This window comes from Arachis hypogaea, chromosome 20, assembly GCF_003086295.3.
Source record: "Arachis hypogaea cultivar Tifrunner chromosome 20, arahy.Tifrunner.gnm2.J5K5, whole genome shotgun sequence".
NCBI classification, from domain to species: Eukaryota; Viridiplantae; Streptophyta; class Magnoliopsida; order Fabales; family Fabaceae; genus Arachis; species Arachis hypogaea.
The window spans coordinates 2411166-2483254 of NC_092055.1; the positions used below are offsets into that span (position 1 = coordinate 2411166).

Here is a 72089-nt window from a genome sequence, read left to right on the forward strand (position 1 = left end):
TTCTCTTGGTCATGAGGATCTACTGCAATTTGGTTTTAACTTGAATAGCCATCCAAAAAGCAGTAGTATTCATGACCTGCTAGTCTCTCTAGCATCTGGTCTATGAATGGTAAAGGAAAATGATCCTTTCTGGTGGCTGTATTAAGCCTTCTGTAGTCAATACACATACGCCACCCTGTAACTGTTCTTGTAGGAACCAGTTCATTCTTTTCATTATGAACTACTGTCATGCCTCCCTTCTTAGGGACAACTTGGACAGGGCTCACCCAGGGGCTATCAGAAATAGGATAAATAATCCCAGCCTCTAGTAGCTTAGTGACCTCTTTCTACACCACCTCCTTCATGGCTGGATTCAGCCGCCTCTGTGGTTGAACTACTGGCTTAGCATCATCCTCCAATAGGATCTTGTACATGCATTTGGCTGGGCTAATGCCCTTGAGATCACTTATGGACCACCCAAGAGCTGTCTTGTGTGTCCTTAGCACCTGAATTAGTGCTTCCTCTTCCTGTGGCTCTAAAGCAGAGCTTATGATCACGGGAAAAGTGTCATCTTCTCCCAGAAATGCATATTTCAGGGATGGTGGTAGTGGTTTGAGCTCGGGTTTAGGAGGCTTCTCCTCTTCTTGAGGAGTCTTCAGAGGTTCTTCTGTTTTCTTTGGTTCCTCTATATCAGGCTGAACATCTTTAAAAATGTCCTCAAGCTCTGATTCGAGACTCTCAGTCATATTGACCTCTTCCACCAGGGAGTCAATAATATCACTGCTCATGTAGTCTTTTGATGTGGCTGGATGCTGCATAGCTTTGACAGCATTCAACTTAAACTCATCCTCATTGACTCTCAGGGTTATCTCCCCTTTTTGGACGTCAATGAAGGTTCGTCCAGTTGCTAGGAATGGTCTTCCTAGAATGAGAGTTGCACTCTTGTGCTCCTCCATTTCCAGCACTACAAAGTCAGTGGGAAAGGCGAATGGCCCAACCTTGACAATCATGTCCTCAATTATGCCTGATGGAATTTTAATGGAGCCATCAGCATGTTGGAGGCATATTCGGGTTGGTTTAACTTCATCAGTCAAACCAAGCCTTTTGATAGTGGATGCAGGTATTAGGTTGATACTTGCCCCGAGATCACATAGAGCTGTCTTGGTACAAGCATCCTCTAATGTGCTCCTCCCCTTCAGCCACGTCAGCCCCTTCAATTGTGCCCTGTCTCCTTGTGTGCTCACTACTCAGTATGCTCTCTTCTAGGTATTTTTTAAACTATTATTGTTGTTAGTTAATCCGTGAAGTGTGATTTTTCGTCACTATGTGGTGTAGAATTCTGAATAATCTTGAATAGTTTATCATATTGCATTTTATGGTTTTTTTTTTAATTTGACTTTTGACTCTGTATTTAAAAGAGATCACAACATTGTGGTTTATGTAATATTTTTACTTTGGATAATATTTTAAATTTATATTAGACTATAATTATATTTTACTGTGTGTATTTATATTTTATGTATTATTTTATTAAAAACAGATTTTCGGTTGAACTACGATCGAACTGGTTAAACCAGTGAATTAGTACTTAGAGCGGTTCGATGACCGGTTTGGTTTTAAAATCTTGCTATAATGACACATGTATTGTAGGTACAGCAGTTTTCAGCTTTTGTTTTTAATCAGGGAGCAGCTTTGCAGGAGTGGTTATAGCTAATTCGCTAACTTAGAGTGAACCGTACAAATTTCTAGGAATAGTTTTTATTATGACTTTATGCCTTTATGCGATAAAAATGGACATTATTGGGTTTTTTCGAGATGAAATTGGGTTGGAGTTCTTCTTCTTTTTTTTTTCTTAAGTAAAAAAATATTTACATGAATAAAACATAGTTTATCAAAAGGCATGAAAAAAATTAATTTAAAATATAAATTCATTTTTTAAACTGAAAATATATAAATTTGTCTCTTAATCAATTTTAAAAAAAATTGGATAATCAAAATATAGTATATAATATCTTGTAAAGAATTATAAATAAATTAGTCTATCTAATAAAAGCAAGTTATGTCACCAAGAAGTAGAAAAATAAAAATAAATTACTAAAAATATTTTCAAGAATCTAAATGCCAAAAAAAATAATTTTAAATGACAAAAATAATAAAAATATCACCAATAATTTTAAGGTCATGAATAAAATAATCAAACGTGAATACATTTGTCTCAATTAAAAACATAATTGCGATGAAAAACAACAAGACACATGTGTAATCTATGTAGATAGCATATTATTTGAATCTTTAGGTATAATTATACATTAATTTTTTAAAAGGGTTAATAACTTTTTTAATATTCTTAAAAGTTAGTATTTTAGGATTAATATCAAACAGACTAAAATGCTCTTTTATGTTTAAGTTTTTTTAATTATATTACAAATTAAATTTTAAATTTAATTGTAGAAAGGCTAAAATACCCACCAAATTCATTTAAAAAACAATTATTTTTTAGCATTAATTTTAAAAACACTAAAATACGCTTTTAGAATAAAGTTTGTTTAATTGTATTAGGCATAGTAAATGTGAACTCTAAAAATTAAAATTCTCTCGTAACTAATTTTAGAAAGAACAAAGCAATTGTTCATACCTACACTCATTAAACATGGTCCAGCCAACATTCTGAATAAAGAATGGATAAACTATAAAATAAGCTGCATCTAAGTCGACTCAACAACGACAAGTTCAGTCTACATGGCGTCGCCCACATGGGTCAGAAATAACTATCATCTCGACGAACAAGTTAGAACCTTTAACTTAAAGTGTTTGGACCTCATGTCCAAGTTCAAAATCCACCTTGATTTCAGATAACAACTCGGAACAACAACCTTTTATCGTTAATGTTTTAAAAAATAAATCTAAAATGCCATTATAAAATTAATTCATCCTGTTTGATTGTATTAGAAATAAAAAATTTGAATTTGATTTAAAAAAACCTTAATTACACTTTTAGTTCATATAAAAAAATCAAAATACCTTCTTTATAACTCAAACAAAGTTAAACTTTAAGAAAAATTTAAAATTTGTTTTGTGGATTCTATTTTAAGAGACTAAAAGATCCTTATAGCATTAGTTTAAAAACAAAAAATGCCCTTAGTTCATATTTAAGGCTGCATTTGTTTACAGAGACAGAACACTGAGACAGGGACACTGAGACACAAAATCGTGTTTGGCAGAGGAAACATAGATAGAGACAATGTGTCCAGAGACACTGAATTAGTGTATTTTGTGTCCATCCTGACAGGAAGGACACGGAGACACTAACAAGGGACACAACTTATTTTTTATTTTTTCTTTCATTATTCTTGTTAAATTTTCATAATTATATTTTTTATTGTTATATTTTCATCTCAAATTTTTTGAATGAAAAAAAAAATGAGAATAAATTGAATTTTCATAATTTGTTCTAGTTTATCACCAAACAGAATACAAGAACACAAAATTTTGTGTCTCTGTCCATCAGTGTCTTGTCTTGTCCTGTTCTCAGTGTCTTGTCCTGTCCTGTTCTTAGAAACAAACGCAGCCTAAAGTACGACTAAATGGTCAAATTAGTTCCTGAAAGATCACTCGTTTTTCAAATTGGTCCTAGAATTTTTTTAAATTAAACTCTTTCTTTAAAGATTTTAAATTAGTCATGGTAGTCTTTTCATCACTTTCTTTGTTGATTGGTCAAAATTTGCTAATGTGATGTGTTAAGTGACACTACAACACACACCTAAGGGTTCATTTGTTTACCGGCACCGGACATTGAGATAGAAACACAGAGACACAAAATCGTGTTTGACAGATAAGACATGGTGATGTGAAGATTTTTACCGGTTCGGAATTTAACAAAATAATTTCATTGTGAGCATAGCCTAAACCGACAATCGATCCTCAAATCAAAGTTGAATTTTGGTTGTCACAAGTCCAACCCAATAAAAATAACCGAGAGTATTAGTCCCGGGTCATTCTCCCTAGGAATTGCAATTGAATGCCAAATTATTGGTTCTGAGATCAAAGGGAGTTGGTTGATAAAAAGGCAAGAAAATAAATGGCAAGAAAGTAAAGCAACAATTAAAGATAACAAATACTAAAAAGAGGCATTCATGGAAAGGCTTGAGAATCTAGGCTTTCTATCCTAGTCATTAATTATCATGCAATAATTGACAAGAGCTAATCCTATAAGTCATCTCCAACATTGAAAGAAGGTACAATGTTATCTTCAACATAGGGAGAAAGTCAAATAAGACTAGTTAATCTCGATCCAAAAGTCCTAATCAATTTACTAATTGAATTAGCAAGAGATTAGAGTCAATGGAAATAATATTAACAACTATAGATCCCCAACTTGAATTGGGTATTAATGACTCAAGATTACCCAATTTCTCTTTCCAAGCCAAGAATGCTCAAAAAGCTACTCTAACATCCAACCAAGCATTTTGTCAAACACTTGGAAGGCATAAAAGGAAAGCATCATAAAATTGCAAGAATAATAAATCTACAACTACCCAAAGCAAGAAAATAACAATAAAAGCTCAATTTAACATCAATTTAAAAGCTCAATTATTGCATTAAAAAAAATCCAAATTAACAAGAGTGCTCATAAGCATAAAAATAACCAGAATAAGAAATTAACAAGAAAAGATAGGGAAATTGATGCCAGGGCATCTTGGCTAGTTTAACTAGCCATTTTTTGTATGCTTTAGGTTGGTTTCATGCATTTTATTAGGAAATAAGCAAGTATTCAGTTGAAAATGCAATCATACCATGATTCAAGCAACATTGTGAATTTTGAATGCTTTCATGAGAATTATGCATGAATTGAATGATAAATTGGATGATGCATGATCCCATGATTAAGAGCAAGACTTTAATGCACTTTGTTTGATTGATTTCAGGTAACAAGAAGCAGAGAAGAGCCACGTTAGTGGCTACGTTAGTGCCACTAACGTGGCCATTAACGTGGAAGAAAAGAGAAGCCCCAACGTTAATGAGAAAGTTGATGGCATTAACTTTGAAGAAGGAGAGCATGGAACGTTAGTGGTAAAAGTAAACACCACTAACGTTAGCGAAGGGGCAAGAAGACCCACGTTAGTTACATTAACGTGGGAACTAACGTGGAAGGAAAGGGAGATGCCAACGTTAGTGGAAAAGTGAGTGCCACTAACGTTTGCGAAGCAAAAAGACCCACGTTAGCTTCCACGTTAACTACATTAACGTGGGAACTAACGTGGAAGGAAAGGGAGATGCCAACGTTAGTGGAAAAGGTGATCTCCACTAACATTTGCGAAGCAAAAAGACCCACGTTAATGGCCACGTTAACTACATTAAGGTGGTAGTTAACGTGGGCAAAAGTCTCACCTGGCAGCCTGACCATGCCTTTTTCAAACAAGAATAACTTGAGCCACAAAACTCTAAATGAGGTGATTTTAGTGGCATTGGAAAGTAAGATTCCAGAGCTTTCCAAGCATATATGGCACTATATGGTGGACACTAAATTTGAGGGAGAAAACCTGCCCCGAAAGTGCAAAGATGAACATGGTATCAACCTGTAGTAAGGCCAGCTGACCTCTTCACCTTCCAAGAAGTGTAACTCGATCTGTAGAGCTCCAAATGATGCGCTTCCAAAAGTGTTGGAAAGTAGACATCCAGGGCTTTCCAACACTATATAATAGTATGGGGTGGAAATTAATTTTGGGCTCCAGAACCTGGAAAATTTCATCCCCTGATCGCGGACGTTATTGGCACTCACGTTTTCCAATAATGCCAGCGACTAGGCCAGCGACCTTGTCCACTTCAAATGAGCATAACTTGAGTTACAGAGGTCCAATTGAGGTGATTTTAGTTGAGTTAGAAAGCTGACATTCAGAGCTCTCCAACGATATATAATAGTCCATAGTGGGTATAAAATTGGAGCACAAACAAGATGCATCTTTTAAGCCCCAAAAACACCAACTGGGTAGCAAGTGTGACGTTAGCCACACTAACTTCAGCACTAATGCCACACATGTAGCATTAGTGAGGCTAACGGTGGCACTAATGATTAGCACCTGGACCTCAACTTGATTCACTTCTCTTTCAAGGACCACCCAACCTCAAGGAAGCAAGCCCACAAGTGTCAACCAATCAAGGCCACAAGAAGCATCTAGAATAGGAATTTTCATTTAATTGTAATTTGCTTTCATTTTGTAATTTAGGAGAGCCTATATAAGGGCCTTAGTTTTTACATTCAAGAGGGACATACTGAAAAATAGGGGATTAAAGAGGGGTCTTCGGACTCCCTCCCCTCACACACTTTTCTTTCTCTTTCTTTTCTTTGTACTTTTCATTTATGAATTTTGAAGTTTTCATTTTAGTTTTAATCTTCATCTTTACTTTTCTGCACTTTCTTTCTTTTCTATTTTGGTAGAGCAATGATCAACTAACTTTTTCATTGGGTTAGAGAGCTCTATTGTGATTCAATGGATCAATTGTAGTTCTTATTCTTCTTCTTCTTTCTTTTCTCTTGATTTTACTAGAGAGCTTTCGATCTTCATCCGATTGAATAATTGTCTCGGAAGAGAAATTGCTCATACTTGGATTTCCTCTGAACCTTGGAAGAAGAATGAGAAAATCATGCTAGAAATGCTCTCTCACATTGGATTAGGTTGGGGGTTGGATGGATATTGTGACATTTAATCCTACCAATACTTTGATCTATGAATGTGTGTGGTATAATCAGTGACCAAACTTCATCTCTTCTCATGAGCAATTAGACCAAGGAATTGGCTATTGATCAAGATTTAAGAGATTGAATTACCAAGGAATTGGGATCCAATCACTTAAGATTGCCAAGGAGATCAATGAATGCATTGATTGAGGAAGAGATGAGAATGAACTTGATCCGGAGAATTGCAATATCTCTTGATCCCAATTTTCATTTTATTTTTAGTTCTTACATTTACTTTTCTTGCCATTTTACTTCTCTGCACTCTATTACTTTCTTTACTTTTATGCCATTTACCTTTCCTTGTTACTTATCACTCCAATACGATTCGTCTAACTAGGATAATCAATTAACCATTGATTGCTTAATCCGTTAATCTCTGTGGGATTCGACCTCACTCTATTGTGAGTTTTACTTGACGACAATTCGGTATACTTGTCGAGAGAAATTTGTTGAGAGACAAGTTTCCGTGCATCAGAAATCAAGACAATAGAGCAAGAAATTGTAAAGAAAACAAGATAAAAGCAAGAATTAAACCCTAAATCTAAGAGGAAAATTAACCTAAGAACCCTAATTCTAGAGAAAAGGGAGCATCTCTCTCTAGAAAACTACCCTACATGATCCTAAGCTAATCTAATTGCTCCCCCAAGACCCATCTTGAGTTATGCATCAAATAGCTTCAGAAATGAGTTGGATTTGGGCCTGGAAAGCTCAGAAATCCCCCTCCCAGCGAATTCACTTTAATGAGGTCACGTGATCAGCGTCACGCGTGCGCGTGGTTGACGCATGCGCGTCGCTGGCAAATTTCTTCCTCACGCGTACGCGTGGGTGACGCGTGCTCATGGCCATGAATGTACTTTTCACGCGTACGCGTGGATGACCCGTGCGCGTGGCCTTTAGTTCTCCAAATGCTCATTTCTTCATGAATTCTCCACTTTGCATGCTTTCTCTTCACTTTTTCCATCCAATACTTGCCTTATGAACCTGAAATCACTCAACAAACATATCAAGGCATCGAATGGAATTAAAGCGAATTAAAATTAGCAATTTTAAGGCTTAAAAAGCATGTTTTCACTCTTAAGCACAAATTTAGGGAGAATTACAAAAGCAGGCTATTTCATTGAATAAATGTGAGATAAGTTGATAAAATCCCCCAAATTCAGCACAAGATAAACCACAAAATTGGGGTTTATCAAACCTCCCAACACTTAAACCAAGCATGTCCTCATGCTAAACCAAGAAAGAGACAAAGGGTACTAACATTTATTCAATGCAAGTAAACTATCTAATTGCAACCTATCTACATGATTGCAACTACTTAGTCAAAATAAATCAATTCCCAAGAATAAATATATGAACACAAGGGCTAAAGTAATATCAATCAAATCAAACCCACAATTAAATTGAGTTATTGAAAAGATTTTACAAACTTGCAAGAAAAGAGATAATCATAGGTGAAAACATGTAATTGAGAAATCGAACCCTCACCGAATGTGTATCTGCTCTGGTCGCTCAAGTGTATAGGGTTGATTCACTCAATTCTCTTCTAATCATGCTTTCCAAGATGTATTTTTCATCTAACAATCAACAATTATTCAATGCATGCATAGAAATATCATGAGGACTTTCCCATAGGTTGTAATGGGGCTAGGGTAAAGGTAAGGGTGCATATGGTCAAGTGAGCTTGAAATTTGAATCTTTGATTAACCTAAGCTTCCCACCTAACCCATCTAACAACCTATAAAATTCAAATGCTAACCTAACTACCCATTCTTCAGTTTTTTATACACTCATGCATTCTTTTCAATCATAACCCATATGCATTGATTATTATTGAATTTCACTTTGGGGCATATTGTCCCCTTTTTATTGCTTTTCTTTTTCCTTTCTTTTTTTTCTTTTTCTATTTTTTTCTTTTTATTTTTCTTTTGTTTTTCTCTTTTTATTTTTGATGAATTATATATAAAGATACCAATGCATATGGTTTAAACGTTTAATGCATGAGTACGTACCCAATTCCCATGATTTTTAACAAAAATACAAAAACACACTTTTATCTCTACCCAATGTCCCAAACTTTCCACTATTAAATGATAAACACTCTCACTATCCTAAGCTAATCAAAGATCTAAATTAAGACATTTATTGTTTTTCACTTTAAGGCTTGTAATGTGCTAAAATTAAGAACAAAAGGGGTTTAGCATAAGCTCAAAATTGGCTAACAATGGTAGATAAAAGGTAGGCTATTTGGGTAAGTGAGCTAAATGAAACGATAGCCTCAATTATTTAAATGCATTTATACACAAAATAATGGACATAAAGAATCAAACAAATCAAAGATTACAATCATAGAAAGAGAATAATACACACAAGAATGAAAATAGTGGTTATATGATGTAACCACACAATTAGGCTCAAAACTCACATGCTTATGTGTTCTTAGCTCAAAAAAACATGTTTCACAATATATATGATTCAAGCAAGTTCTAAAAAAAATTTACTCAAATCAATTGGGGTACCCTATAGATAACATCCTTGAAAAATTTTATTATTTTGGCTAAGCTTATTATATATATGCAAACTAAGAAAATGCAACTAAAATTCTAAAAGACCTAAAAATGAAATGCAAAAGTGTTGGGATTAGAAATTTGTCACCCAAAAATGGCCGATCGGTCAGACGACCTCCCCACACTTAAAAGTCTGCACCATCCTCAGTGCATTCAGAAGATGAGCAAAGGGGTACGGTGACTTTCTGGATTGCCACATTCAGCTGGTGGATCAACCGGCTACTACATATTCTTTCTCTCACTTCCGTCTTTGTTTATGATGATTTACCCATGAAAAATAGAAAATAGCATAGTAAGATGAGAAAATGCAAAAGTAAGGAAGCGTAAATTGTTGGAATGAGGTGATGATTACTAAAATAAAGTGAGTGACTCAATATGTGACATGGGTGAAACAAGTGTGTGAATTCTAAATTGGGCGCCATTTAGATCACACACATTAGCATAGAGAGCTATGTCACAATTACACAAAAGAAGTAAGCACTTCACTCATTCTAGTGTGCTTGAAATACTTTAAAGAAAACTTGTAGGTTAAGATAAACAAACAAGTAATAAAGAAGCATGAAAGCACTCAAGCAAATAATCAAGCAATTGTGAATTGGATAATGAAGGGACATTGATTGATGTGCAAGTAAACTTAGTGAACCAATTGAAATATAAAGCTCACACATCAAACAATGACACAAATTGAAGTTTGTTTGCAACACCTAAATGACATAGAGGTGAAATACATGGGTGATATGGAACTTAGGACAAAGAAGATAGAAGTGAAAATCAATCACATAGCAATCATGGTCCACAAAGCTTGAACACTACAAAAAAATCTAGTTAAAATGGCAGTTTTTTGGGTATTTACGGCGGTTTAAACCGCCATTATTACCAGAAACGGTGGTTTTAAAAAACGACGTAATTTTGGGTGCCATTCTAATTATTACGTAGTTTTTGGATAGGTTAAAATGGCAGTGCAAACCGTCATTATTTCCAAATAAAATGGCATTTTTGTTGTTGGTTAAAACGACAGTTCAAACCGCCGTTATTTCCAAGGTTAAAATGGCAGTTTTGATTGGTTAAAATGGAAGTTCAAATCGCCATTATTTCTAGAATGAAAATGGCATTTTTGGTTAGTTAAAACGGTGTTTACGAACCGCTGTTTTTACCCTGACAGAGCAGCGTTTTGATTGGTTAAAATGGCATTTTTAGTTGGTTAAAATGGCGTTTGAAACCGCCATTTTTATTGAGTTAAAATGGCATTTTATGTTGTTTAAAATGGCAGTTACAAACCGCCCTTTTTACCGGACAAAAGTAACATTTTTATCATTTACAAAGACAAATTTTAACCGTCATTTTTATCGAATTAAACAAATAATTTTTTTATTAAACTTTTTCAATAACAAAAAATCAATACTCATAAATAAAATATTATATAACTCATAAAAAATGTATTAAACATAATATATTATTTTTTAGTATTAAAAATAAAAAATAATAACCCCTATACAAATAAAGTATCTAACATAATATAATTTTTTAATTATAAATGTTTTAACATATAATTCTTAATACATAAAATCTCCATCATAGCTTTTGATGCACTTTGTCATGAGAATCTCTGTCCTCACTCCAATCCTTCTTGTCTTGATTATTTGCTTTTAGAGTGCTTATTTTCACGCCTAATTTTTGCCTGAAAGAAAATCATATTCATTTTAATAAATTTTCATTTCACAGCTTGGTTTCTTATTATTATTATTATTATTATTATTATTATTATTATTATTATTATTATTATTTTTCTATAATAATGTCTAATTAATTATTACCAGCTATCTAGGAGATTTTAGAATGAAACACAAACTAATCAACATGCAAACGGAAAGTGCTAACCCTTCAAAATTTTTCAAGCAAAGCCAATAGAATTAGATCATTTTTCTTCACAATTAAAGCAAGATTTGTATATATAAATTAAATGATGTTGCTACTTAATTACCTGCTAGTGCTAGTTACAATATATATGCAATTAAAGAGAGAATATTAAAAGTAAAAGGGACATTGGACAGGGGAGCTATAAATTACAGCACAATCATGAGCAATGAAATGGAAGAAACAAAGTTTGACTTTCATCAAATTGAAGAAACAATCCTGCTACGCATACATCCTTGTACCTGACACCAATTTGACACACTGTATAAACACTTGTAGGATCCATTAAATATTATTCACTATTGATCAAATTCAAAATCAAAAATCAATTTCAGTTAGAATTTTCAACATCACAATTTTTATAAGAGCCAACAGTGTCGTGGAAGAAAAAAAAGATTTTAACCTCCATCACAATATCAATTGATGCCTCAATTGTTAGAGAATTAAATAAAAGATAAATCACAAGAATTTCTAATAGTTAATATAAAAGATCAATTGATGTCTCAATTGTTATTATGAAAGATCAAAGTAGGTTGTGAAGTAAATTATAGATGAATTACAATGCTACATAATTAAATTTTCAATAGTGTGATTGAAAGAGTGAAAATGAAGAAAAGAAAGCATGGAATGAGTGTGATTGGCTTGAAAATGAGCAATTCTTCATTGTTAATTAAAAAAGATAATCTACAAGTAAGTAGCAAAGGTTGTGTACAAAATAGGGGGAATGGGTCAGTTCTTAAAATAAAGGAAGCCAAAGGAGAAAAAACCGTACACGCACCATGTATTTTAAATTATTGAAGAATAGTGATACAGGTGTGTGGTGTGTTTGGTGTATGAATAGTTTTTTTCTTTAAGAAATAGTCATACCACATATGGCTTGCCCTCGGGTGTTCGCTTTATGAAAATTTCACTAAGTGGGATTTTTAGTATAAAATAAATTACAGCCCAATGAATTATGGGATGTAATTTCAGCCATGAATAGTAATTGTTTTGCATTTTTGCCTTAATGACCAAGACCGTCAAAGATATTGCAAGAAAAATTTGGATCAGTCAAGATAAGCCATGAACAAGAGCCGACGTTTTCTTGAGAGGAAGAATTGATGAAGTCTTGGTCGATTTCTCAACAAGAAGACTCATCCTAAACATCATATGAGAGTACAGTCAAACTATCTAAAGTTCTAAATATCGAGGAATAGTAATAAGTTACTTGGTAAAGAATCACAAAAATGACCCCAACTGCCATTGCGCTGCTATAATAAAATGCTAACGATTTGCTTAAGAAGGATGCCAAACTCGTTAAAGTAATACCCAATATTAACAATACAACACGATATGCAAAAAATTTTGCGAGAGAGAGAGAGAGAGAGAGAGAGAGAGAGAGAGAGAGAGAGAGAGAGAGAGAGAGAGAGAGAGAGAGAGAGAGAGAGAGAGAGAGAGAGAGAGAGAGAGAGAGAGAGAGAGAGCAGCATTAGAGCCGGTTGACAGTGTTCTTAAGATGGATCAATAGCACAACAAGAAGCTATAACACATCAATTTGACAAACACAACTAAGACCATTTACCTTCTTCGACAGACACCTCAAAATTTTCCAGTGTTGAGCTAGCAGTCCTTATATTTAAGAGCTTGTGGTCAAAAGGAGACATTGATCAAACCCAAGAACCCTTGGTAACTTTTTCCCACTGGCCTTGTGAGCACATTCCTATAGTAAGAGATGCATTCCTGAACAAGACGCACAAAATTGCCTTAATAAATTAGATATACCAGTTTACAAATCCTAGTTCAATTTAATACACAAAAATTAATTAATATTATTAACTAGTTAAAACTTAAAAGTTGGTTTTATATACTTAATTTAATTTAAAATGTACCAGAAAATAAGATAATAGAGATAAATGGAGTAAAATTTCACTATATATATTAGCCCGAATTTTCATTTATTTCATCCTAAGTAATTATAAAGAGAGAAATTGAGAGAAAATAAAAAGAACCATGATGAGAATATAAATATGCAGTTCTCTAAGTGTAGATGTGATCCCCCTGACTTCAGGCTCTCTCTGGTTTCTCTATGAACCATCCATCATTTCAATTAATCAATTTTTATTTTTTCTTAATTAGAAAAAGAACAACAAAAATTTAACTCAAAAATTAAATGAAAAAAATTCAATAAGGAAAGATGAAAGTTTAATAAGAACTTACTTGCTAGATTGCTGCCCCATATATATTCTTATATGCTTCTCCTCCCTTAACACAACAACCTTTGACTTACTCTCATACATATACACAAAAACTACCAATCTTTTTATATTCCGCTTCTTCCACTTCCAGCTAGATATAGTTTGATGGATCCACTATCTGAAACAGAGTTGAAGATAAAGTACCATCAAATCAAAAGATTATATATATAGAAAACAAGAAAGTAATTAAGAAGTTAGATGAGTGGAAGATCTTACCCTACGGGAAGAGTAGAAATTGGTTGGTATGAGGTAGTAGTGGGTGGGGAGGAGCTTTATTTGTAGAGTGGTGGTGTTCTATTAATAATAACCATGTTTTGTATGTATTACTTAGTTTACACCATAGAGATATAATAATAACAGCAAAACAATTAAGAAGAATCCTCTAATCCATAATTAGATTACCATCCCAATTAAGTTTCTTCTTTTCTCTTTTTCTCGTTTTAGAAAATCTTTTTGGTATAGAGAAAAATCGTTATTATTCAATTCTGATGTGCCTCCCTGGTTGAGAAAACACTGCTGCACCTTATCATATATATATATGTTCCCACCATTCAATTCCTTTTATCTAGTCATTTTCTGTACATCTATTCTTAATCAATGCATTTTGATACAAATTAAAATAAGAGACACATAGTACAATCTCACATGTAGTTGGGGTTCATTTCTCCATCAGCTTGTTGAGGATATCGCAGTCGATTTATAAGAGCATCTCCGAGTGTTCTAATATGCGGGACATAGATTAAAGCCTGAAATAGTTGTTAAAGTTCTGCAAGTATGATAATTGTTAATTCAGTAACTTCTAATTTCTCCCACTCCCAAAGTTAGAAAGTGTCACATATTTGATATTTGACACAGAACACATAAATCCAACAGCCTAATTAATCACCTTTTCAAGTTTTAACTCATCTGACACTAGTAGAGCCATGTTAAAACAGCAATGAAAAGATGATGATGAAACAATTTAGTTACAGTCAATTTTGAAATAGTTGAAATTGTGTTTGGTTTCACCATCAATCTCTTTCAATCAATTTATAGAGTGTTTTCCGCTTTTCTTTTATGGAAATTGAACAACAAAATAGAGCATATACATGTTGAGAATAAAGAACGAGAAACATTTTGAGTACTATGCTGAGATTCAAACCAAATTAATTAAATTTGTTCATCTAATCTAAGGCAAGCCTAAGAGAATCGATTAGAATGAAATATTTTCAAGAGAACAAAGGAAAATAGGGAGAAGAACCTACTCGTGAGTCTACCGAAGGAGACCATCACTGGAGAAGACGTTGCAGAAGGAGGTCGCTACTGGAGGAGATGTTGTCGGAGGAGACCGTCGCTCGAGGAGACGCCGCTAGCAGGAGGAGATCATCGCAGGAGAATATCGCCGTTGAAGAAGACGTTGCAAGAGGAGGTCACCGCTGGAGGAGACTTCGCCAGAGGAGGTCGTCGCTGGAGAGGATTGTTGTCGGAGGAGAGATCGTGACAGAGGAGATTGTAGTGGCATAGCTTTAAGATTTCTCTCACAGTGGCAGCATTTCAAAGTGGGAATGAGGAGGGGTTAATTTAGGGTTGGGCATTTTATACAAGTTGATAATGGCATTTTAAAATCGCCAGAATCCAAAACAACCGCTATTAATTACAAATTAATTACGACAACAGTAAGAAACGACATAATATTCAAGTATTAGGGCATTTTTATAGAACCCCCATAATATTAATGCCATTTTATATCATTTTTTTGTAGTGGAAAAGCTAAAAAATATGTCACTAGGTAAGCTTTCGATCCAATTCCACAATTCCAAAATCTCAATGCATGAAATAGGTGATGTAAATGAAGGGCAATCATAAACAATCATCATCACCTAACAAAAAAATACATTGATAATTCACAAATTTTCTCATCATAAATAATGAGATCAAATCACATGGTGGCCAAAAAATGCAATTTAAAAGATTTAGAAAGCTTGAAGGCATTGTACAAGTACTTGGTATGCACAAAATTATGCATTAAGAACTCAAAACCAAGTAACAAATTGTAACCTCAACAAAGAATCCAACAATGACTATTAACAAAAATGATGTCAAAATAACACCCTATAGTAATTAGCAGCAATAAACAGTAAAAAAGATTAATAATCCAACACTTATAATGAAAATAGAAAATTAAACAGAAATTAAACTAACTAAATAACTAACTAACTAACTAAAAGAGTTGGTGATAGATGGTGATTAGTAGTGTTAGATGATGGTTGAAGGAAGGAAAGAAAAGAAGAGAAGAGAGAAGAAGGAAAGAAATGGAAATAAGAGAAGAAAAAGAGGTGGGTGAAACAGGACAGGGGTCACGCGTACGCTTCATGTCACGCGTACGCGTGAGTTGCAGAAGTGAGGTGCGACACGTACGCATCATCGATTTGCACGCGTGAGTGAAGAGAGAGATAAATGACGTGTACGTGTGGATCACGCGTACGCATGGATCAAAATTGTGCTAGACGCACAATTTCAACACCCTATCCGCGCAACTCTCTGGTTTTTGGACTGCGCCTGAAAAATTTGGATGTCACGCATACGCGTGGGCGAGGCGTACGCGTGAGGGGTTGAAATTCTTGGGGTCACATGTACGCGTGGGTGACACGTACGCATGGCTGAGTGCCCTGTTTTTCAAAATTTTCCAAGTTCTAGCACCAAAACAAGCATTCCAAACCTCCAAACAGCTACCAAAACATCATAAAACCTTATTTAACATACTAGACTACTAAATAAACTTAACTAACCAAACAAAACATGAAATCAAACTAATTTTACCAATATTTACAAAAAGGAAAAATGAAAAGATGTTACCGTGGTGAACGTGAAATCAAACTAATTTTACCAATATTTATAAAAAAGAAAAATGAAAAGATGTTACCATGGTGGGGTGTCACCCACCTAGCACTTTTATTTATTGTCCTTAAGTTGGACTTATGGGGAGCTCTCATCAGGGTGGCTTGTGCTTGAATTCATCTTGGAACTTCCACCAATGCTTGAATTTCCAATAACCTCCATCATTCAAAAGTATAGCTCCAAACTTTGATGGAGTTCTTCACAAACCATGAGCTCCCAAAATTGATTCTCTTTGTGTAATCCGGAATCCCACACTTTGTTTTCACACCCGTATTCAAGTTGATCATCATGATTCCATCCGGGTGGTTTAGCCTTGGAATTCTCATTTAATCTTCCAAACAACTTTCTAGACCCATTCAATGTAGCATGACTCCAACCCTTGCAATTCAACTTTAAGCATGCAACCATATTAGACCTAGAATGATGTTTCCAACCACTAACCATCTCCCTTTTACTCTTTAAGTCACAAAGAGCTCTAAGTTGCCCATCTATCTCAAGCAAACCATATTCAAGTGGAATCATAAAGCTTAGAGATAAGAGATTTACCCACTTGAGTGAAAGGATGGATGGTGATGGCTTGGGGAGAGGTGTCTCCCATGTCCTTGCAAGCTCTACTCCCTTGTGTTCTTCCTTGACAACTTCCACCTCTTTGTAAGCTTCTTCAATTTCAACATCTTCCTCTTAGTAGCTTTTTTTCAATTCAATCTCTTCTTCATTGCTTACCAAAGGTATGGGAGGTTGTGCACATTCTTCTATGACCTCAATTTCATGGCCCATGTGAGAGGATTCAATTATAGATAGAAACTCATCAATGATTGAATCCATCTCTTGATCAACCTGTTCAACCTTTGAGGGCTCTTTAACTTTTGGTTCCCATGGACTTTCAACATCTCCTAGGTCTTCAACCACTTCTTCCTCTTTAACCAATACGGCTTCCTCTAATTATTCTAATTCTTACTTTAACTCCTCTTCTTCACCTTGAAGCTCCAAGTTTACTCCCTCACTATGCTCCTTAGTTGATCCTCCACATTCGTTAATGGGAGTATGATAGAGAAGATTTGAGCCGGTTCGAAAATTAGATAAAATAATTCCGTTGTGAGTATAGTCCAAACCGACAATCTATCCTCTCAATCAAAGTTTGATCTTTTCCAATTCAAAACATATAAACTGAGAATCTTTCAACATCGGGTCGTTCTCCCTCGTGGATGCAATTGAAGTGTTACACTCTTGGTTGTAAGAACAAAGGGGTTTTGAAATCAATAAATGAAAGATTAAAAGAACTAAGAAATAAAAGAACTTACAAATGATCAAAATTGATATAAATGTAAGTAAAAAGGAAGCTAGATCAAAACTTAGAGAAATGCTATTAATGCATGAAAAGCCTTGACTTGGGAATAAGAGGATCCAAGGAATCCTATCATCGTCATAAACACAACTATGGCAACTATGATGAGTCAATCTCGCTTAGTTAACCCCAAACATCGAGGAGTAGGTCAAGCAAGCATAATTGACCTTAATCTATAAGTCCTAGCTAACTTACCAAATTAATTGGTAAAAAGCTAGTGTCAATGGAAACAAGAGTCAACTAACTACCCAAGAATAGCCACTAAATGTCAGACATTATGACTCTAGTATCCTAGGAACTCAAATCCCAAGCCAAGGTGTGAAAATCTACTCAAACTTACTAAGTGGCATTTTCACAAACACTTGGTGGGCATAAAAACAAAACATAAGAAATTGCAAAGGAAAATGAAAACTATAACCAAAATATTCACAATATCAACAATAGACAATCAACCAGGCATAAAGAAAGCTTAAAACACTAAATTCATCAATCAAAACTTCTAGATACCAAAATTGTATATATAAACAAAGTAACTTGAACCATAAGAAAATAAAAGCAAAAGATGTAATTAAAGAGAAATTGAGAATACCTACAATAAAAGAAGCAAAATCCAAGATCAAAGCTTGAAACTATAAATGCTACAATGGAAATAGAAATGAAACCCTAGGAGAGAATTTATACACTACTCCTACTCCTACTCCTAATTATGTTGTAAAACCACCTAAAATGAAAGCTTATGTCTTCATATGGATTCAATTCCCCTTGATATAGCACTTTCCATTCATCATCAAGCCTTCCAAAACTGGGCCAAAGGCCCCCAAAATCGCGGATCACGTGCTTCATTAATGAAACCACGTGCAGGGACCTGTGCGTATGCACACTTTGCTAAATGTTCACCTGTACGTACGCACAGAGGGTTGTGCGCATGCATGACGTTAGGGTTTTTGCCAGTAAAGAATGTCATAAAAATAGTCGCGTTGTAGATATAGTCTCTAAACCAGCAAAAATCCCTTCGTACAAACGTTTTGGTTGTCACAAGTAACAAACCCCTTTGAAATTGATAACCGAGTATTAAACCTCGGGTCGTCTTCTCAAGGAATTGCAGGGAAGTATGTTCTTATTATTGGTTATGAGTTTGTAAATTGGGGTTTAGGAAGTAAGGTGGGAATATGTTATATGACAAGTAAAATAAAATAATAATAATAAAAATAAAATAAAATCTCTTGGCAAGGTATAAGAACTGGAGGTCCTATCCTTGTCAACACTAATGAAATTTGGATTTTAATCTCACTTTGTTAACCTCTAACTATGAAGGTAGATCAAGTGGATTAATTAGCTTAATCCTCAGGTCCTAGTCAATTCCGATGGAAAGACTAGAGTTATTGGAGCAACTCCCAATTTCAATCACTGCTTTATTGATAGCTCAAGCGTTACCAATTACTTAACCAAAGCCAAAAGGAAGAAAATAGTAAATTTACTGAATAAAAAATGTCTTCAGATGGGGAGCAGTAATCATGTAAATAAAAGAAAGCAATCATGAATTGAAATACCTCAAATAACATTAATTAAGAAAATTATATGTAATATGGAAGAGTTCATAAATTAAATTTGGAAAATAAATACTATAAAAATAAAGAACCTGAGATTGAGAGTCACTCCTAAAACTAAGAGAAATCCTAAATCCTAATCCTAAGAGAGAGGAGAGAACCTCTCTCTCTAAAAACTACATCTACTCCTAAAATTGTAAATTGTGAAAGCCCCCTTTGAATGGATGCATTCCCCCACTTTATAGCCTCTAATCTGTGTTTTCTGGGCCACAAACTGGGTCAAAAACAGCCCAGAAATTGCCCCCTGCGATTTCTGTTATGTTCAGGTCGCGGAAAGGTTACGCGGCCGCGTCGTTCATGCGGCCGCGCGGGTTGCATTTCTGCCAGGTCACGTGTCCGCGTGACCCACGCGTTCGCGTCGCCTGGCGTCGGGGCAGTGGTATGCGAAATTGTTACTCAGATTAGTAAATTTGTAAAATTATTTGTTCATTCTTTCCCTGGCAATGGCGCCAAACACTGGTGCACAGAACCCTGGTCCAAACATAACTTCACAACTTCGCACAACTAACCAGCAAGTGCACTGGGTCATCCAAGTAATAAACCTTACGTGAGTAAGGGTCGATCCCACGGAGATTGTTGGTATGAAGCAAGCTATGGTCATCTTGTAGAACTCAGTCAGGCGGATATTAGATGGATATGGAGTTTTCGAATATTAATAATAAATAAATAAACTAAAAGTAAAGATAGAGATACTTATGTAATTCATTGGTAAGAATTTCAGATAAGCGTATAGAGATGCGTTCGTTCCTCTGAATCTTTGCTTTCCTGCTGTCTTCATCCAATCATTCCTACTCCTTCCCATGGCTGGCTTTATGTAAGACTTCACCGTTGTCAATGGCTACTTTTGATCCTCTCTGGAAAATGGTCCGATGCGTTGTCACTGCATGGCTAATCGTCTGGAGGCATCACCATTGTCGATGGCTGCGTCCCATCCTCTCTGTGAAAATGGTCCGATGCGCTGTCACTGCATGGCTAATCATCTGGAGGTTCTCGATCATACTGGAATAGGATTTACTATCCTTTTGCGTCTGTCACTACGTCCAGCACTCGCGAGTTTGAAGCTCGTCACAGTCATTCAATCATTGAATCCTACTCGGAATACCACAGACAAGGTTTAGACTTTCCGGACTCTCTTGAATGCCGCCATCAATCTAGCTTATACCACGAAGATTCTGATTAAGAAATCTAAGAGATACTCATCCATTCTAAGGTGGAACGGAAGTGGTTGTCAGGCACGCGTTCGTGGGGGAATGATGATGATTGTCATGTTCATCACATTCAGGTTGAAGTGCAAATGAATATCTTAGAAGCGGAATAAGTTGAATTGAATAGAAAAACAGTAGTACTTTGCATTAATCTTTGAGGAACAGCAGAGCTCCACACCTTAATCTATGGAGTGTAGAAACTCTACCGTTGAAAATACATAAGTGAAAGGTCCAGGCATGGCCGAGAGGCCAGCCCCCAAAACGTGATCACAGGATCAAAAATACAATCCGGGAATAAAATACAATAGTAAAAAGTCCTATTTATACTAAACTAGTTACTAGGGTTTACAGAAGTAAGTAATTGATGCATAAATCCACTTCCGGGGCCCACTTGGTGTGTGCTTGGGCTGAGCTTTAACTTTCCACGTGCAGAGGCTGTTTTGGGCGTTCAACGCCAGCTTTGGATCCTTTTCTGGCGTTGAACTCCAACTTGTAACTTGTTTCTGGCGCTGGACGCCAGAATTGGGCAGAGAGCTGGCGTTGAACGCCAGTTTGCGTCATCTAAACTTGGGCAAAGTATGGACTATTATATATTGCTGGAAAGCCCTGGATGTCTACTCTCCAACGCAATTGGAAGCGAGCCATTTTGAGTTCTGTAGTTCCAGAAAATCCACTTTGAGTGCAGGGAGGTCAGAATCCAACAGCATCAGCAGTCCTTCTTCAACCTCTGAATCTGATTTTTGCTCAAGTCCCTCAATTTCAGCCAGAAAATACCTGAAATCACAGAAAAATACACAAACTCATAGTAAAGTCCAGAAATGTGAATTTAACATAAAATCTAATAAAAATATCCCTAAAAGTAACTAGATTCTACTAAAAACATACTAAAAATAATGCCAAAAAGCGTATAAATTATCCGCTCATCACAACACCAAACTTAAATTGTTGCTTGTCCCCAAGCAACTGAAAATCAAATAGGATAAAAAGAATAGAATATACTATAAATTCCAAACTATCAATGAAACATAGCTCCAATCAGATGAGCGGGACTTGTAACTTTTTGCCTCTTGAATAGTTTTGGCATCTCGCTTTATCCATTGTAGTTCAGAATGATTGGCATCTATAGGAACTCAGAGTTCAGATAGTGTTATTGGTTCTCCTAGTTCAGTATGATGATTCTTGAACACAGCTATTTTATGAGTCTTGGCCGTGGCCCTAAGCACTTTGTTTTCCAGTATTACCACCGGATACATAAATGCCACAGACACATAATTGGGTGAACCTTTTTAGATTGTGACTCAGCTTTGCTAAAGTCCCCAATTAGAAGTGTCCAGGGTTCTTAAGCACACTCTCTTTTTGCTTTGGACCTTGACTTTAACCGCTCAGTCTCAAGTTTTCACTTGACACCTTCACGCCACAAGCACATGGTTAGGGACAGCTTGGTTTAGCCGCTTAGACCTGGATTTGATTCCTTTAGGCCCTCCTATCTACTGATACTCAAAGCCTTGGGATCCTTTTTATTACCCTTGCCTTTTGGTTTTAAGGGCTATTGGCTTTTTGCTCTTGCCTTTTGGTTTTAAGAGCTTTGGCTTTTTCTGCTTGCTTTTTCTTTTTCTTTCTATTTTTATTTTTTTATTTTTTTTCGCTATATATTTTTTTCTGCAAGCTTTGTTCTTTGCTGTTTTTTCTTGCTTCAAGAATCATTTTTATGATTTTTCAGATTATCAAATAACATGTTTCCTTGTCATCATTCTTTCAAGAGCCAACATATTTAACATTCATAAACAACAACTTCAAAAGACATATGCACTGTTCAAGCATTCATTCAGAAAACAAAAAGTGTTGTCACCACATCAATATAATTAAACTAAGTTCAAGGATAAATTCGAAACTCATGTACTTCTTGTTCTTTAAAACATTTTTCATTTAAGAGAGGTGATGGATTCATAAGACATTCATAACTTTAAGACATAGTTACTAATTACTAATGATCATGTAATAAGACACAAACACAGATAAGCACTTAACATAGAAAACGAAAAACAGAAAAAATAAGAACAAGGAATGAGTCTACCTTAGTGATGGTGGTGTTTCCTTATTGAGGAACCAATGATGTCCTTGAGCTCTTCTATGTCTCTTCCTTGTCTTTGTTGCTCCTCCCTCATTGCTTTTTGATCTTCTCTAATTTCATGAAGGATGATGGAGTGCTCTTGATGTTCCACCCTTAGTTGTCCCATGTTGGAACTTAATTTTTCTAGGGAGGTGTTGATTTGCTCCCAAAAATTTTGTGGAGGAAAGTGCATCCCTTGAGGTATCTCAGGGATTTCTTGATGATGAGCTTCCTCATGTGTTTCTTGAGCTCCATGAGTGGGCTCTCTTGTTTGCTCCATCCTTTTCTTAGTAATGGGCTTTAGAGATGAATCTTTCCATCTCCCATGGCTCAGAGGTGAAAGCACTTGCCTTCCATTTCCTCTTTGAGGTTTCGATGGGCCTTAGGTGCCATTAATGGTTATGGAAAAACAAAAAAAAGCTATGCTTTTACCACACCAAACTTAGAATATTGCTCGCCCTCGAGCAAAAGAAGAAAGAATAGAAGAAGAAGAAGAAGAAGATACGGAGGAGATGGAGGTACGTGTGTATGGATGTGAGTGGTGAATGGAAAACAGAAGGGATGACCATGAATGGAGAGAGAGGGTGAGGTGGGTGGGGATCCTGTGAGATTCACAGATCCTGAGATGATCCTGTGGTGTCCACAGATCCGGAGGTGTCAAGGATTTACATCCCTGCACCCATTAGGCATGTAAAATGCCCTTGCACACAACTCTGGGCGTTCAGCGCCAGATTGGTGCTTGTTCTGGGCATTGAACGCCCATTTGTTGCCCATTTCTGGCGTTGAACGCCAGAACCATGCCTGTTCTGGGCGTTCAGCGCCAGCTCTTCTCCAGGGTGCAATTCTGGCGTTCAAACGCCCAGATGCTACCCTTTTTGGGCGTTCAGCGCCAGAACCATACTCTGTTCTGGCGTTGAACGCCAGCCAGATGCTTCTTACTGGCGTTTAAACGCCAGTAAGGTCTTCCTCCAGGGTGTGATTTTTTTCTGCTGTTTTTGATTCTGTTTTTAATTTTTCTAATTTTTTTGTGACTCCACATGATCATGAACCTAAGAAAACATGAAAAACAATAAAAATAGAGTTAGATAAATAAACATTGGGTTGCCTCCCAACAAATGCTTCTTTAATGTCAATAGCTTGACAGTGGGCTCTCATGGAGCCTCAAAGATGTTCAGAGCATTGTTGAGACTTCCCAACACCAAACTTAGAGTTTGGATATGGGAGTTCAACACCAAACTTAGAGTTTGGTTGTGGCCTCCCAACACCAAACTTAGAGTTTGACTGTGGGGGCTCTGGTTGACTCTATAGTGAGAGAAGCTTTTCATGCCTCCTCTCATGGGTGCAGAGAGAGATCCTTGAGTTTTAAACACAAGGTTATCCTCATTTAGTTGAAGGATTAATTCTCCTCTGTCCACATCAATCACAGCTCTTGCTGTGGCTAGGAAGGGTCTTCCAAGGATGATGAATTCATCCTCATCCTTCCCAGTGTCTAGGATTATGAAATCAGCAGGGATGTAAAGGCCTTCAACCTTTACTAACATGTCCTCTACTTGTCCATAAGCCTGTTTTCTTGAATTGTCTGCCATCTCTAGTGAGATTCTAGCAGCTTGTACCTCAAAGATTCCCAGCTTCTCCATTACAGAGAGTGGCATGAGGTTTATCCCTGACCCAAGGTCACATAGAGCCTTCTCAAAGGTCATGGTGCCTATGGTACAAGGTATGAGGAACTTTCCAGGATCCACTTTTTTCTGAGGTAATCTCAGTAGATTCAATGCATTTAGTTCATTGGTGAACAGGGGAGGCTCATCTCCCCAAGTCTCATTACCAAATAATTTGGCATTCAGCTTTATGATCGCACCAAGGAACTTGGCAACTTGCTCTTCAGTAACATCTTCATTCTCTTTAGAAGAAGAATACTCATCAGAGCTCATGAAGGGTGTAAGGAGGTTCAATGGAATCTCTGTAGTCTCTAGATGAGCCTCAGGGTCCTTTGGTTCCTCAAAGGGAAACTCCTTATTGATCACTAGACGTCCCAGGAGGTCTTCCTCACTGGGATTCACGTCCTCCTCTCCTTCTTTGGGTTCGGCCATGGTGATTAATTCAATGGCCTTGCACTCTCCTTTTGGGTTTTCTTCTGTATTGCTTGGGAGAGTACTAGGAGGGATTTCAGTGATCCTTTTACTCAGCTGGCCCACTTGTGCCTCCAAATTTCTAATGGAGGACCTTGTTTCATTCATGAAACTCAGGGTGGCCTTAGATAGATCAGAGACTAAATTTGATAAATTAAAAGTATTTTGTTCAGAGTTCTCTGTCTGTTGCTGAGTAGATGATGGAAAAGGTTTATCATTATTAAACCTGTTTCTTCCACCATTATTAAAGTCTGGTTGTGGCTTTTGTTGATCCTTCCATGAGAAATTTGGATGATTTCTCCATGATGAGTTATAGGTGTTTCCATAAGGTTCACCTAAATAATTTACCTCTACTATTGCAGGGTTCTCAGGATCATAGGCCTCTTCTTCAGAAGGTGCCTCTTGAGTACTGTTGGATGCAGCTTGCAATCCATTCAGACTCTGAGAAATCATATTGACTTGTTGAGTCAATAATTTGTTCTGAGCCAGTATGGCATTCAGAGTATCAATTTCAAGAACTCCCTTCTTTTGAGGCGTCCCATTGCTTACAGGATTCCTCTCAGAAGTATACATAAACTGGTTGTTAGCAACCATGTCAATAAGTTCTTGAGCTTTTGCAGGCGTTTTCTTTAGGTGAATGGATCCACCTGCAGAAGTATCCAATGACATTTTAGCTAAGTCAGACAGACCATCATAGAAGATATCCAGGATGGTCCATTCTGAAAGCATGTCAGTAGGACACTTTTTGGTCAGTCCTTTGTATCTCTCCCAAGCTTCATAGAGGGATTCACCTTCTTTCTGTCTGAAGGTCTAAACGTCCACTCTAATCTTACTCAGCTTTTGAGGAGGAAAGAACTTGGCTAAGAAAGCCTTGACCAGCTTATCCCATGAGTTCAGGCTATCCTTAGGTTGAGATTCCAACCAGAGTCTAGCTCTGTCTCTTACAGCAAAAAGGAAAAGCATGAGCCTGTAGACTTCAGGATCTACTCCATTAGTCTTTACAGTATCACATATCTGCAAGAATTCAGTTAAGAACTGAAAAGGATCTTCAGATGGAAGTCCATGAAACTTGCAGTTTTGTTGCATCAGAGAAACTAGCTGAGGTTTCAGCTCAAAATTGTTTGCTCCAATGGTGGGGATGGAGATGCTTCTTTCATGTAAATTGGAATTTGGTGCAGTAAAGTCACCAAGCATTCTCCTTGCATTGTTGTTGGGTTCGGCTGCCATCTCCTTTACTTGTTCGAAATTTTCAGTAAGGTTGTCTCTGGATTGTTGTAATTTAGCTTCTTTTAGTTTCCTCTTCAGAGTCCTTTTAGGTTCTGGATCAGCTTCAACAAGAATGCCTTTTTCCTTGTTCTTGCTCATAAGAAAGAGAAGAGAACAAGAAAAGAAGAGGAATCCTCTATGTCACAGTAAAGAGGTTCCTTATTGTTAGTAGAAGAAGAAAAGGAATAGAGGTGAAGAAGAATGAAGAATCCAAACACAAGGGTAAGGATGGGAGCAGTGATTTGAGATGAGGATATGAGAGAGAGAGGGAGAATTTTCGAAAATTATTTTTGAAAAAGAGTTAGTGATTTTCGAAAATAGTTTTTGAAAAAGATTAGTAATTTTTGAAAATTAAAATCAAAAATTAAAATAATTAGTTAATTAAAAAGAAATTTTTGAAAAAAGAGGGAGATATTTTCGAAAATTAGAGAAGGAGGATTAGTTAGGTAGTTTTGAAAAAGATAAGAAACAAACAAAAAGTTAGTTAGTTAGTTGAAACAAATTTTGAAAATCAATTTTGAAAAGATAAGAAGATAAGAAGATAAGAAGTTAGAAAAGATATTTTAAAATCAAATTTTTGAAAAAAAAAAAAGCTTTTGAAAAAGATAAGATAAAAAGATATTTTTGAAAAGATATGGTTGAAATTAGTTTTGAAAAAGAATTGATTTTTAAAATCACAATTAATGACTTGATTCACTAGAAATCACAAAATATGATTCTAGAACTTAAAGTTTGAATCTTTCTTAGCAAGCAAGTAACAAACTTGAAATTTTTGAATCAAAACATTAATTGATGATGTTATTTTCGAAAATTATGTGATAAAGATAAGAAAAAGATTTTTGAAAAATATTTTTATAATTTTCGAAAATACTAAGAAAAAATGAAAAAGGTTTGATTTTTGAAAAAGATAAGATTTTCAAATTGAAAATTTGATTTGACCCATAAGAAACAACTAGATTTTAAAAATTTTAAAAAAGTCAATTCAAATTTTCAAATTTATGAGAAGGAAAAGGGGAAGATATTTTTTTGATTTTTGAATTTTTAATGATGAAGGAGAAAAACATGAAAAAGATACAATGCATGAAAATTTTGGATCAAAACAATGAATGCATGCAAGAATGCTATGAATGTCAAGATGAACACCAAGAACACTTTGAAGATCATGATGAACATCAAGAACACATTTTTGAAAAATTTTATATGCAAAGAAAACATGCAAGACACCAAACTTAGAAATCTTTCATGTTTAGACTCTAACAAACGAAAAATGCATATGAAAAACAACAAAAGATGCAAAACAAGAAAACATCAAGATCAAACAAGAAGACTTACCAAGAACAACTTGAAGATCATGAAGAACACTATGAATGCATGAATTTTCAAAAAATGCAAGATGAGTATGCAATTGACACCAAACTTAAAATATGACTCAAGACTTAAACAAGAGACACAAAAAAATTTTTGATTTTTATGATTTTATAATTTTTTGGATTTTTGTATATTTTTTTCGAAAACATGTGAGAGGATTTTGAAATATTTTTTGAAATTTTTTTTTTGAAAAGAAAACGAAAAGAAAGTTATCCAATCTGAGCAATAAGATGAACCGTCAGTTGTCCAAACTTGAACAATCCCCGGCAACGGCGCCAAAAACTTGGTATGCAAAATTATTACTCAGATTAGTAAATTTGTAAAATTATTTGTTCGTTCTTTCCCTGGCAATGGCGCCAAACACTGGTGCACAGAACTATGGTCCAAACATAACTTCACAACTTCGCACAACTAACCAGCAAGTGCACTGGGTCGTCCAAGTAATAAACCTTACGTGAGTAAGGGTCGATCCCACGGAGATTGTTGGTATGAAGCAAGCTATGGTCATCTTGTAGATCTCAGTCAGGCGGATATTAGATGGATATGGAGTTTTCGAATATTAATAATAAATAAATAAACTAAAAGTAAAGATAGAGATACTTATGTAATTCATTGGTGAGAATTTCATATAAGCGTATAGAGATGCGTTCGTTCCTCTAAATCTCTGCTTTCCTGCTGTCTTTATCCAATCATTCCTACTCCTTTCCATGGCTGGCTTTATGTAAGACTTCATCGTTGTCAATGGCTACTTTTGATCCTCTCTGGAAAATGGTCCGATGCGTTGTCACTGCATGGCTAATCGTCTGGAGGCATCACCATTGTCGATGGCTGCGTCCCATCCTCTCTGTGAAAATGGTCCGATGCGCTGTCACTGCATGGCTAATCATCTGGAGGTTCTCGATCATACTGGAATAGGATTTACTATCCTTTTGCGTCTGTCACTACGCCCAGCACTCGCGAGTTTGAAGCTCGTCACAGTCATTCAATCATTGAATCCTACTCGGAATACCACAGACAAGGTTTAGACTTTCCGGACTCTCTTGAATGCCGCCATCAATCTAGCTTATACCACGAAGATTCTGATTAAAAAATCTAAGAGATACTCATCCATTCTAAGGTGGAACGGAAGTGGTTGTCAGGCACGCATTCGTGGGGGAATGATGATGATTGTCACGTTCATCACATTCAGGTTGAAGTGCAAATGAATATCTTAGAAGCGGAATAAGTTGAATTGAATAGAAAAACAGTAGTACTTTGCATTAATCTTTGAGGAACAGCAGAGCTCCACACCTTAATCTATGGAGTGTAGAAACTCTACCGTTGAAAATACATAAGTGAAAGGTCCAGGCATGGCCGAGAGGCCAGCCCCCAAAACGTGATCACAGGATCAAAAATACAATCCGGGAATAAAATACAATAGTAAAAAGTCCTATTTATACTAAACTAGTTACTAGCGTTTACAGAAGTAAGTAATTGATGCATAAATCCACTTCCGGGGCCCACTTGGTGTGTGCTTGGGCTGAGCTTTAACTTTCCACGTGCAGAGGCTGTTTTGGGCGTTCAACGCCAGCTTTGGATCCTTTTCTAGCGTTGAACTCCAACTTGTAACTTGTTTCTGGCGCTGGACGCCAGAATTGGGCAGAGAGCTAGCGTTGAACGCCAGTTTGCGTCATCTAAACTTGGGCAAAGTATGGACTATTATATATTGCTGGAAAGCCCTGGATGTCTACTTTCCAACCCAATTGAAAGCGCGCCACTTTAAGTTCTGTAGTTCCAGAAAATCCACTTTGAGTGCAAGGAGGTCAGAATCCAACAGCATCAGCAGTCCTTCTTCAACCTCTGAATCTGATTTTTGCTCAAGTCCCTCAATTTCAGCCAGAAAATATCTGAAATCACAGAAAAACATACAAACTCATAGTAAAGTCCAAAAATGTGAATTTAATATAAAATCTAATAAAAACATCCCTAAAAGTAACTAGATTCTACTAAAAACATACTAAAAATAATGCCAAAAAGCGTATAAATTATCCGCTCTTTAGGCAGATATGGCAAATTATATTCAAAATCGAAGCCCCGGATGTTAGCTTTCCAACGCAACTGGAACCGCATCGTTTGGACCTCTGTAGCTAAAGTTATAGCCGTTTGAGTGTGAAGAGGTCAAGCTGGACAACTTAGCAATTTCTCCAACTTCTTGTATTCCTTCCACTTTTGCATGCTTCCTTTCCATCCTCTGAGCCATTCCTGCCCTATAATCTCTGAAATCACTTAACACACATATCAAGGCATCTAATGGTAATAAGAGAGGATTAATAATAAGCAAATATAAGATCAAAGAAGCATGTTTTCAATCATAGCACAAAATCAGGAAGGAAATATAAAACCATGCAAATATTATGAATAAGTGGGTAAAGAGTAGATAAAAACCACTCAATTGAGCACAAGATAAACCATAAAATAGTGGTTTATCAACCTCCCCACACTTAAACAATAGCATGTCCTCATGCTAAGCTCAAGAGAACTATAAAGATGAAGAGGAATGGTAAAATGTATGAAATGCAACCTATGTATATGAATGCAACAACATGCAGAATGTTTCTACCTACTTAGTTAAAAGTAATTAAATCTCCAAGAATAAATATGAACTGGATTTCACTAATTCAAATTATAAAAATGAAGTACAAATAGACTTGCAAGAAGAAAATAGCTTATGAAAGCAGGGAACAAGGAATTGAGCATCGAACCCTCACTGGAAGTGTGTACACTCTAATCACTCATGTGTTTAAGGTTCGATTGTCTCAATTCTCTACTATCCTTGCTTTCTAAGGCTTGCTCTTCATCTAACAATCGACAAAAATTTAATGCACAAATACACATATCAAGAGGTCTTTTAAGGGTTGTAATGGGGTTAGGGTCAAGGTAGGATTGTATTTGGTCAAGTGGACTAAAATCTAAATCCTTAATTAACTTAAACTTTCCACCTAACTTTAGACAATCCATGTAATCATAATACCACATCTAACTATCCATTACCCATGTTTTCCACATATTCATGCATTCTAATTTCAAGTACAACTCATATGCATTGCTTTCACCACTTACTTTGGGGCATTTTGTCCCCTTTTATTATTTGCTCTTTTTCTTTTTTTTTTTTTGCCAGTAAAGAATGTCATAAAAATAGTCGCGTTGTAGATATAGTCTCTAAACCAACAAAAATCCCTTCGTACAAACGTTTTGGTTGTCACAAGTAACAAACCCCTTTAAAATTGATAACCGAGTTTTTAAACCTCGGGTCGTCTTCTCAAGGAACTGCAGGGAAGTATGTTCTTATTATTGGTTATGAGTTTGTAAATTGGGGTTTTGAGAAAGAGGAATAATTATGAAAGATAAATTAATAATAAAAATAAACTCTTGGCAAGGTATGAAGACTGGAGGTCCTATCCCAGTTATCCTTATCAATTGTAATGAGAATTGGATTTTTCTCCCACTTTATTAACCTCTAACTATGAAGGTAAGTTAAGTGGATGAATTAATTCTTGAAGAATTCCAATTCTCAATCAACAATGAGTTTGATAACTCAAGAGTCACCAATTATTTAACCCAAGCCAAAAGGGGGAAATTCTACTTGAATGAAAATAATTTGGATAAATCGAGAACTTTAATAAATTAAAGAAAGCAATCATAAGTCTGGAATACCTCAATTAACTCTAATAAAGACATCAAATGTAACATAGAAGAGTAACTCTAATTAAGATATAACTGACATTAACACATGCTCGCGAGTACATGTGAAAAGCCATCAATGGGAAAATAGCTAGTGCATATAAGGACAAGTGAATGCAAGGTTTTTATTGGCATGCCGGCAAAGGGCATGAGTAGCATAGACCAAGCATTACTTGTAATAAATCACCATGTTTGTATTGACAATTATATTCAATTAATAAAATAGTAAAGGGAGTTTGTGAAAAGCAAGCATTGAATAGTATAAAGTAAAATAGAGAAGTGCATAATGCCATATGGGCTTTTTCACAAACACATAGCATGCATAGTAAATAAGCTATTTGAAAGTATTAAATTGAACATGCAAGCAACTCTTTAAAAATATAATTGCCAAATAATTTTGCGATAATCCACAATGACCCAAATAAAATTCCAATACCAATGAAAATAATGCAATGAATGAAAGTATGCAAATAAATTAAAATAAAAATAAAAAAGAAAAATAAGAAGAATGAGAAGGGAAAGAAGGGAAGAAAAAAAAATAACGATTTGGAAAAGAAAAATATAAGATATTTTGGCAGAGTTGGATGAGCTGTGCGGTGCAAGCGACGCGGTCGCGTGGGGCACGCGGTCGCGCGACTTGCGCTTAAACTGATTGACGCGGTCGCGTCGGTCACGCGGTCGCGTGACCCGTTTTATGCTGCTGGCGCGAGGGCAGCCTCGCGCTCGCACAACTCTCTGTTTAAACGCATTTTTGCCAAAAATCTGGGTAACGCGATCGCGTGGTTGACGCGATCGCGTGAATGGCCTGATTCCCAACATGACGCGGACGCGTGGGGCACGCGTTCGTGTGGGAGGGCTTGGGCTTCCAGCACGAGTCCGGCCCAATTCCAGCACAACTTTCGGCCATGCACCTTTTTGACATCGATTTTCATGGCACGCGGCCGCGTGGGTGACGCGGTCGCGTGGGAGGCCATTATTCCCATATGACGCGGTCGCCTCAGTGACGCGGTCGCATGGAGTGATTTGTGCCATTGGCACGCCTCCAGCGCTGCTCCTGCGAAACTCTCTGTTCATATTAATATTGTCTCCCATCTCCTTGCGACGCGGACGTGTCGCTGATGCGGTCGCGTCGCGTGATCGCTTTTTTTTTTTATCTGAAAAGATGCAGAATGCAGTGTTAATATGAATGTGACGCAAAACTCCAAGTTCAATATAACAAAATAAAATAAAATTCAAAAACAAACAAAACCAAATAAAATTAAATTGCAAAATGAACGATCATACCATGGTGGGTTGTCTCCCCCCTAGCACTTTTAGTTATAGTCCTTAAGTTGGACATTTGATGAGCTTCCTGCTATGGTGGCTTGTGCTTGTACTGATCCAGGAATCCCCACCAATGTTTGTGCTTCCAATGTCCTCCGGGATCCCAAACTAGGCGCAAAAAGCCTTCAAGTAAGTTAAAGCATGTGACAAGGCCCCAAGAGTGTTGATTGGTAGAATGGATTTCGGGGTCCCAGACCTTGCCTTTGCACCTGTTTTTGTCTCGATCTGCATTTTTCCAGTCGGGTGAAAGGTGATTTGAATTCTCACTGCAGCGACCAAACAGCTTTCTAGACCCATTCAGTTGAGCTTTATACTAACCTTTGCATTTGAACTTAAAGCTTCCAACCATGATGAACCTTGCAGGACAATTCTTACCACTGGCCATCTTCCTCTTACTCTTAATGTTACAAAGAGCTCTAAGTTGACCATCCGTCTCCAGTAGCCCATATTCAAGTGGAATTAGAAAGCTAAGGGATATGAATTTTACCCACTTGAATGTTGTGGAGGATGATGGCAACTTAGGGGGAGGTGTTTTTAATGAAATTGCAGGCTCCACTCCCTTGTGCTCTTCTCTGATAATTACCACCTCTTTGCAAGCTTCTTCAATTTCAACCTCTTCCTCTTGGTAGCTTTCTTCCAATTCAATCTTCTCTTCATTGCTTTCCAAGGGCATGGGAGGTTATGCTTCTTCTTCTTGAATCTCCATCTCTTGATCAACCTCTTCCACGTTTTCAACTGTGATATGCCTTGGAGGTTGTACACTCTTCTCAACATCAACATCAAACACCGTGGAAGGAGGCTCTGTGACTGGACTTTCCAATGGAGGTACAACATCTCTTAAGTCTACAACCACTTCTTCCTTTTTAATAATTGCTGCTTTATCCAGTTGTTTAAGTATAAAATCGTACTCATCCTCGATGTTTTTCTTTCTATGACAACTCCTTTCAACTATTCTTTCATCTTCAAGGGTCTCTCCTACCCTTACCCGTAGGGCCTCCTCTAGCTCTTTATGAAGTATGGATTCGCGAAGATGATTCTTTTTTTCCTGTTCCATATCAATAGCATAATTAGGATCATCTTGCTCTTGGATTGATGGATGTGGGTGCTCTTCCATGGATGGTGGTGATGGGATGGAGAGATTATTCTGTGGTTGACAAGAAAGTGCACTAGAGCTTGAGGGTTGATTGTTGAAGGTAATTGGTGGTCTGATTTGAGTGAAGAGGGCTTGTATAGTAGAGTTTAGATCGGCAAGTGCTTTCTCCATGGAGGTTTGGGGTGGATAGGAGGGTTCATTTGGCTCATAAGGTGGTTGGTATGGTGGATATGGGTTAGGGTCATATGGAGGTGAATGGTGTAAAGGGGCTTGTGAGTTTGGTGGTCCAAAGTTATGTTGAGGAAAGGGTTCATAGGCATATGGTGGTGATTGTTGATAGTCCATTGGAGGTGGTTGTTGCCATGAGGGTTGATTAAATCCTTGTGGCTCCTCCCATCTTTGATTGTTCCAACCTTGCTGCCTGTTCTCATTGTAATTTCTTCTTCCTACAACATAATTGTAACCAGACTCATAGCCAAAGGGGTGAGAGTTCATAGTAAATAGAAATTAATAATAAAAACAATTTGAAATTAAAAGGTTATTTAAATTTTTTTTTAATTTGAAAATTAAATTTTTGAAAATTTTTAAAATTGAATTTTGAAATTTGATTTTTTTTTTTTGAAATAAGATAAGATAAGATAAAAAATTTTAAAATAAAAATCAATAACCTCTTAATTTACGAAAAAGCAAAAATAAAAATAAAAATAAAAAACAAATAAACAAGCAAAAATAAAATATTTACAATAACCAATAATAAGGCACATGTTTGCAATTCCCCGGCAACGGCGCCATTTTGACGTTAGGATTTTTGCCAGTAAAGAATGTCATAAAAACAGTCGCGTTGTAGATATAGTCTCTAAACCAGCAAAAATCCCTTCGTACAAACGTTTTGGTTGTCACAAGTAACAAACCCCTTTGAAATTGATAACCGAGTATTAAACCTCGGGTCGTCTTCTCAAGGAATTGCAGGGAAGTATGTTCTTATTATTGGTTATGAGTTTGTAAATTGGGGTTTAGGAAGTAAGGTGGGAATATGTTATATGACAAGTAAAATAAAATAATAATAATAAAAATAAAATAAAATCTCTTGGCAAGGTATAAGAACTGGAGGTCCTATCCTTGTCAACACTGATGAAATTTGGATTTTAATCTCACTTTGTTAACCTCTAACTATGAAGGTAGATCAAGTGGATTAATTAGCTTAATCCTCAGGTCCTAGTCAATTCCGATGGAAAGACTAGAGTTATTGGAGCAACTCCCAATTTCAATCACTACTTTATTGACAGCTCAAGCGTTACCAATTACTTAACCAAAGCCAAAAGGAAGAAAATAGTAAATTTACTGAATAAAAAATGTCTTCAGATGGGGAGCAGTAATCATGTAAATAAAAGAAAGCAATTATGAATTGAAATACCTCAAATAACATTAATTAAGAAAATTATATGTAACATGGAAGAGTTCATAAATTAAATTGTGAAAGCCCCCTTTGAATGGATGCATTCCCCCACTTTATAGCCTCTAATCTGTGTTTTCTGGGCCGCAAACTGGGTCAAAAACAGCCCAGAAATCGCCCCTTGCGATTTCTGTTACGTTCAGGTCGCGGAAAGGTGACGCGGCCACGTCGTCCATGCGGCCGCGCGGGTTGCGTTCCTGCCAGGTCACGCGTCCGCGTGACCCACGCGTTCGCGTCACCTGGCGTTAGGGCAGCTATGGCAAATTATATATCAAATCGAAGCCTCGGACGTTATCTTTCCAATGCAACTAGAACTGCATCGTTTGGATCTCTGTAGCTAAAGTTATAGCCGTTTGAGTGTGAAGAGGTCAAGCTGGACAGCTTAGCAATTTCTCCAACTTCTTGTATTCCTTCCACTTTTGCATGCTTCCTTTCCATTCTCTGAGCCATTCCTGCCCTATAATCTCTGAAATCACTTAATACACATATCAAGGCATCTAATGGTAATAAGAGAGGATTAATAATAAGCAAATATAAGATCAAAGAAGCATGTTCTCAATCATAGCACAAAATCAAGAAGGAAATATAAAACCATGCAAATATTATGAATAAGTGGGTAAAGAGTAGATAAAAACCACTCAATTGAGCACAAGATAAACCATAAAATAGTGGTTTATCAACCTCCCCACACTTAAACAATAGCATGTCCTCATGCTAAGCTCAAGAGAACTATAAAGATGAAGAGGAATGGTAAAATGTATGAAATGCAACCTATGTATATGAATGCAACTACATGCAGAATGTTTCTACCTACTTGGTTAAAAGTAATTAAATCTCCAAGAATAAATATGAACTGGATTTCACTAATTCAAATTATAAAAATGAAGTACAAATAGACTTGCAAGAAGAAAATAGCTTATGAAAGCAGGGAACAAGGAATTGAGCATCGAACCCTCACTGGAAGTGTATACACTCTAATCACTCATGTGTTTAAGGTTCGATTGTCTCAATTCTCTACTATCCTTGCTTTCTAAGGCTTGATCTTCATCTAACAATCGACAAAAATTTAATGCACAAATACACATATCAAGAGGTCTTTTAAGGGTTGTAATGGGGTTAGGGTCAAGGTAGGATTGTATTTGGTCAAGTGGACTAAAATCTGAATCCTTAATTAACTTAAACTTTCCACCTAACTTTAGACAATCCATGTAATCATAATACCACATCTAACTATCCATTACCCATGTTTTCCACATATTCATGCATTCTAATTTCAAGTACAACTCATATGCATTGCTTTCACCACTTACTTTGGGGCATTTTGTCCCCTTTTATTATTTGTTCTTTTTCTTTTTTCTTTTTTTTTTGCCAGTAAAGAATGTCATAAAAATAGTCGCGTTGTAGATATAGTCTCTAAACCAACAAAAATCCCTTCGTACAAATGTTTTGGTTGTCACAAGTAACAAACCCCTTTAAAATTGATAACCGAGTATTTAAACCTCGGGTTGTCTTCTCAAGGAATTGCAGGGAAGTATGTTCTTATTATTGGTTATGAGTTTGTAAATTGGGGTTTTGAGAAAGAGGAATAATTGTGAAAGATAAATTAATAATAAAAATAAACTCTTGGCAAGGTATGAAGACTGGAGGTCCTATCCCAGTTATCCTTATCAATTGTAATGAGAATTGGATTTTTCTCCCACTTTATTAACCTCTAATTATGAAGGTAAGTTAAGTGGATGAATTAATTCTTGAAGAATTCCAATTCTCAATCAACAATGAGTTTGATAACTCAAGAGTCACCAATTATTTAACCCAAGCCAAAAGGGGAAAATTCTACTTGAATGAAAATAATTTGGATAAATCGAGAACTTTAATAAATTAAAGAAAGCAATCATAAGTCTGGAATACCTCAATTAACTCTAATAAAGACATCAAATGTAACATGGAAGAGTTCCTAAATTAAATTGGAAAAATAAATAAAAATAATGAACCTGGGATTGAGAGTCACTCCTAAAACTAAGAGAAATCCTAAATCCTAATCCTAAGAGAGAGGAGAGAACCTTTCTCTCTAAAAACTACATCTACTCCTAAAATTGTGAATTGTGAAAAGCTTTTTTTATGAATGGATGCATTCCCCCACTTTATAGCCTCTAATCTGTGTTTTCTGGGCCGCAAACTGGGTCAAAAACAGCCAGAAATTGCCCCCTGCGATTTCTGTTACGTTCAGGTCGCGGAAAGGTGACGCGGCCGCGTCGTCCATGCGGCCGCGCGGGTTGCGTTCCTGCCAGGTCACGCGTCCGCGTGACCCACGCGTTCGCGTCGCCTGGCATCGAGGCAGCTATGGCAAATTATATATCAAATTGAAGCCCCGGACGTTAGCTTTCCAACGCAACTGGAACCGCATCGTTTGGACCTCTGCAGCTAAAGTTATAGCCGTTTGAGTGTGAAGAGGTCAAGCTAGACAGCTTAGCAATTTCTCCAACTTCTTGTATTCCTTCCACTTTTGCATGATTTCTTTCCATCCTCTGAGCCATTCCTACCCTATAATCTCTGAAATCACTTAACACACATATCAAGGCATCTAATGGTAATAAGAGAGGATTAATAATAAGCAAATATAAGATCAAAGAAGCATGTTTTCAATCATAGCACAAAATCAGGAAGGAAATATAAAACCATGCAAATATTATGAATAAGTGGGTAAAGAGTAGATAAAAACCACTCAATTGAGCACAAGATAAACCATAAAATAGTGGTTTATCAATGCACACATACTAATTCCTTCTTGTGCGTACGCACGGGAGATTATGCACACGCACACTTGACTGTGTGTTCTTTTCCTTGTTTTCTTTATGTGTTCTCCCTTGTACATGCTTTCCTCCACTTTTACCAACCCATTCTTGCCTAAATGACCTGAAATCACTCATAAAATATATCACGGCATCAAATGGCATGAAAGTGGAATTAAAATCACTAATTTAAGCACAAAACGCATGTTTTCACATTTAAGTTTGATTTAGGGATCAAACACAAAAGTATGCTATTTTGGTGCTTAAGTGTGAGTTTATGTGATGAAATTCATCCAATTCAAGGCAAAAATTTACCATCAAATCTGGATTCATCAGAGTACTTGGGATGCATGAGCTTAGATGGGAGGCCATGTGGTTAATGGCTTCTGCTATGGTAGCAACCATGACTTCTAGCTTCTTTAGCTCATTTTGCTTCTCTTCTTACCTTTAGATATAAGAGATAATATCTCCTTGTTGTTCTTGCAAGAAAGCGTGGAGAGCTTCATCCCTTGAAGGCGGTGGTGGAAGAAAGGGTTCATTGTTTGGGAGAAAGGGTTCATAATTGTAAGGTGGTTCATCATGGTAAGGGTATGGAGATGGTATATATCGAGGTGGTTCTTGGGAGTAATGGTGTTGGAATTGTTGTGGTTTTATGTATGGTTCATATAGCTCATAAGGTGGTTGGTATGGTGGATAAGGATTAGGGTCATATGGAGGTGTTTGGTGGTAGAGGGATTGTGAGTATGGTGGTTCAAAACTATGTTGAGGAGGTGGTTCACAGGAATATGGTGATGGTTGTTGACAATCATAAGGCAGTCCACCATAGCCATTGGATTGGTATGCATCTTGGAATGGCTCTTGCTCATAGTACATTGGTGGAGGTTGTTGCCATAAAGATTGATCATATGCTTCAGGCTCCTCCTACATTTGATTGCTCCATCCTTGATGCATGTTCTCATTATAATTCCCATTCCCTACAACATAGTTAGAACCAAACTCATAGCCAAAGTGGTGAGAATTCATAGTAGCAAGAGCAAATGAAAACAAAATCTAATAAGAAACAAAGAAAACCAAATCTTAAAACTAGCAAAAACTAACAAACAAACCAAAATCAAGCTATTCACAATATTAACATATATACAATATCCAATAACAAGCACACATTGTAATTCCCCGGCAACGGTGCCAAAAACTTGATGTAAAGATTTTTATCGGTTTGGAATTTAACAAAATTATTTCGTTGTGAGCATAGCCCAAACCGACAATTGATCCTCAAATCAAAGTTTAATTTTGGTTGTCACAAGTCCAACCCAATAAAAATAACCAAGAGTATTAGTCCCGGGTCGTTCTTCCTAGGAATTGCAATTGAATGCCAAATGATTGGTTATGAGGTCAAACGGGGTTGGTTGATAAAAGGGTAAGAAAATAAATGGCAAGAAAGTAAAGCAACAATTAAAGATAACAAATACTAAAAAGAGGCATTCATGACAAGGCTTGAGAATCTAGGCTTTCTATCCTAGTCATTAATTATCATGCAATAATTGACAAGAGCTAATCCTATTAAGTCATCTCCAACATTGAAAGAAGGTACAATGTTATCTTCAACATAGGGAAAAAGTCAAATAAGACTAGTTAATCTTAATCCAAAAGTCCTAATCAACTTACTAATTGAATTAGCAAGAGATTAGAGTCAATGGAAACAATATTAACTAACAACTCTAAGTCACCAACTTGAGTTGGGTATTCATGACTCAAGATTACCCAATTTCTCTTTCCAAGCCAAAAATGCTCAAAAAACTACTCTAACATCCAATCAAGTATTTTGTCAAACACTTGGAAGGCATAAAAGAAAAGCATCATAAAATTACAAGAATAATAAATCTACAACTACCCAAAGCGATAAAATAACAATAAAAGCTCAATTAAACATCAATGACATGAAAACATAAAATTGCATTAAAGAAAATCCAAATTAACAAGAGTGCTCATAAATATAAAAGTAACCAAAATGAAAAATTAACAAGAAGAAATAGGAAATCAAGACAATAGAATAAGAAATTGTAAAGAAAACAAGATGAAAGCAAGAATTAAACCCTAAATCTAAGAGAAAATTTAACCTAAGAACCCTAATTCTAGAGAGAAGAGGGAGCTTCTCTCTCTAGAAAACTACCCTACATGATCCTAAGCTAATCTAATTGCTCTCCCCTTGACCCATCTTGAGTTCTACATCAAATAGCTTCAGAAATGAGTTGGATTTGCGCCTAGAAAGCTCAGAAATCACCTCCAACAAATTCACTTTAATGAGGCCACGTGATCAGCATCACGCGTGCGCGTTGCTGGCAAATTTCCTCCTCATGCGTACGCGTGTGTGACGAGTACGCGTGGATGACACGTGCGCGTGGCCTTGATTTCTCCAAATGCTCATTTCTTCATGAATTCTCTACTTTGCATGCTTTTCTCTTCACTTCTTCCATCCAATACTTGCCTTATGAACCTGAAATTACTCAACAAACATATCAAGGCATCGAATAGAATTAAAGTGAATTAAAATTATCAATTTTAAGGCCTAAAAAGCATGTTTTCACTCTTAAGCACAAATTTAGGGAGAATTAAAAAAGCATACTATTTCATTGAATAAATGTGAGATAAGTTGATAAAATCTCCTAAATTCAGCACAAGATAAACCACAAAATTGGAGTTTATCACATGGACAAAGATATTGTGTCTAGAGACACTAAGTTAGTGTATTTTGTGTTCATCCAACCAAGAAAGATACAGAAACACTAACAAGAGGCACAACTTATTTTTTATTTTTTCTTTCATTATCTTTTTAATTTTTTATAATTATAACTCTGTTTATTATATTTTTCTTCCTAAATATTTTGAATGAAAAAAATTGATCAAAACCAAATGCAGCCCAAGAGTCTTAATTGACTATTAACATCATAAATGTATGAAATTAGATCAAATCAAAGTCTAATTGAGGAGAGAATTTGAGGTATTGAAATTCCTCAATTTGGGATTCATTTGATCTAATTTTATTAACTAATAATGTTGAATTTGTATCCTCTAAATTTTGAATTTTCACTTTAGAGAGTAAAGTGTGATCGCTCACAATTTATTTCATAGGTAGGACCAAGAGAAAATATGAGAGAGAAACTATTCAAGGGTGAGAGATAATACTTTACCCTCTAAAGCGAAATTCAAAATTTAGAGGATCCAAATGTAATAATGTTAATGGTCAATTAGGACTACTAGGTGTGTATTGTTATGTTATTTAATGTACTACATCAACAAACTCTGATGCTGTTAACAATAAATGTGACGAAATGACTAATGTAAGAACCCGCATTTTCACGTAAAACCGTTTTAATAAAATAATTTTAGTGTCCGGAATAGATTCAAAATTTAGAAATTTTAATTTGAAAATATAAATGAGAAATTTGGTTTCAGTGAATTTTTCTAAGTTGGAAAATGTATTTCTTTCGAAAAGTTTTTGTAAAAATGCGTACTAGTGCTTAAGCCGGCAGTACCAGCTCTGGTCTGTCTAATACTGTGTATTTTGGGAAAACTAAGATTTAGAAAATTGGTTTATTGTTTTTAAAGGACAAAAATAATTTTGAAATTGAAAATCGGACACTAATCTTAAAGGTTTTGACCCAAAGTGGGCCAAACGGGCTAAAAACGCTAACGGGTTCGACCCGGCCCAAACCGGGCCCAAGGCCTAACATATATAAGTGAGTTTAATGAGCTTTCAGCTCATTTCTCACCTCCAAAAGAGAGGGAGGCGCGGATTTGAGAGATGGGAGAAGAAAGGGGTGACACTATTTACCTCCACCTTCCGGGAGCCATCACTTTTGATCCGGAGCTCCGATTGACGAGCTATTTGTGGCCACGCGAAGCTCTCGTTGAGCTCTATGTTTCTATATAAGCAAACCTGGTAAGAACTCGAAGCTCAACTCTCAATTTTCTGCCCTAGTTTTCTGCGTGTTTTGGGTTTAGTTCTTGAGCAAGTTTTGTGGTTTTGCTTGTTTAGGTGATCTCTAGTAGCGGGTAAATATTGGATTTTATCCTTAATCACGTTAAGTGAGGTAAGGTTTCTCTAAACCCTTGTGTTTAGTTAGTTTGTGTATATTAGGTGTTGATGTTGGTATATATATGTGATATTAGATTGAGTTTTGGTGTTTGTTGGAGTTGGTTGAGGCTTTGGATCAAGCTTGGTGGCTTCGTTTTGGTGTTTGGTGCGGTTGAGAATTGGCTAAGGTATGGTTTTGGTTTCCTTTATGTAATATGTAATGTTCATGGACACTTAGGCTAGTTGACCCTAAGATAGGATTGAATGTTGTTGGTGTATGAATGATTATATGTGAATTGATGTAATTGTTAGTTATATTGGTTATTGTCGTAGATGATGATTATTAGAGGATTGTTGGTGTTAATGAATATTGATGATTGATGTTGTTGGTAATTGAAAGTAAATTGTGATTTAGTGATTGGTATAATAGTGGGTGGAGTGGATATGGTTGATGAGTAATGTTATATGTTGATGGTTGTTGGAGTTGAGAAAGTGGATGATAAATGTTGTGAATTACTATTGTTGATAAGGATTTTTGATATGGTTGATGATGTGTAATGATGAATAACTGATTTTGTGGGTGATGGTGATTGTTGAGAAGTATTGGTATTAATGATGTATTATGATGTTGATTTATGTGGGTGAGTGTGTATGTTGATGTTGGTAATATGGATGTTGATTTTGATGGCTATTGTTTGAAGATGTGAGTTTTATGAGATTAATATGAGGAATTGTAGTGGTTGATGTTGTTGAATGATTGATGATGATTGAGAATGAATATGATGGTTTTTGGATGTTGGTGACTAAGGGTTTTGGTGGTGTTGAGTAATGAAATTGGAATATTATAGATGGTTGAATTGGGAGAGAAGTGGTATGGACTTTGATGTTGTTTTGGTATTATATGGATCATGGTTAGTTTGGTTTTGAATTGTGAGTTTTGGAAAATGGGAGTTTTGAGGCCTTTGGTAAATTTGGCATTTTGATGAACTTTGTTTGATCATAACTTCTGCCTCGGTTTTTGAAACTGATTGAAATTTATTTAGAATTAAAGATCTTTGAAAACTCTTTAAATTGATATAAAATTTGTGAAAATTGGAATTTTGTAGAGGAAGTTATGATCCTTCAAAGTTGGTGTTAAAAATCTGAAATTCTGCAAAGTTGCAGAATTTCATGATTTCTGATATGTGCGGACGCACACCCTGCATGAATTTTAACCTGTGCGGATGCACACACACCTGTGCGCACACACAGGTAGGGAAGTGCGTTCTGTTCGCAGTGCTAGCACAGCTTGTGCGCGCACATATCTAAGGAAAAACTTCAACCTGTGCGGACGCACACGTCGGGAAGGCCAGTCTGTTGGGGGCGCTGGCACAAGTTGTGTGAGTGAACAGATTTTGAAAGTTTTGCCACCTGTGCATACGCACACCTTTTAAAATTCCCTGGGCGTGCGCACGCACACACCCCTATGCGGCCGCACACGTCCTGTTTATCAAATTTTACTTGTTTTTTAACTATTTTACCTTCCCAACACGTTTGTAAGTTTCTTTAACACCATTTTAATACTTTTGGGTCTAGTTTTGAGTATTAGAATATGGGGTATAACTTAAGGGTTCTAGTACATGATTTTATGACAAATTAGAAAATGGAGGCCTAGGTTTCTGGTGAGCTAAGAATAGTTTGACGTTAGGTGAATTATGATTGGTATATGAGACGAGAATGGTGAACTTTTGATATTTGGAAACTGAGTTATGAATGGACAGTGGTTGAGATGAGTCGGGGACTCGGATTGAGGTGATGGATCTCGGTATACAGAAAAATGCTTTTTGAAAACCACTGAAATAATGATTTTCTGAGATTATGAGACGCTATGCGCCCGAGCAGGGGCTGAGGTTGGATCCCGCTTGTTCGAGGTAGCGGCAGCGGCGTAAGGGTGGTGGTTCATCCCGCTTGCGCTTAGATGTGAGGTCGGTGGCGATAGATCCCGCTCGCATCCCTTCGGATCTATAGGGCGTGCATGCGCCGGTACCTGGACAGTGATCTGGGCACTATATCTCGGGGGTTCCCATATGAGAAATTCAAAGGGCGACGTCTTCATGGAGATGGGTTGGGTTGGCAGTTGAACCGACAATGTGATATTGATAAACCATTATTTTATGATTTATCCTGTGCTAATTTGAGTGGTTTTTATCAACTCTTTACTCACTTATTCATATGATTTGCATGTTTTTGCAATTCCTTCTTAGTTTTGTTCTATGATTGAAAACTTGCTTCCTAAGCCTTTAATTTGTATGTTTTAATTCCCCTTTATACTATTCGATGCCGTGATCTATGTGTTAAGTGTTTCAGGCTCTATAGGGCAGGAATGGCTTAGAGGATGAAAAGGAAGTTTGGGCAAAAATGGAAGGAACACAAGAAACTAAGGATACAACCAGCGAGCATCGACGTGCACGCATGGCTCACACGTGCGCGCAATTTGGAGAAAATCAGAGCAACGCGTGCGCGTGCCTAACACGTACGCGTGGAAGCGAGTTTTCACAGCGACGTGTGCGCGTACCTGACACGTACGCGTGACACGCGAAGATGACCAGCGACGCATACGCGTGACTGACGCGTACGCGTGACATGCGCGACCTGCAGAAATTGCAGAAAATGCTGGGGGCGATTTCTGGCTATTTTTGACCCAGTTTTCAGCCCAGAAAACACAGATTAGAGGCTACAGAGTGGGGGAATCCATTTATTCACACACATACTTTTGACACACATAATTTTTAGGTTTAGATGTAGATTCTAGAGAGAGAGGCTCTCTCCTCTCTCTAGGATTTAGGATTTAGGATTTCTTCTTTCAATTTCTCCTTTGGTTCAGGTTCAATGTTCCTTTAATTTAGTTTCTCTTCTACTTTTATTTATTCTAGCATTCTAGTTTATTTATTTTCCCAATTTGGTTTATGAACTCTTAGATTTGATATCTTTATTTAATGCAAGTTGAGGTATTTCAGATTTATGATTGCTTTCTTCTATTTATGTTATTGATGCTTTCAATTTAATTTAGACTTTTCCCCTTTTGGCTTTGGTTGAGTAATTGGAGACACTTGAGTTATCAAACTCCTTTGTTGATTGATGATTGGAATTTGCTGGTTGGTTTGGATTCCTCTAAAGCTATTCTTTCCTTAGGAGTTGACTAGGACTTGAGGAATCAAATTGATTAGTCCACTTGACTTTCCTTTATTTAGTAAGGGTTATCTAAGTGGGAGCAATAGACAATTCTCATCACAATTGATAAGGATAACTAGGATAGGACGTCCAGTTTTCATACCTTGCCAAGAGTTTTTCTAGTTATTAATTTACTTTCTTGCAATTTACTTTCCTTGTTCCATCTTTCAAAAACCCAAAACGATACTTTTCTACAACCAATAATAACACACCTCCCTGCGATTCCTTGAGAGACGACCCGAGGTTTAAATACTTCGGTTATTAATTTTATTGGGTTTGCTTAAGTGACAACCAAAACTTTTGTACGAAAGGATTCTCTGTTGGTTTAAAAACTATACTAGTAACGAGAGTTTATTTTGTGAATTCTTTACTAGCTGAAATCCATTCGTCAAAAATGGCGCCGTTGCCGGGGAATTGCAAACGTGTTCCTTATTATTGGTTATTGTAAATATTTGCTTTTTCGTTTCTTTGTTAGTGTTTCTAGTTTTAGGAGTTTATTTTTCCTAATTTTTGTTAGTTTCTATTTTTACTTACTACTATGAATTCTCACCCCTTTGGCTATGAGTTTAGTTCAAATTATGTTGCAGGGAATGGAAGCTATAATGAGAACATGCATCAAGGTTGGAATAATCAAAGATGGGAGGAGCCACAAGGATTTGATCAACCCTCTTGGCAACAACCCCCTCCAATGCGCTATAACCAACAAAACCAACAACGATCCTATGATGCATACCAAGACGATAGTTATGGTGGACCCTTTCGTGACAACCAACCTCCACCAAATTACTATTGTCAAGATCCACTCCAGGGTGCGTACCAAGATGATGAATATGGTGGACCCCCTTGTAGTTACCAACAAGCCCCACCATATGCTTATGAACCGCCTCCCCAACATACCTTTGAACCACCATACTCACAAGCACCTTACCACCAAACACCTCCATATGACCCTAACCCATATCCACCATACCAACCATCTTATGAGCCATACTTAGAACCACCACCTCAATATGCACCATCTCCATATCCTTATTCAAATAAACCCTCCTATCCACCCCAACCTCTATTGGATAACAAGACACTCTCTAATCTCATTGATCTCACCTCTAAACTCCAAGATCTTATATCCTGCAGGGACCAACCCTCTACCTCCAATATTCAACCCTTTAGCTTTTGTGCATCACTGCCCTCCATGGAAGAACACCCACATCCACCAATCCAAGAGCAAGATGATCCCAGTTGTGCTAGTGACATGGAACAAGAGAGAAGGGATCGTCTTAGGGACGTAATGGATCGGCTTCACGAATTCATACTGCAAGAGGAGCTAGAGGAGGCCCAGAAGGTGGAGGTAATGGAGACCCTTAAAGATGAAAGAATAGTTGAAAGGAGTCGTAATGGAAAGGAAATCATCAAGGAAGAGTACCATTTTATACTTAAACAACTGGATAAAGCAGCAATTATTGAAAAGGAAGAAGTGGTTGCAGACTTAGGAGATGCTGAATCTCCATTGGAAAGTCCAGTCATAGAGCTTCCTTTCAAGGTGTTTGATGTTGATGTTAAGGAGGGTGTACAACCTCCAAGGCATATCATGGTTGAAGACTCTGCAGAGGTTGGTCAAGAGATGGAGACTAAAGAAGAAGAAGCACAGCCTCCCATGTTCTTGGTAGGCAATGCAGAAGAGATTCAATTGGAAGAAAGCTACCAAGAGGAAGTGGTTGAAGTTGAAGAGGCTTGCAAAGAGGTGGAAGTTGTCAAGGAAGAGCACAAGGGAATGGAGCTTGAAATCACCTTGCCAAAGTTGTTGGAGACCTCTCCCCCAAAGCCATTACCATCCAATACAACATTCAAGTAGGTAAAATACTTATCCTTAACCTTTACCTTCCCACTTGAATATAGGCTACTTGAGACAGATGGTCAGCTTAGAGCTCTTTGTGGCTTAAAGAGTAAGAGGGAGATCGTTAGTGGTTGGCAACACAATCCTAGGTTCATTGTGGTTTGGAGCTCAAAATCTAAATGCAAAGGTTGGTGTAGAGCTCGAATGAATGGGTCTAGGAAGCTGTTTGGATGCCTTAGTGAGAATTCGGATTGCTTACCTCCCGGATGGAATCATCATGATCAGCTTGAAGACGGGTATAAAATCAAGATTTGGGATCCGGGAATATACGAGGATCAACTTTGGGAGCTCAAAGCTTGTGAAGAACTCCATCAAAGTTTGAAGAATTTAACTGGTATTGATAGAGCTTATTGGAAGTCCAAGCATTGGTGGAAGTTTCAAGACGAGTACAAGCACAAGCCACCATGACAAGGAGCTCACCAAATGTCCAACTTAAGGACTTTAACTAAAAGTGCTAGGTGGGAGACAATCCACCATGGTATGATCTTTCAATTTTATTCTTAGTGTTATTTTATTTCATTTTATTTTTTATTAGTGTTCATTCACAATTTCTGCATATTCATCTGTATTTACATTCTGCATTCTGCATAAAAAAAAAACAAAAAAAACATTCGACGCGCAAGCGTCGCTGACACGTACGCGTCGTATGTGAGTGCGAAGAGAAAAAGGGTTGAACAGAGAGTTGCGCGGGAGAAAAGCTGGAAACGTGCCTGGCACACGAGCAAGTCGACGCGTATGCATTCATCACGCGTACGCGTCCATCACGCGTACGCGTCACCTGCGATTTCAGCCCACCACGTGTACGCGTCCCTGACGCGCACGCGTGCCCAAGAAAAATCAGCGTAAATGGTGTTTGGCCAGAGAGTTATGTTGGTGTGGGGCTGGAACTATGCTGGGAGCACAAACCCCATCACGCGTACGCGTCCCTGATGTGTGCGCGTCATTTTCCCACAATGGCCACCCTCGCGTACGCGTCCCAGACGCGTACGCGTCCCAGACGCGTACGCGTCATTTGAACATTATGCAATCCACGCGTACGCGTGCTGTACGCGTACGCATCACATGCGACGAACAATTGACCCTCAGCGCCTGATTTCCAATTATCTCTTCTCCAATTCTAATTCTTTTCAATCCTAATTATTTCTTCTTTCTTCTTTCTTTCTTCTCTCTTATCCTTTCTTCATATCTATTACTTTCTTCTTTCCTTCTTCATCTTCTTCATCAGGTTTCTTCTCTTCTTTCTCTTTTACTCTTTCATTATTATATTAATTTTTGTTTCTCTCTTCTCTATTTTTCTTTTAGTTTTAATTATCCATGGTTCCTTTTTCTTTCTTTTTCATGCAATCTCATGTTGGTATTGGAATTTTATTTGGGTATCACCTTACTATACTAATGCTTGTAAACACTATCTGGAGTGATTTGACAATTGATATTTTAAATTGGCTCTCATATACATTTGGTTATATTATTTTCATTCCTATTTTTAACTTGTACACCACGTGTTTTTGAAAAAGCTCTTATGGCATTTTGAATCCTATTTTATTTTGCTCTTTCACTTGCATGCCTCTTTTTCACAACACTTGTGCTCCACATGTATTTGAGATTATCGTTCACAATTGTCATCATTACAAGTGCTCTCTAATGTGGCACATTTATTACTTGATGCTTGAGCTATGCTTCTCATGCCTGTTTCTGCATGCCATAAACACTCCTGCATCTCATTATTATGAATTGCCTTTTTGCTCTTAATTGATATCTTACATACATGTTGTAGCTACCATGTATTTAATTTATTACTTTTTCTTTTGGAATTTCTTCCTTCCGGTTCTTTAGTCATCTATGTTTAATATTCTTCCTTTTCTTTCTTCTTTAGACATGGGTACCAAGAAAGGAAAAGAGAAAACCACTGACAAGACCCAGCAAGGAGAGGAACCAAGAGACCTCCGGCTAAGGCACCTCCATCTACAAGCATCAAGCCACCAACAGAGTGGGTGAAGAGGTTCATCATAGATGATGAAACAACAACACCGTCAGTTGGAGCAGCCCGTCCACTTGCACTTCTTTGCATGCACCGAGGACGGTGCAACCTTTAAGTGTGGGGAGGTCGATACCGACTTCCGTGTATTAGTTACCTTCTTTTCAATGCCAATGTTTAATTTTCTTTGTAGTTCATTGTTGCATTTGCATGTTTGTTTGATTTTTGTGCATATTTTACCACTGCTTGGTTAAAATAATAAGTTTCTTTTCAATACTCTATTTTGAAAATTTCACTAATTTAAATTGAAAGTTTTGTGTTAAAATTGTTTGAAGACTGTAATTTAGAACATAAATTATAGCAAAGAACACACAACTTGTGAGACTTGAGCTTAATTGCATGGTTACACTATTTAACCATAATATTTTTTTTTCTTGTGTGTTTTCTTCTCTATGACTGCAATCTATATTTTGTTCCATTCTATATGTCCATTGTTTAGTGTATTTATATGTATGCATATGATTGGGGCCATCATTTATTAGCTCACTTATCCCAAAGAGCCTACCTTTTCAATTACCTTTGTTAGCCACTTTGAGCCTTTTAATCCCCATTTGTTCTATATTTTACCACATCACTAGTCTTAAGCAGAAAAATAAATTAATTAACCCAAATTGAATTTTTGGTTAGCTTAAGATAGAGATTGTGTATCAACTAAGTGTGGGAAAACTGTGGGAACATGGGTTAATAAAAGAATGTGTTATGTTTCTACTTTAATAAAATATTAGGAATTTGGGTATCTACTCATGTGAGACCAGAAAAATAAAAAAAAATCCATATGCATTGATTAGTTATGTTTACCCAAAAAAAAAAAAATTCAACTAATTAAGTAAATAAATAAGGGGACAAAATTACCCCAATATTAAGTTTAAAAAAAAAATCAATGCATATGTGATAAAATTAAAGAAAGGTTGATACATGAGTATGTAATGCAAAAGTGGGAATTTTGGGTAGCTAAGCATGATTTTAGAATTATATAGAGAGTGTATATGTGAGCAGATGAGAGCTTAGGTTAGTCAAGGATTCAATTTATAGCTCACTCAACCATACATATATCCTCACCCTTACTTTAGCCCTTTACAACCTTGAAAAGACCTCATGATGTTTGCATTGATACATTAAATATTTGTTGATTGGTTAGTTGAAGAACAAAGTTTTAGAAAGCATGACTAGAGAAGACTAGGGTGGAATACCCTATACACTTGAGAGATTAGAGTACACATACACTACCAGTGAGGGTTCAATGCTTAATTCTATGTTCCCTACTTTCATGAGCTATCTTCTTACAAGTTTACTTGTTTCTTATTGTATGATTTGAATTAGTGGAATTTAGTTTATGTTTGTCTTGGAGAACTTGTTTGATTTTAACCAAGTAGTTAGCAATATCTTAGCATATAGTTGCATTCATAGGTTGCATTGCATTTCATGAGTCTTACCTTCCCCTATTCATTCTTTTTGTCTCCTTGAGCTTAGCATGAGGACATGCTAATGTTTAAGTGTGAAGAGTTTGATAAACCATTATTTTATGATTTATCTTGTGCTAATTTAAGTGGTTTTTATCAACTCTTTACTCACTTATTCATATGATTTGCATGATTTTACAATTCCTTCTTAGTTTTGTTCTATGATTGAAAACTTGCTTCCTAAACCTTTAATTTGTTTGTTTTAATTCCCCTTTATACCATTCGATGTCGTGATCCGTGTGTTAAGTGTTTCAGGCTCTATAGGGCAGGAATGGCTTAGAGGATGAAAAGGGAGTTTGGGCAAAAATGGAGGGAACACAAGAAACTAAGGAGACAACCAGTGAGCATCGACGCGCACGCATGGCTCACACGTGCGCGTGATTGGGAGAAAATCACAGCGACGCGTGCACGTGCCTGACGCATACGCGTGACATGCGTGACCTGCAGAAATTGCAGAAAATGCTGGGGGCGATTTCTGGGCTATTTTTGACCCAGTTTTCGGGCCAGAAAACACAGATTAGAGGCTACAGAGTGGGGGAATCCATTTATTCACACACATACTTTTGATACACATAATTTTTAGGTTTAGATGTAGATTCTAGAGAGAGAGGCTCTCTCCTCTCTCTAAGTTTTAGGATTTAGGATTTCTTCTTTCAATTTCCCCTTTGGTTCAAGTTCAATGTTCCTTTAATTTAGTTTCTCTTTTACTTTTATTTATTCTAGCATTCTAGTTTATTTATTTTCCCAATTTGGTTTATGAACTCCATGTTAGATTTGATTTCTTTATTTAATGCAAGTTGAGGTATTTCAGATTTATGGTTGCTTTCTTCTAGTTATGTTATTGATGCTTTCTATTTAATTTAGACTTCTCCCCTTTTGGCTTTGGTTGAGTAATTGGAGACACTTGAGTTATCAAACTCCTTTATTGATTGATGATTGGAATTTGCTGGTTGGTTTGGATCCCTCTAAAGCTAGTCTTTCCTTATGAGTTGACTAGGACTTGAGGAATCAAATTGATTAGTCCACTTGACTTTCTTTTATTTAGTAAGGGTTAACTAAGTGGGAGCAATAGACAATTCTCATCACAATTGATATGGATAACTAGGATAGGACGTCCAGTTTTCATACCTTGCCAAGAGTTTTTCTAGTTATTAATTTAGTTTCTTGCAATTTACTTTCCTTGTTCCATCTTTCAAAAACCCAAAACGATACTTTTCTACAACCAATAATAACACACCTCCCTGCGATACCTTGAGAGACGACTCGAGGTTTAAATACTTCAGTTATTAATTTTATTGGGTTTGCTTAAGTGACAACCAAAATTTTTGTACGAAAGAATTCTCTGTTGGTTTAAAAACTATACTAGCAACAAGAGTTTATTTTGTGAATTCTTTACTAGCAGAAATCCGTTCGTCAGATATCACAACCAGTATGGCAGGCATTCATCATATGCATTTTCTATCTGTTTGTATGCTGTGTTTACTTGTAATGGCTTGCCTAATTGAATAACATGCCTATCTGCTTCTTGAACTACTTGTTGTATATGACAAATATTTGTGTTTTACTTGATTGAATTAATTGTGATTGTTTGGTGCTGAGGAGGTTAGGTAGGCGGTGGCGATGGGATCGCACGGAGGTTAGGTTGGCGAGGGCTGTGGGATACATCAATGTGACTAGTTTAGTTAGAAATTCCCTAAGTAAGATAACCCTGCTTATGGTTTATGGTTTAAGTTCTGTATATATTTATTTATAATTGTCCTAAGCTTGAATATCTGTATGTGATGTGAAGTTCTAGGATTGCCTTCGGCGTCCCGGAGCCTTACATCTTACATCACTGGGTGCTGTTACCATACTGAGAACCTCCGATTCTCATTCCGTACTTTGTTGTTATTTTCCAGATGTAGGTCGTAATCTACTTCGGTGAGATTGCGGATATGGTGACAAGGCGGAGTATGGTTCGTTCCTTGTTTGATTCTGTTTTACTTTCGTCATAGTATTCTCTCACCTTTTGTGTATTCAACTTTATGGTCTTAGAGGCTTATTTGAGAGATAGGTTGTATAAGCTATTTTAAATTCTAAACCTCTGTATCTTTCTATTTGTAACTAGTCGGCTTAAACTCCGCAAGCTGTGGCTAGTTCTCTATGATTATAATGATATTGTATCTATATATATGTTTTATCTTTCATCTAAACCTTGAGTCTTGTGCGCTAGTTTCGTATGAACGTTTCGCGCTTCTGAAATTCCGTTTTTGAGCTTAATCCTTCATCAGGCTTCTAGAATATATTATTTCCTTCTATATATAAATATGTAAAAGCCTTAGGACTATCGTAATCTCTGATTAACATTTGCTTTACAGCTAGAGGCAAGGCTTAGGGTAATTGGGGTGTTATATTTAGTGGTATCAGAGCGGTTCATCCTCGTGAGCCTGAGGGATGGACCGATTGTGCTTCGTTGCACACTTTGGGTCATGCTATTTAGGTTATCTACTTGATATTTCATAGCATGCTTGTTTGTGAGTGCCTTTTTGGGAAAATTGAAGCACTAGACCTTTGGTATTGAGACTGATCACCTTGATATCGAATGTTTGGTGAAGAAAGGAACCCTAAGGGTAACTCACGGATAAGGTCGATTACGTTAACGGAGAGGTAGTGAGGATAGATAACCTAGCCTATGCGCGACGAGCTCAGCATATTCCAGAAAAGCCTATTCGTGGAGTTGCGGCATATCGGCTGATGGGTGCGGCTTAACACTTGTCGCAACGGAAGTAACGGTTGACGCTTTTGCGGTTTTTACTTAAGATTTTCAATTTCTACACGGTATGGCTTGGATTCTTGTTAAAAAGGTTTTAAAGCTTAAAACGATTTTGAGAATTTGTTTGAAACTGTTGAAAAGAGTTTGAAAAACTATTGGTTTGTTTTATTGGTAATGGGTTATCATAGATGAGATACGAGTAATAGGTAACGCGATTCGTAGGTTTTGGGAATGTTAGAAACTATTTCTCGAGGTTACTCAGTTACGTGCTTTGGATTCTGTTAGAATCATGTGACTTGTTCTTTCCTACCCTATCCTAAAGTTTTTGTGGTCTTTTATTTTGGATAGTAGTTCGATTTCTCCAACCTTAGTCCTCTATTCATATGCCTTCTTGTTTGATCCTAACTGCATATGTCTGCTTAAAATCTTTGGTGTATTTATCTTCTTTGTTTAGGCACTTCCTCTTGAGTCATGTATTCTTTGATATATATTTGAATATGTTTTGATGCATTATATCTTTTTAAGCTCTCATTCCTAGTCCTTTGTAAACAAATTGTAATTTAGATTCCTTTTATTTGATGATAATTATAGCCATTCTTCAAATCTTAACAAAATCGCTTTTGATTTGATATACACTTCTCTATATAAACTTTGAAAGTTTCTTTTACAGTTTAAAACTAATTGTTTCCAATACCTCGCCTGTCTCTTCACTGATTTATGGAAATATATTTACTTTAAATACAACTTGATTTTCTAACAACTTTATTACAGTTTTTACAAATATCTTTATTTGATTATGTATTTAGGGATTCTTCAAAAGAAAGACTTTTGCCTCTTTTCCGTTGATTTTCATTTGACAAACTTCACTTAATTTATTTTTAATTTGAATTTGGTTTAGTACAACACATTGTCTATGCAATTGTTGCTCTTTTGAAAGTATTGAGTTCATATCCTTCCTTTTAGGAACAGACCAATTCCTTTTTAAGCTTTTCACTTCTTTGAATGATATACTCGGTTCTATTTTTGTTTATTCTTTTACTGTTATGACCGTCACCATTAATCTTAGTTTTCTTCTCTTGTAAATCTCATACTCGTCCGAGTCAACTTGAAGTTATTTCTATCTAGTGCGTTGTTTGTCCTCTTAATTGTCCTTCCTTGGTCAATGGTTCCTTCTTGAAAATTCACTGTTGATTGATTTATCCTTCCTTACGAGTTTTGTATTCTTTTGGACCAATGGAGAGCTTGTTTGATGTTCCATGCTTCGTGGATCTTCTTTGAATTCCTTTGATTTAAGACCCTTTCTTGTTTGGTCTGATTTCTTATAATCACATCTTAATATTCTTGAATGTTCTTATGTGATGGCAATTTCAAGTGTATTCTTAGAGTTTTGTTGTGAACTTTTGAAACAAGTTTTGGATTCTCTTAAGAAATCAAAATCAATTCTTCTCATTTAAATTGCATCCATTGTTATTCTTTAAATTGACAAAGTTGTTTTGGAGTTGGCATGCACTGTTTTAAACAAATTTTTGAAACCAATTGATAAACAAAATTTTACCTCGGAGTTTCTTTTTCTAAATAGAGTTTAACTAGTTTCGTATTTGCTATAAAATTTATACACACTTGTCTGAATATATGTAAGTCCCACATCGGTTGGAGAGGGGAACGAAGCATGCCTTCTAAGGGTGTGGATACCTCTCCCTAGCATGACGCATTTTGACGAGTGAGTGTGGGGGGCTTTGGCCATCATCCCTATCGTCAGAGGCAAAACCGTGAGGCCTTGTGTGCCAAAGTGGACAATATCGTGCTAGCGGGTGGTCTGGGCTGTTACAGATGGTATCAGAACCAGAACCCGGATCGATGTGCCAGCGAGGGCGCTGGACTCCCTTAGGGGGGTGGATTGTAAGTCCCACATCGGTTGGAGAGGGGAACGAAGCATGCCTTCTAAGGGTGTGGATACCTCTCCTTAGCATGACGCGTTTTGACGAGTGAGTGTGGGGGGCTTCGGCTAGCATCCCTATCGTCAAAGGCAAAATCGTGCGGCCTTGTGTGCCAAAGCGGACAATATCATGCTAGCGGGTGGTCTGGGCTGTTACAGATGGTATCAGAGCCAGAACCCGGATCGATGTGCCAGCGAGGGCGCTGGACTCCCTTAGGGGGGTGGATTGTAAGTCCCACATCGGTTGGAGAGGGGAACGAAGCATGCCTTCTAAGGGTGTGGATACCTCTCCCTAGCATGACGCGTTTTGACGAGTGAGTGTGGGGGCTTTGGCCATCATCCCTATCGTCAGAGGAAAAACCGTGAGGCCTTGTGTGCCAAAGCGGACAATATCGTGCTAGCGGGTGGTCTGGGCTGTTACAGATGGTATCAGAACTAGAACCCGGATCGATGTGCCAGCGAGGGCGCTGGACTCCCTTAGGGGGGTGGATTGTAAGTCCCACATCGGTTGGAGAGGGGAACGAAGCATGCCTTCTAAGGGTGTGGATACCTCTCCCTAGCATGACGCGTTTTGACGAGTGAGTGTGGGGGGCTTCGGCTAGCATCCCTATCGTCAAAGGCAAAATCGTGCGGCCTTGTGTGCCAAAGCAGACAATATCGTGCTAGCGGGTGGTCTGGGCTGTTACAGATGGTATCAGAGCCAGAACCCGGATCGATGTGCCAGCGAGGGCACTGGACTCCCTTAGGGGGGTGGATTGTAAGTCCCACATCGGTTGGAGAGGGGAACGAAGCATGCCTTCTAAGGGTGTGGATACCTCTCCCTAGCATGACGCGTTTTGACGAGTGAGTGTGGGGGGCTTTGGCCATCATCCCTATCGTCAGAGGCAAAACCGTGAGGCCTTGTGTTCCAAAGCGGACAATATCGTGCTAGCGGGTGGTCTGGGCTGTTACAATATAAGCTTTGTGAACTCTTGGACAAACCTTTGATTTATTACAACCTTGTCGTGATTTTAGTGTATACCTTATTTGATTGAGTAACTAAATGTCTTTCAGGATTTTCAATATTGTTTGGCCTTAACTCAATTGATTCTCATTTTCTAAACCTCACCTATTCTGTCTTTTACTTGGAAACTATTTAGACAAAATGCAATTTAGTTTTATTTTAACCACATTGCAGTTTTGGTGTATGTTTCTGACACCCTTTTGTGAAATGCGAGTTACATACCTTTCTTTTAGCACATAAGGTGATCTTCTTTCAGTTTTTCATTCTTTATATTCAAATGTATTATGTGAATTTAATCATAAATTTTAAACCTTGAGAGTGTCATCACTAGCCTTAGATAACCTTCTTCCATAATTTTATACTTGTTAACTCAGCTTGATTAGTTCCAAAATACTGCCTTGCTTATCCTTTTTGTGTTCTTAACAGTTATCTCTGATTCGGGAGTCATCCTTGGGGTTGTTAAACTGAATTTAATCCAATACTCTGTACATCCTCGTTTACTTGTAGATTCAGCAATTCTTTCAAAACTCTTGTGAAAATTATCCTTGTTGCTTGTCCTTCTTGTTTCAAAGTCTTTTATCCTTCTGAATAAACTCGAGAATAGTTGTAATGTCACGTGCGATCTTTAGGCACAGTAATGCGAAGCTTTAGCTCTTTAGAATGTGGTTTGTAGTTATGGAAGGGGAGGTACACACGGCTACTTCTGTGGTTTTTAAATTATGGTTTTTGATTTCTAACTGGTACGGCATTGAACCATGTTGAAAAAGTTTTATGGTTTATAATGATTTTTAAATTTGGTTTGAAACTTTTAGTTTAAATGATTCGGTTTTGAAACTACGTCGGAAAATTCTTGGTTTGAAGGATATTGTTTAAAAAGAAAAGTGAGTTCTAGGATTTTATCAATTTGTGAACTTGGTTTCAAATTTATCGTGTCAAAAGGGATTAAAAATTGAAAAGTTTTTATTTAAAGAAAACGTGATTTCAAGTATTTGACTTCCGAATAACTGATTTTTTGACTCTTTTGAGAAAGTTTTAACAATGAGCTGGTTTAGAATAAACTTGTTTTGAAGGTTTTGGAAACATGTTACAAAATCGGTATTTGTTTTGAGGAAAAATTTCAGATGCTCAATGACGATAATCAGAGTGACGCAGCGGAAGGAGAAAGAGAATGTCAACACGGTAGGATGCTTCGTGGGGAATATATGTATATATATATCCCATCGCATGATTCGGATTTTCGAGGGCAAAAATCTTTTGAAGGAGGGGAGGATGTAAGAACCCGCGTTTTCACGTAAAACCATTTTAATAAAATAATTGAGTAAAGTATCGTTTTTGTCCCCAACATTTGGGATAAGTACTATTTGTGTCTCTAACGTTTAAATCGTCTTATTTGTATCCCTAACGTTTATAAAAGTAATTCATGTTATCCTACTATCAATTATACTAACAAATCAGATTATATTTTTTAATTATTCTCACTTGGATGCATTCATTCTCAATTAGGTCTCACTTGAATGTGTTCGATTTTAATATTATACCCACTATTTGTGTTTAGAGTCAATTATGTTCCTAGAAAAGTGAATTATGTAAACGTTGTAGGAATTAGTTTCAACTTTTGATGAGCTACTATTTTTCGGAGTGGATCATCGATTCAATCCCAAACATTTGTATTCTAACTTCAAGAAGAGATTTTTAAAATTCAAACTAAAGCATTCATGATGTGTAATTGACGACAGGATAACATTGAATCACTTTTACAAACGTTAGGGATACAAATAGGACGATTTAAATGTTAGGGACACAAATAGGATTTACCCCAAACGTTGGGAACAAAAACGATACTATACTCTAAAATAATTTTAGTGTCCAGAATAGATTCAAAATTTAGAAATTTTAATTTGAAAATATAAATGAGAAATTTGGTTTCAGTGAATTTTTCTGAGTTGGAAAATGTATTTCTTTCGAAAAGTTTTTGTAAAAATGTATACTAGTGCTTAAAGGACAAAAATAATTTTGAAATTGAAAACCGGACACTAATCTTGAAGGTTTTGACCCAAAGTGGGCCAAACGGGCTAAAAACGCTAACGGGTTGGACCGGGCCCAAGGCTCAATATATATAAGTGAGTTTAATGAGCTTTCAGCTCATTTCTCACCTCCAAAAGAGAGGGAGGCGCGGATTTGAGAGAAATGGGAGAAGAAAGGGGTGACACTATTCACCTCCACCTTCCGGGAGCCATAACTTTTGATCCAGAGCTCCGATTGACGAGCTGTTTGTGGCCACGTGAAGCTCTCGTCGAGCTCTACGTTTCTATCTAAGCAGGTAATAACTTGAAGCTCAACTCCCAGTTTTCTGCCCTAGTTTTTTGCACGTTTTGGGTTTAGTTCTTGAGCAAGTTTTGTGGTTTTGCTTGTTTAGGTGATCTCAAGTAGCGGGTAAATGTTGAATTTTATCCCTAATCACGTTGGGTAAGGTAAGGTTTCTCTAAACTCTTGTGTTTAGTTGTTTTGTGTATATTAGTTTTTGATGTTGGTATATATATGTGATATTAGATTGAGTTTTGGTGTTTGTTGGAGTTGGTTGAGGCTTTGGATCAAGTTTGGTGGCTTCGTTTTGGTGTTTGGTGTAGTTAAGAATCGGCCAAGGTATGGTTTCGGTTTCCTTTATGTAATATGTAATGTTCATGGACACTTAGGCTAGTTGACCCTAAGATAGGATTGAATGTTGTTGGTGTATGAATGATTATATGTGAATTGTTGTAATTGTTGGTTATATTGGTTATTGTGGTAGATGATGATTATTGGAGGATTATTGGTGTTAATGAGTATTGATGATTGATGTTGTTGGTAATTGAAAGTAAATTGTGATTTAGTGATTGGTATAATAGTGGGTGGAGTGGATATGGTTGATGAGTAATATTATATGTTGATGGTTGTTGGAGTTGAGAAAGTGGATGATAAATGTTGTGAATTACTATTGTTGATAAGGATTTTTGATATGGTTGATGATGAGTAATCATGAATAACTGATTTTGTGGGTGATGGTGATTGTTGAGAAGTATTGACAATATGGATGTTGATTTTGATGGCTATTGTTTGAAGATGTGAGTTTTATGAGATTAATATGAGGAATTGTAGTGGTTGATGTTGTTGAATGATTGATGATGATTGAGAATGAATATGATGGGTTTTGGATGTTGGTGACTAAGGGTTTTGGGGGTGTTGAGTAATAAAATTGGAATATTATAGATGGTTGAATTAGGAGAGAAGTGGTATGTACTTTGATGTTCTTTTGGTATTATATGGATCATGGTTAGTTTGGTTTTGAATTGTGAGTTTTGGAAAACGGGAGTTTTGAGGCCTTTGGTAAATTTGGCATTTTGATGAACTTTGTTCGATCATAACTTCTGCCTCGGTTTTCAAAACTTATTGAAATTTGTTTAGAATAAAAGATCTTTGAAAACTCTTTAAATTGATATAAAATTTGTGAAAATTAGAATTTTGTAGAGGAAGTTATGATCCTTCAAAGTTGGTGTTAAAAATCCGAAATTCTGCAAAGTTGCAGAATTTCATTATTTCTGATATGTGCGGGCGCACACCCTTGTGCGGACGCACACTGAAGAACTGAAGATTGATGGCTTAGAGGTTATAGAAACTCTTATTGTAAGTATAGTTACTAAACCAAGCAATCAACCTTTCTTACAAAAGTTTTGGTTGTCACAAGTAACAAACCCCTTTTTAAATTGATAACTGAGTATTAAACCTCGGGTCGTCTTCTCAAGGAATTGCAGGGAGGTATGTTCTTATTATTGGTTATGAATTGTAAATTGGGGTTTAGGAGGTAAGGAGGGAATATGTTGAATGACAAGTAAACTAAAATAATAACAATAAAATCTCTTGGCAAGGTATTAGAAATTGGAAGTCCAGATCAAGTTATCCTTATCAATGATAATGAGAATTGAATCTTAATTTCACTTAGTTAACCCTTACTTAAAGCAGGGGAAGGTCAAGTGAATAATTAGTTGATCTTCAAATCCTAGTTAATTCCTAAGAAAAGGTTGGGATTATTGAAGTTCAATTCAATTGGCAAGATAACAATTAACAATTATACTGTTGATTTGGATAACTCCTGAGTTACTGATTTCTTAACTAAAACCAAAAGGGAAAAAGTAAATCTACTGGAATAAAAATGCCTTCAGATGGGAGCAACAGTAACATAAATAAAAGAAAGATAAATAATAATTAAAGTAATAAAATAAAAGCATTAGGGTATCTCAAATGGAAGAAAAACATAAATCAAAGTAACATTGAACCTGGATCGAGAGTCACTCCTAAAACTAAGAGAAGTCCTAAATCCTAATCCTAAGAGAGAGGAGAGAACCTCTCTCTCTAAAAACTACATCTACTCCTAAAATTTTGAATATGAGAGCCTCCTTATGAATGGATGCATTTCTCCACTTTATAGCCTCTAATCTATGTTTTCTGGGCCGAGAACTGGGTCAAAAATAGTCCAGAATTCGCTGGTTGCGAATTCATTTGCGCTGATTTCTGTCACTTGCGACGCGGCCGCATGGATCACGCGGTCGCGTCGCCTAGCGTCAGGGGAACTATAGTATATTATATATCAAATCGAAGCCCCGAACGTTAGCTTTCTAACGCAACTGGAACCGCATCATTTGGACCTCTGTAGCTAAAGTTATAGCCGTTTGAGTGCAGAGAGGTCAGGCTGGACAGCTTAGCAATTTCTCCAACTTCTTGCATTCCTTCCACTTTTGCATGCTTTCTTCCCTATCCTCCAAGCCATTCCTGCCTTATAATATCTGAAAACACTTAACACACATATCAAGGCATCTAATGGTAATAAGAGAGGATTAATAATAAGCAAATATAAGATCAAAGAGGAATGTTTTCAATCAAAGCACATAATTAGGAAGGCAAATGTAAAACCATGTAAATAGTATGAATAAGTGGGTAAAGAGTAGATAAAAACCACTCAATTGAGCACAAGATAAACCATGAAATAGTGGTTTATCAACCTCCCCACACTTAAACACTAGCATGTCCCCATGCTAAGCTAAGCTATAAAGAATGAAGAATGTATGAAATGCAACCTATGAATGTAACTACATGCAGAATGTTTCCACCTACTTAGTTAAAAGTAAACAAATCTTTCAAGAGGAAATATGAACTGGATTTCACTAATTTAAATCATGAAAATGAAGTACAAATAGACTTGCAAGAATAAAATAGCTCATGAAAGCAGGGAACAAGGAATTGAGCATCGAACCCTCACTGGTAGTGTATACACTCTAATCACTCAAGTGTTTTTAGGTCCGATTCTCTCAATTTTCTACTAACCTTGCTTTCTAAGGCTTGCTCTTCATCTAACAATCAACATAAATTTAATGCACAAATACACATATCAAGAGGTCTTTTAAGGGTTGTAATGGGGTTAGGGTCAAGGTAGGATTGTATTTGGTCAAGTGGACTAAAATCTGAATCCTTAATTAATCTTAAACTTTCCACCTAACTTAAACAATCCATGTAATCATAATACAAACCTAACTGTCCGTTAACTATGTTTTCCACATATTCATGCATTCTAACTTCAAGTACAACTCATATGCATTGCTTTCACCACTTACTTTGGGGCATTTTGTCCCCTTTTTCTTATTTGCACTTTTTCTCTTCTTTTTCTCTTTTTCTTCTTCTTTTCTCTTTTTTTATATTATATATATATATTTTTTTTTCTTTTATTTTTCTCAATGCATATGATTAAATTATTGAATGCATGAACATGTCCTAAACATTTCTTTCACATTTTCATAAAAATATATAACACCCAATTCTTAAACCAAATATTTCCAAACCCAATTTTCCCACACTTAAATCATAAGCACTCTCACTAGTCTAAGCTAACCAAGGATTCAAATTAAGGACATTATTATTTTTCGTTTAGAGTTAATGATGTGCTAAAATAAAGAATAAAAGGGGTAAAATAGGCTCAAAATTGGTTTGCAAGGGATAATGAAAGGTAAGGCCATATGGGTATGTAAGCTCAGTGAAACAAAGGCCTCAATCATGTAGGTGCATGCATACATTAAACCATGGAAATATAGAATTAAGCAAGACAAAGATTACAATTTTAGAGAGAAAAACACACACCAAAATAAAATATTGGTTGGTAAAATGCAACCAATTCAAATAAGCTCAAAAATCTCATAGGTTTTGTGTGTTTGAGCTCTAAACCATGTTGCAGTATAATATTTCTTCAAACAAGTATAACAAAAAATTTTATTCAAATTAGTGAAATACTCTTAAAATTTTCTTGAAAAAGAAAATATTACTTTAACCAAGTGGTAAAATATGCAAAAAAAATCAAATAAACATGCAATCAAACATGCGAATGCAACAATGAACAAACAAACAAAGAAAATAAAACAATGGTGTTGAGAAGAAGGTAACTAACCCATGGAGATCGGTATCGACCTCCCCACACTTAAAGATTGCACCGTCCTCGGTGCATGCTAAAATGTGCAAGTGGATGAGGGTTGTGGTTTCTCAGCTGGGCTCTTTTTGTTCCTTTCCTTGCCGGCGGTTTGGGAGTAGCTTTCTCTTTTCCTTCCTTGGTGGCCATCCTGAAGAAGGGAAGAGAAAGTAAATTAAATTCAAATAGATATATAGCAAGGAAGAGAATGGAAGAGTGGTGATGGATGCACATTAGGATGTAATTGACATTAACACATGCTCTCGAGTACATGTGAAAAGCCAGCAATGAAAAATAGCCAGTGCATCGAAAGATAAGTGGATGCAGGGTGTTTATTGGCATGCCGAAAAAGGGCATGAGTAGCATAGACCAAGCATTACTTGTAATAAATTACCATGTTTGTATTGACAATTATATTCAATTAATACAATAGTAAAGAGAGTTTATGAAAAGCAAGCATTCAGAGTAGTAGGATAAAAGATACTGAAAAGCAGTGCACAATGCCATACGGGCGTTTTCACAAACACACAGCATGCATGGTAAATAATCTAATGAAAATAATAAATTGAACATGCAAGCAACCCTTTAAAAATAAATATATATAATTGTCAAATAATTCCTCTAATAATCCAAATAAATATCTAACACCAATGAAAATAATGCAATGAATGAAAGTATGTAAATAAATTAAAATAAAATAAAATAGAGGTGAGAGAAAATAAGAAAGGAAGAAGAAAGAAATAAGAAAAGATAAGAAAAATAAGGATTAGAGAAGAAGAGATAAGAAAATTGGCTAATCTGGATATGTTGTGCGGTGCAGGCGACGCGGTCGCATGGGTGATGCGGTCGCGTGGTGTGCGATAAGGTTGGGTGACGCGGACGCGTGAGGCACGCGATCGCGTGACTTGATTTGTGCTAGTGGCGCGAGTGCAGCCTCGCGGTCGCACAACTCTCTGTTCAAAACTCTTTTTGCCAAAATTCAGGGTGACGCGATCGCGTGGGGCATGCAATCGCGTGGATGGCCTTATCTTCAATATGATGCGGACGCGTGGGGCACGCGTTCGCGTGGGAGTCTTGGGCTTCCAGCACGAGTCCAGCCCAACTCCGGCACAACTTTCGGCCAAGCACCCTTTTTACGTCGATTTCAGGTCACGCGGCCACGTGGGAGGCCATTATTCCCAGGTGACGCGGACGCGTGGGGTGATTTGTGCCATTGGCACGCCTCCAGCGCTGCTCCTGCATAACTCTCTGTTCGTTTTTATTTTTCTCCCCTCTCCTTGCGACGCGGACGCATCGCTAATGCGGTCGGGTCGCGTGCTCACCCTTTTTTTTTTAATCTGAAAAGATGCAGAATGCAGTGTTAATATGAATGTGATGCAAAACTCCAGGTTCAATATAATAAAATAAAATAAAACTCGAAAACAAATAAAACTAAATAAAAATGAAAAAGGAACGATCATACCATGGTGGGTTGTCTCCCACCTAGCACTTTTAGTTAAAGTCCTTAAGTTGGACATTTGATGAGCTTCCTGTTATGGTGGCTTATGCTTGAACTCATCCAGGAATCTCCACCAGTGTTTGTGATTCCAGTAACCTCCGGGGTCCCAAACTAAGCATGTAAAGCCCTTAAGAAGCTTCAAACAGATTCTTAGGCTCCCGGGGTGACAAATGTCAGAGCGGATTCCAGGATCCCAAATCTTGCTTTTACACCCGTCTTTGTGTTGATTATTATGATTCCATCCGGGTGGTTCAGCTTTAGAATTCTCACTGAAGCATCCAAACAACTTCCTAGACCCATTCAATTGAGATTTATACCAACCTTTACGTTTAAACTTCGAGCTTCCAACCATGATGAACCTTGCAGGACAATTCTTACCACCGGCCATCTTCCTCTTACTCTTAATGTCACAAAGAGCTCTAAGTTGACCATCCGTCTCTAGTAGCCCATATTCAAGTGGGATTAGAAAGCTATGGGAGATGAATTTTACCCACTTGAATGTTGTGAAGGATGATGGCAACTTAAGGGGAGGTGTTTTTAATGAAATTGCAAGCTCCACTCCCTTGTGCTCTTCTCTGATAATTACCACCTCTGTGCAAGCTTCTTCAATTTCAACCTCTTCCTCTTGGTAGCTCTCTTTCAATTCAATCTCCTCTTCATTACTTTCCAAGGGCATGGGAGGTTGTGCTTCTTCTTCTTGAATCTCCATCTCTTGATCAACCTCTTCCAAGTCTTCAACTATGATATGCTTTGGAGGTTGTACACCCTCCTCAGCGTCAATTTCAACCGTCTTGGAAGGAGGCTCTATGTCTTGACTTTCCCACAGAGGTTCTGCATCTCCTAAGTCTTCAACCACTTCTTCTTCTTCAATAATTCCGGCTTCCTTTACTTGTTCCAGTACAAAGTCATGCTCCGTACTGTTCACTGGAGTTTCTATATCTCCTTCATACTACGTTCTTCATTAGATTGTCCACATGAAGCCATGGGGGTTCCTTGAGTGTCCGAACGTAGGGAAGCTAATTGACTCATTAAGAGTTGCCCCAATTGATGAATGGTTGCCTGACATCGATCCACCGTTTCCTTGAGACGATCCTTTGCCTCTTGATGCACTCGGTTTTCATAAATAGGATCATAATGCTCTTGGATTGATGGATATGGAGATGGTGAATATTGAAGTGGTGGTTCTTGTGAGTAATTGGGTTGGAATTGGGGTGGTTCTATATATGGTTCATATGGCTCATAAGGTGGTTGGTATGGTGGTTGAGGGTTAGGGTCATATGGAGGTGAATGGCGGAAAGGGGCTTGTGAGTGTGGTGGTCCAAAGTTATGTTGAGGAAAGGGTTCATAGGCATATGGTGGTGGTTGTTGATAGTCCATAGGAGGTGGTTGTTGCCATGAGGGTTGATTAAATCCTTGCGGCTCCTCCCATCTTTGATTATTCCAATCTTGATGCCTGTTCTCATTGTAATTTCTTCTTCCTACAACATAATTGTAACCAGACTCATAGCGATGGTGGTGAGAACTCATAATAGCAAATAAAAATTAAAAAACGAAAATAAAAACAATTTGAAATTAAAAGGTTATTGAAATTTAAATTTTTAAATTTGAAAATTAAATTTTAAAATCTGAAATTTGAAATTTTGAATTTTAAATTTTTGAAATTTGAATTTTAAAATTTGAAATTTAAATATTGAAATTTGATAAGATAAGATAAGATTTTAAAAAAAGATATGATTTTTTTTTTGAAAAAGATTTAAATTTTGAAATTTAAATTTTAAAATTTTTAAATTTTGAAATTTGAGATTTTAATTTTAAATTTTTAAATTTGAATTTTGAAAATTGAGATTTGAAATTTTGAAATTTGAGTTTTAAATTTTGAAAAATTTTTGAATTTAATGAGGAAAGAGAAAAAAACAATAAAATGACACTAAACTTAAAAATTTTTAGATCAAAATGAAGAAAACAACTAAGAACAACTTGAAGGTCAAGATGAACACGAAGAACAACTTGAAGATCAAGATGAACACTATGAACAAATTTTTGAAAAAAAAAAATTTTAATAACAAAATAAAAATCAATAACCTCTTAATTTATGAAAAAGCAAAAATAAAAACAAATAAACAAGCAAAAGAAATTATTTACAATAACCAATAATAAGGCACACGTTTGCAATTCCCCGGCAACGGCGCCATTTTGAAGAACTGAAGATTGATGGCTTAGAGGTTATAGAAACTCTCGTTGTAAGTATAGTTACTAAACCAAGCAATCAACCTTTCTTACAAAAGTTTTGGTTGTCACAAGTAACAAACCCCTTTTTAAATTGATAACCGAGTATTAACCCTCGGGTCGTCTTCTCAAGGAATTGCAGGGAGGTATGTTCTTATTATTGGTTATGAATTGTAAATTGGGGTTTAGGAGGTAAGGAGGGAATATATTGAATGACAAGTAAACTAAAATAATAACAATAAAATCTCTTGGCAAGGTATTAGAAATTGGAAGTCCAGATCAAGTTATCCTTATCAATGATAATGAGAATTGAATCTTAATTTCACTTAGTTAACCCTTACTTAAAGCAGAGGAAGGTCAAGTGAATAATTAGTTGATCTTCAAATCCTAGTTAATTCCTAAGAAAAGGTTGGGATTATTGAAGTTCAATTCAATTGGCAAGATAATAATTAACAATTATGCTGTTGAGTTGGATAACTCCTGAGTTACTGATTTCTTAACTAAAACCAAAAGGGAAAAAGTAAATCTACTGGAATAAAAATGCCTTCAGATGGGAGCAACAGTAACATAAATAAAAGAAAGATAAATAATAATTAAAGTAATAAAATAAAAGCATTAGAGTATCTCAAATGGAAGAAAAACATAAATCAAAGTAACATTGAACCTGGATCGAGAGTCACTCCTAAAACTAAGAGAAGTCCTAAATCCTAATCCTAAGAGAGAGGAGAGAACCTCTCTCTCTAAAAACTACATCTACTCCTAAAATTGTGAATATGAGAGCCTCCTTATGAATGGATGCATTCCTCCACTTTATAGCCTCTAATCTATGTTTTCTGGGCCGAGAACTGGGTCAAAAATAGCCCAGAATTCGCTGCTTGCGAATTCATTTGCGCTGATTTCCGTCACTTGCGACGCGGCCGCATGGAGCACGCAGTCACATATTATATATCAAATCGAAGCCCCAGATGTTAGCTTTCCAACGCAACTAGAACCGTGTCATTTGGACCTCTGTAGCTAAAGTTATTGCCGTTTGAGTGCAGAGAGGTCAGGCTGGACAGCTTAGCAATTTCTCCAACTTCTTGCATTCCTTCCACTTTTGCATGCTTTCTTCCCTATCCTCCAAGCCATTCCTGCCTTATAATATCTGAAAACACTTAACACACATATCAAGGAATCTAATGGTAATAAGAGAGGATTAATAATAAGCAAATATAAGATCAAAGAAGCATGTTTTCAATTAAAGCACATAATTAGGAAGGCAAATATAAAACCATGCAAATAGTATGAATAAGTGGGTAAAGAGTAGATAAAAACCACTCAATTGAGCACAAGATAAACCATGAAATAGTGGTTTATCACACACCTTGAATGAATTTCAACCTGTACGGACGCACACACACCTCTGCGCATGCACAGGTAGAGAAGTGCGTTCTGTTCGCAGTGCTAGCACAGCTTGTGCGCGCACATATCTTAGGGAAAACTTCAACCTGTGCGGACGCACACGTCGGGAAGGTCAGTCTGTTGGGGGCGCTGGCACAGGTTGTGCAAGTGAACAGATTTTGAAAGTTTTTCCACCTGTGCGTACGACCTTTTAAAATTCCTTGGGCGTGCGCACGTGCACACATATGTGCGGCCGCACACGTCCTGTTTCTCAAATTTTACTTGTTTTTCAACTATTTTACCTTCCCAACACGTTTGTAAGTTTCTTTAACACCATTTTAAGACTTTTGGGTCTAGTTTTAGTATTAGAACATGGGGTATAACTTAAAGGTTCTAGTACATGATTTTATGACAGATCAGAAAATGGAGGACTAGGTTTCTGGTGAGCTGAGAATGGTTTGACGTTAGGTGAATTATTATTGGTATATGAGACGAGGAATGATGAACTTTTGATATTTAGAAACTGAGTTATGAATGGATAGTGGTTGAGATGAGTCGGGGACTCGGATTGAGGTGATGGATCTCGGTATACTGTAAAATGCTTTTTAAAAACCACTGAAATAATGATTTTATGAGATTATGAGACGCTATGCACCCGGAAAGGGGCTAAGGTTGGATCCTGCCTGTTTGAGGTAGCGGCGGCGGCGTAAGGGCGGTGGTTTGTCCCGCTTGCGCTTAGATGTGAGGTCGGTGGCAATAGATTCCGCTCGGATCCCTTCGGATCTATAGGGCGTGCAAGCGCCGGTACCTGGACAGTGATCCGGGCACTATATCTCGGGGGTTCCCATATGAGAAATCCGAAGGGCGACGTCTCCATGGAGATGTGTCAGGTAGGCAGTTGAACCGACAATGTGATATCACAGCCAGTAGGGCGGGCATTCATCATATGCATTTTCTATCTGTTTGTATGCTGTGTTTACTTGTAATGGCTTGCCTAATTGAATAACATGCCTATCTGCTTCTTGAACTACTTGTTTTATATGACTAATATTTGTGTTTTACTTGTTTGCATTAATTGTGATTGTCTGGTGCTTAGGAGGTTAGGTACGCGGTGGCGATGGGATCGCACAGAGGTTAGGTTGGCGAGGGCTGTGGGATACAGCGGTGTGACTAGTTTAGTTAGAAATCCCCTAAGTAAGATAACCCGGCTTATGGTTTATGGTTTAAGTCCTGTATATATTTATTTATAATTGTCCTAAGCTCACCTGTATGTGATGTGAAGTTCTAGGATTGCCTTCGGCGTCCCGGAGCCTTACATCTTACATCATTGGGTACTGTTACCATACTAAGAACCTCTGGTTCTCATTCCATACTTTGTTGTTGTTTTTCAGATGCAGGTCGTAATCTACTTCAGTGAGATTGTGGATATGGTGACAGAGCGGAGTATGGTTCGTTCCTTGTTTAATTCTGTTTTACTTTCGTCATAGTATTCTCTCACCTTTTGTGTATTCAACTTTATGGCCTTAGAGGCTTATTTAAGAGATAGGTTGTATAAGCTATTTTAAATTCTAAACCTCTATATCTTTCTATTTGTAATTAGTCGGCTTAAACTCCGCAAGCTGTGGCTACTTCTCTATGATTATAATGATATTGTATCTATATATATGTTTTATCTTTCATCTAAACCTTGAGTTTTGTGCTTTAGTTTCGTGTGAACGTTTCGCGCTTCTGTAATTCCGTTTTTGAGCTTAATCCTTCATCAGGCTTCTAGAATATATTATTTCCTTCTATATATAAATATGTAAAAGCCTTAGGATTGTCGTAATCTTTGATTAACCTTTGCTTTACGGCTAGACGCAAGGCTTATGGTAATTGGAGTGTTACAAATAACATGATTAATTTAAAATCTTTAATGGATGGATTATTTGAAATTCTTTTATTACATTAAAAATATTAATTTAATATTAAAATAGAATTAATCTTTAAAAAATTAAAATACCCTTTTAAAATAAAAATTAAAATACTCTTTGAGAATAAATATTTTTTAATTATATTAGAAATTATAAATTTAAACTTTAAATAAAAACTAAAATATCCTTGTAATTAATTTTTATAAGAACACAACAACTTTTGAATGTTACTAAAAATACTAAAGTAAGTTTATAAGAACCAATTCGTATTAAATTGTATTAGCAATTAAAAATTTAAAATAATTTTAAAAACATTAAAATACTCTTATATTTAATTTTTAAGATATTAAAAATAGTCTTTTAGGATTAATCTTGAAAATAATAAAATACTCCTTTAAAATTAAGGTTGTTTAATTATGTTTAAAATTTTATATTATAATTTTAAAATATTAAAATATTCCTTAAAAAAATATATTTAATTATTTTTGTTTGTTTTAGTTTTTATATTTATCCTAAATAAAAAATATATTAAGACATAACTTAATCTTATACACTTTACACTAAATACAATACAAAGAATTACTCTCTCTCTCTCTTTCCCTCCCTCCCTCCCTCCCTCTCTCTCTCTTTCTCTCTCTCTTTCTCTCTCTCTCTCTTTCCCTCTCCCTCCCTCTCTCTCCGTTTCTCTCTCTCCGTCTCCCTCTCCCTCTCCCTCTCTCTCTCTCTCTCTCTCCCTTTCTCTCTTTCTCCCTCTCCCTTTCCCTCTCCCTCTCCCTCCCTTGCTTTTTACGTAAGTATATATGTTTTTTTAATTAAATTTATATAATATACAAAATAAAATTATTATATGTTTGTTTGTTTTTTAGTGAGTATTTATATTTTTCTTAATTAAATTTATATAACACAAAATCTTTTATTATTGTGTTCATATTTAATATTATAATTTTGTTTCGCACAAAATAAAATTTATTTAAATTTTAATATTATATACATAGTATATATTTAATATTATTTTTTCTAAGATTCTAATATATTTTTTTTGGGTCTAGTGCATAAATTTTTAGAGTAAATAGCGAAATTGGTCCCCGAAAGATAGCCCGATCTCCAAATTGGTCCCCAAAAGAATAAATTAATCAAGAATGTACCCAAAAAATTTAAAATTAGTAACATTAGTCCTTCCGTCAATTGTTTGAGTAGCGGCATGAACATCTGTTGACCTGGCCGTTAGTGCGACACGTCAGCCAAACCCTAAACGGCGTCGTTTTGGTTGCTCGCCCTTACAACGCTTCAGTTTCCATCCCTATTTCGATACATCTCTCTTTAGTTACATCCTTCTTCTGAAAACAAAAAACTTCTGTAATCCCTTCGTCATCGGTTCTTACCTCCAGAAAGACGAAGCATTGAACGGCGACTATTAGGCTAGACCGACAACGTCATTATGTTGGAGTTGCAGGTGACCGGTTTATGACAACCTTGGTCTACCAAAACGGGCATGCCATGGCCTTGCGTGAGAGGTAGGTTACCTTTCTTTTGTTATTTTCTGAGATTGATTGTGGTTTTATCTCGTGATGAATGTACGTGTATGATCATTGGAAATCTATTGTTACTGTTCCGCATGAACATCTGTTGACCTGGCCGTTAGTGCGACACGTCAGCCAAACCCTAAACGGCGTCGTTTTGGTTGCTTGCCCTTACAACGCTTTAGTTTCCATCCCTATTTCGATACATCTCTCTTTAGTTACATCCTTCTTCTGAAAACAAAAAACCTCTGTAATCCCTTCGTCATCGGTTCTTACCTCCAGAAAGACGAATCATTGAATGGCGACTATTAGGCTAGACCGACGACGTCATTATGTTGGAGTTGCAGGTGACCGGTTTACGACAACCTTGGTCTACCAAAACGGGCACTCCATCACCTTGCGTGAGAGGTAGGTTACCTTTCTTTTGTTATTTTCTGAGATTGATTGTGGTTTTATCTCGTGATGAATGTACGTGTATGATCATTGGAAATCTATTGTTACTGTTCCGCATGAACATCTGTTGACCTGGCCGTTAGTGCGACACGTCAGCCAAACCCTAAACGGCGTCGTTTTGGTTGCTCGCCCTTACAACGCTTCAGTTTCCATCCCTATTTTGATACATCTCTCTTTAGTTACATCCTTCTTCTGAAAACAAAAAACCTCTATAATCCCTTCGTCATCGGTTCTTACCTCCAGAAAGACGAAGCATTGAACGGCGACTATTAGGCTAGACCGACGACGTCATTATGTTGGAGTTGCAGGTGACCGGTTTACGACAACCTTGGTCTACCAAAACGGGCACTCCATCGCCTTGCGTGAGAGGTAGGTTACCTTTCTTTTGTTATTTTCTGAGATTGATTGTGGTTTTATCTCGTGATGAATGTACGTGTATGATCATTGGAAATCTATTGTTACTGTTTGCAGTGGCGGAGCTTCACTCAGACAGGGGGGGCCATGGCCCCCCCAAACTTTTTATAAAAAAATTAGTAATACT

At 36.7% G+C, this 72089-nt stretch overlaps 1 long non-coding RNA gene and 1 other non-coding gene across 5 annotated transcripts; one reads left to right on the forward strand and one right to left on the reverse strand.

Annotated features, from left to right (window-relative positions):
• Positions 1-10678: 10678 nt before the first annotated feature.
• LOC112784092 (uncharacterized) lies at positions 10679-15210 on the reverse strand. 4 transcript variants are annotated; one of them, XR_003816551.2, is made up of 6 exons: positions 14672-14977; positions 14073-14193; positions 13644-13721; positions 13390-13545; positions 12755-12912; positions 10679-10957 (listed from the first exon to the last, which is right to left on the reverse strand). It is a non-coding gene; the product is annotated as an uncharacterized lncRNA (long non-coding RNA). The 4 variants fall into 4 exon arrangements; XR_011878660.1 differs by lacking the exon at positions 10679-10957 and adding an exon at positions 11167-11435 and having other exon boundaries at positions 14672-14976; XR_003816550.2 differs by lacking the exon at positions 13644-13721 and having other exon boundaries at positions 14672-15210.
• Positions 15211-25424: 10214 nt separating this feature from the next.
• Positions 25425-25531, forward strand: LOC112788650 (small nucleolar RNA R71). Its single transcript, XR_003196007.1, has one exon. It is a non-coding gene; the product is annotated as a small nucleolar RNA R71 (small nucleolar RNA).
• Positions 25532-72089: the final 46558 nt, after the last annotated feature.